This window comes from Mobula birostris, chromosome 9, assembly GCF_030028105.1.
Source record: "Mobula birostris isolate sMobBir1 chromosome 9, sMobBir1.hap1, whole genome shotgun sequence".
Classification (NCBI taxonomy): Eukaryota; Metazoa; Chordata; class Chondrichthyes; order Myliobatiformes; family Myliobatidae; genus Mobula; species Mobula birostris.
In genome coordinates, this window is record NC_092378.1 from 53,549,382 (window position 1) to 53,608,942 (window position 59,561).

General features: G+C 43.8%; 1 pseudogene; it reads left to right on the forward strand.

Annotated features, from left to right (window-relative positions):
* Positions 1 to 927: 927 nt before the first annotated feature.
* Positions 928 to 44,724, forward strand: LOC140202410 (aldo-keto reductase family 1 member B1-like; annotated as a pseudogene).
* The last annotated feature ends 14,837 nt before the right edge of the window (positions 44,725 to 59,561 follow it).

Sequence of the window (59,561 nt, forward strand, 5' to 3'; positions counted from 1 at the left end):
TAAGCTTATCACCTCTGAATTATTGTACAACACCCAATCCAGCATAGCTGATCCCCTAGTGGCTTCAACAGCAAGCTGTTCTAAAAAGCCATCCCTTAGACATCCTACAAATTCTCTTTCTGGAGGCCTGGATTTCCCAATCCACTTTCATGTTAAAATCCCTAACTATTACCATGGCAATGCCCTTCTGACATGGCTTTTCTGTCTCCTGATGTAATTCATAATCGACATCTCAGCTGCTGTTTGGAGGCCTGTATACAACTGCCATTAGGGTCCTTTTACCCTTGCCATTCCTCTACACCTTCCAATCCTGTGTCATCCCTTTCTAATGATTTAATATTATTTCTTATACATAGAGCCACACCACCACCTTTGCCTACTAACCTATCTTTCCAGTACACCGTATATCCTTGGACATTCAACTTCCAATGGCAGCCATCCGTAGCCAAGTTTCAGAGATGGCCACAACATCATAATTGCCAATCTGTAGCTGAATTTCAAGATCATCCATTTTATTTCTTATGCTGTGTGCATTCAAATACAACTCTTTCGGTCCGGTATTTGTTGTTTTCGGTTTTAACTGCACTGCACCACTATTGCCCTGTAAATCATCCCACTGGCTATGATTATGCCTCATCTCCTGCCTGTCCTTTCTATCATCTCTGTTGCACGCTAGCGTTGATTTATTTCTGTTTTCCCTTTCTCAGCCCTATCACTCCAGTTCCCAGTTGGAAATGGACCAGGTAAATTTGAGGGTAGGATGGAAGTTGGAGGCAAAGTGGATGAACCAGCACTAATGCAGACGTCGATGTAGTGTAGGAAATGTGCAGGGCGGTCACCAGTGTAGGCTTGAAACATAGACTGTTCCATGTTGCCGACAAACTCCGTCGGATCTATAGGTGCAATCGCTGTTTCTTGGACTTTGTCATGTCAGGGAAGGATCGCAAGATCTTACATCTGCAGGCCCCAGAGCCTGCTGGCTCCGACACCAGCAGGCATGAAATCGGTCTCGGCAGCTCCAGCATCCCAGGGCATATTCAAAACCTGGACTCCAGCAACGACCTTGGACACCTTCGAAGTGGTTGCACAACCTCCAACTGCGACTCCAGCCTTGAACTCCAGGCCGGGTCTTTATGTGCTGCTGTTGTGACTCCTGTCTCCCCTTCCCCCACCACCACTCTGCGACCCCGTCCCCCTCAGATCCCACCGTCAGCTCCTGGGCCCTCAGAGGCTCCATCTTCCTCTCACCCCAACCTCCCCTCTCCACTGACACCCCCAGCCTCTCCCCTCCCCGCTCTGATCCCACTTCTCATCTGTGCCATGTCTTTACCATCCCCTCCGACCTTCTACTCTGTGAGGCAGAGCGCTCTGTCCTCAGTAAGGGCCTCACCTTTTTCCCCCTTCGCCCACACCTCAGTGAGTTCCGCGTACGCCATGATGCTGAACTCTTCTTCTTCCGGCTCCATCTCCGAGCCCACTTCTTCGGCAAAGACTCTCCCACCCCCACCGATGACCCCTTCTCCCATCGTCAATTCTCCTCCTCTTCATGGACACCCCGCTCGGGTCTTCTGCCTGCCCTGGATCTCTTTATTGTTAACTGCCGACGGGACATCAACCGTCTCGACTTCACCACACCTTGTTCCAATTCCAACCTCACTCTTTCCGAACGCTCTGCTCTCCACTCCCTCCGCAACAATCCTAACCTTACTATAAAACCCGCCGATAAGGGGGGTGCTGTTGTAGTCTGGCGTACTGACCTCTACCTTGCCGAGGCACAGCGTCAACCCACGGATACCTCCTCTTATTTAACCCTCGATCATGACCCCACTTAAGGAGCACCCGGCTATTGTCTCACACAACATCACCGACTTAATCAGCTCAGGGGATCTCCCATCCACTGCTACCAACCTTATAGTTCCCAGACCTCACACTTCCCGTTTCTAGCTCCTACTCAAGATCCACAAACCCGCCTGTCCAAGTAGACCCGTTGTCTCAGCTTGCTCCTGCCCCACCAAACTCATTTCTGCATACCTCGACACTGTTTTATTCCCCCTTGTTCAATCCCTTCCCACCTATGTTTGTGACACTTCTCATGCTCTGAATCTTTTCAATGATTTTAAGTTCCCTAGCCCCCACTGCTTTATTTTCACTATGGATGTTCAGTCCCTATATACCTCCATCCCCCACCAAGAAGGTCTCAAAGCTCTCCACTTCTTTTTGGATTCCAGACCTAACCAGTTCCCCTCTACCACCACTCTGCTCTGTCTAGCAGAATTAGTCCTTACTTTTAACAATTTCTCCTTTGGCTCCTCCCACTTCCTCCAAACTAAAGGTGTAGCCATGGGCACCTGTATGGGTCCCAGCTATGCCTGCTTTTTCGTTGACTTTGTGGAACAATCCATGTTCCAAGCTTTTCCTTCACTACATTGACGACTGCATTGGCGCTGCTTCCTGCACACATGCTGAGCTTGTTAACTTCATTAATTTTCACCCTGCCCTCAAGTTTACCTGGTCCATTTCTGACACCTCCCTCCCCTTTCTTGATCTTTCTGTCTCTGTCCCTGGAGAGAGCTTATCTACTGATGTCTACTATCGCTATTTCCTGCTCTCTATTTCCTAGATCTTCTGGTATCAAACAATAAACTAAATCTAAGTAACCTTACAAGATGTGTCTTGCATTTGGGTCGACCCTTGCTCCCAATGCCCCGCCATTGTGACAGATACCGATGTATAGGCAAGAATGTGGCAGAGTAGTTTGTGAGAATTTTGAAGGAGTCACTTACTTGTCGAATGCTCAGTTTAAAAAAAATGTGGTTTAGCGAAGTGAGAGGTTTTTGACTGGTTTAGCAAGCAATTGAATTAGTAAAGCTGTATGGCATGATGGTGTTATAATAGAGGTTTTGGTGAGACAAGATTACTGTATGGTTTATTGCCTGCTTACCTCAGAACCATATTTAGCTTAAGCAATGCAATAAAGGCTCATAAGATATGTTGGGATGAGAAAGCTGTTCCATTAGGAAATTGAGCGGAGTTGTTATAATTTCAGGAAATGCTAAATGATATAAGAAATGATTGGGAAGGAATTTGTCAAAGTTGATTTTTTTTTTCTTTGGGACTTTCTGATGGCTGGAATTACTAAAGATGAGATCTTGTTTTAGGATTAGGGACTGGCTGTTTAGGATGAAGTCAGATGAAAGTTCCTCACTTGAGGATTGACTTTTTAAAATAAATATACCCTTGAGCTGAGGTTGCACAGCTGTTGAGCATGTAAAATGTTAAGATCCTGTAAGTTCCTGATTTCTTTTCAGAGAGATGGGGGAATTGGGTGAAAAAACTAGGTATTTAGATGGCAGAACAGGCTTGGAGTCTCACCCTACTGTTTTACCTATTCCATGGATATTGCTACAGCTGCATTTGTCCAGGAAAACAACAAATACCACACATTTGACCTGTTTCAGTTATTAAGGTCTTCAGGAGTCAGGTGGCCACTTGATAATCATAGGGTACCCAATCTCTGCTCGATTCTGGCCACAATAGGCAACTGATGTCAGATTATCAGTCAGACTGTCAGGAAGGGCAGGCAGGTGATGAGATGGTTGCAGCCACCAGGCTGAGTATCAAATCATTAGGGATGCAGAGTCAGAAAGGATAGCAAATACGGTATTCAAGATGTTATATCTAAATGCGTGTAGTATAAGAAATAAGGTGGATGATCCTGTTGCAATATTACAGATCGCCAGGTATGATGTTGTGGCTACCACTGAATCATGGCTAAAGGATGGTTGTAGTTGGCAGCTGAATGTCCAAGGCTACACGTTACATTGGAGGGATGGGAAGGAAGGCAGAGGGGATGTGTGGCTCTACTGGTAGAGAATGTCATCAAATCAGTGGAAAGATGAGACATAGGATCAAAAGATGTTGAATCCTTGTGGGTTGATTTAAGAAACTCTGAGAGTAAAAGGACATTGGCAGTTGTATACAGGCCTCCCAACAATGACTGGGAGGAGGGCCATTGGTTACAAGAGGAAATAGAAGAGGAGAGACAAAAGGGCAATGTTATGGTAGTCATGGAAGATTATAACATGCAGATGAATTGGGAAAATCAGGTTGGTAATGGATCTCAAGAGTGCGTTTGTTGAATGCCTAAGAGATAGCTTTTTAGAGCAGTTTGTCATTGAGCCTACTAGGGGGATCAGCTATACTGGATTGGGTGTTATGTAATGAACAGAGACGATTAGGGAGCTTGAGGTAAAAGAACCCTTAGGAACCAGTGATCACAATATGATTGAGTTCAACTTGAAATTTGATAGGGCGAAAGTAGTCTGATATAGCAGTATTCCATTGGAGTAAGGGAAATTACAGTGGTATGAGAGAGGAGTTGGCAAAAGTAAATTGGAAGGAGCTGCTGGCAGGGATGTCAGCAGAGCAGCAATGGTGTGCACTTCTGGGAAAAATGAGAAAGGTGCAGGACACATGTATTCCAAAAAGGAAGAAATACTCAAATGGTAAAATAGTACAACCATGGCTGACCAGGGAAGTCAAAGCCATTGTAAAAGCAAAAGAAAGGGCGTACAACAAAGTAAAAATTAGTGGGAACGTAGAGGATTGGTGGTGAACGCAGCAGGCCAGGCAGCATCTATAGGAAGAGGTACAGTTGACGTTTCGGGCCGAGACTCTTCGTCAGGACTGTACCTCTTCCTATAGATGCTGCCTGGCCTGCTGCGTTCACTAGCAATTTTTATGTATGTTGCTTGAAATTCCAGCATCTGCAGATTTCCTCGTGTTTGCATAGAGGATTGGGAAGTTTTTTTTTTAAAAACTACAGAGCAACTAAACAAATCATTAGAAGGGAAAAGATGAAATATGGAAGTAAGCTAGCAAATAATATCAAAGTGGATAGTAGAAGTTTTTTTCAAGTATGTTTTTAAAAAAAGAGAAATGAGAGTGGATATAGGACCGCTAGAAAATGAGGCAGGAGAAATAATGGGGACAAGGAGATGGCTAATGAACTCGATGAGTATTTTGCATCAGTCTTCACTGTGGAGGACACTAGCAGTATGCCTGATGTTTCACAGTGTGAAGGAAGAGAAGTAGGTACAGTCTCCATTAGAAGAGAGAAGATGCTCAAAAAACTGAAAGACCTGAAGGTACATAAGTCACCTAGACCAGATGAACTGCACCTAGGGTTCTGAAAGAGTTCGTGTTAGAGATTGTGGTGGTATTAGAAATAATCTTCCAAAAATCATTGGACTCTGGCATGGTGCCATAGGACTGGAAAATTGCAACTATCACTTCACTCTTTAAGAAAGGAGGAAAGCAGCAGAAAGGAAATTATAGACCAGTTAGCCTGACCTCTGGTTGGGAAGATGTTCGAGTCAATTGTTAAGGATGAGGTGATGGAATACTTGGTGACACAGGACAAGATAGTACAAAGTCAGCATGGTTTCCTTCAGGAAAAATCCTGCCTGATGAACCTGTTGGAATTCTGAGGAGATTACAAGTAGGATAAATAAAGGGAATGCAGTAGATGTTGTATATTTGGACTTTCAGAAGGCCTTTGCCACACATGAGGTACTTACCAAGTTAAGAACCCATGGTACATGGTATTACAAGAAAGTTACTAACATGGTTAGGGCATTGGCTGATTGGTAGGAGGCAGTGAGTGAGAATAAATGGATCCTTTTTTGGTTGGCTACCAGTGACTAGTGCTGTTCCCCAGGGGTCAGTGTTGGGACCACCTCCTTTTAAGCTGTCTATAAATTATTTAGATGATGGAATAGATGGCTTTATTGACAAGTTTGCAGATGATACCATGATTGATGGGGGCAGGTAGTGTTGAGGAAACAGGTAGGATACAGAAGGACTTGGACAGATTAGGAGAATGGGTAAGAAAGTGGCAAATGAAATACAATGTTGGAAAATGCATTGTCATGGACTTTGGTAGTAGAAATAAATGTGCAGACTATTTTTTTTAAATGGGGAGAAAATCCAGGAATCTGAGATGAACAAGGGCTTGGGAGTCTTGTGCAGAACACGCTGAAATAAACTTATTTTATTTCTTATATGGCATACATGAGGAGTAAAAATTTTTGTTATGTCTATGTCTAAATGTGCCATCATAGTAATTTATAATAATTTATAATAAGTAGAACAGTCAATAATATAGAGTACACTCAAGTCAGCATGAGTTCATCAGTCTGATGGCCTGGTGGAAGAAACTGTCCCGGAGCCTGTTGGTCCTGGCTTTCATGCTGCAGTACCGTTTCCCGGATGGTAGCAGCTGGAATAGATTGTGGTTGGGGTGACTCGGGTCCCCAATGATCCTACGGTCCCTTTTTACACACCTGTCCTTGTAAATGTCCTGAATCATGGGAAGTTCACATGGAAGTAGTGGCTGTCCCCACCAATCTCTGCAGAATCTTGTGATTAAGGGAGGTATAGCTCCCATATCCAGGTGCAGACTGTAATAGTGACTATAACCCAGTAGTATGTCATGTAAAGGTAAAACTTAAAAAACTAAAGAAGCAAAACCCTGAACAATCCCTTGACTACTTGCAATTAATTAAAGAAGAAAACTTAAGACAAAAATTTACAATTGAAGTAAGGAATAGATTTCAAAGTCTAGAAGTAGAATTTGTTGAAGATGATAGCAATCATGTAGAAATGAAATTTAACTCCAAAGGATGCCTTGGTAGAATCAGCAAAGTCAGTGATTCCTAAAAAAGGAAAAAGCACAAAGAATAAATGGATGACAGATGAAATCAAAAATCTGTACAGTTCCAATCTGTCCTGGGTATGACTCTAAACTGCAACTGGTGATGAGGCTCTGATTGGGGACTTTTAGAGCTTTGGGGAAAGTGGAGTTACCCCTTAGTCATTCATTGCTCTCAGGGCCACTCTGACCCAGAACGGTAGCACCTGCAAGGGTTCCTGCTCAGGATATGAGCGAAGGCCAATGGCAGATCCAGCAGGTTCCGTAACTGAACTTATGACAGAGAAGGCGGATGAGCTAATATTTCAATAAGTTATTTGAAATATTACAGAAAACTCTAGATCTAGATTCAAAAGACCTCTGCCTAATCAGAAATCTGTATTGGGAACAAACTGCCATTGTAAGAATAGATGGAGAAGTGAGTCAGTTTATGAAAATCAAGTGAGGCTTTAAACAAGGGTGTGTTTTCTCCTCTGATATACTTAATGTGTACAGTGAAACAGTATTACAAAAAATAAGAGACATCTTGGGAATCAAAGTTGGCGGTGAAAACATCAATAATTTCAGATATGCAGATGACACTGTGTTAATTGCAAGTACAGAGGAAGAACTACAAAACTTAATTGATATAATTGTTGAAGAAAGTGCAAAAATGGGTCTATCTACCAATTGCAAAAAGACAGAATGTATGGTGATATCCAAAAAGAAGGAGAATCCTATCTGCAGGATGAGAATAAACGGGGAAGACATAAAACAAGTACAGAACTTTTGCTATTTAGGAAGCTGGGTGACATCAGATGGCAGGTGACACATGGACATCAAAAGAAGAATAGGGATGGCAAAAGACACCTTTACAAGAATGAAGAGTATACTGACCAATACTAAACTAGGCATGACAACCCGCCTCAGAGTACTGAAATGTTACGTTTATCCAGTTATGTTATATGGCTCAGAATGTTGTACAATATTTAGTAACATGAGAAAACAAATTGTAGCAGCAGAGATGTGGTTTTTGAGGAGGATGCAAAGAATATCATGGATGAAATGAATATCTAACAAGGATGTCATGAACAGAGCAAGCACAAAAAGGGAAATAACGTATGAGATCATGAAAAGGCAACGGAACTTCATTGGACATGTGATTAGGAAAGAGGAGTTAGAATGCACAGTAATTATGGGAGAGATTGAAGGGAAGAAAGCAAGAGGAAGACAAAGACAAATGATGATGGAGACAGCAGCCAGAGAACTGGAAATGAATACCAATGAATTGATCCACTTGACCCGAAACAGGAGTGTGTGGGCCATGGCAGTCAAAGCTCAAACTGGGCATGGCACCTGATGATGTTGATGACAGTTCCCATACCAGGCAGTGATGCAGCCAGTCAGGATGCTCTCAAATGTGCCCCTGTAGAAAGTTCTTAGGATTTGGGGGCCCAAACCAAACTTCCTCAACCGTCTGAGCTGAAAGTGGCATTGTTGTGCCTTTTTCACCACACAGCTGATGCGTACAGACCATGTGAGGTTCTTGGTGATGTAGATGCTGAGGAACTTAAAGCTGTTTACCCTCTCAACCCCAGATCCATTGATGGCAATAGGGGTTAGCCCATCTCCACTCCTCCTGAAATTCACAACCAGCTCCTTTGTTTTTGCGCATTGAGGGAGAGGTTGTTTTCTTGACACCACTGTCAGATGACTTCTTCCCTGTAGGCCACCTCGTTATTTTGAGATCAGGCCGATCAATGTGGTGTTGACGGCAAATTTAATTAGCAGATTGGAGCTGTGAGTGGCGATACAGTCATGGGTATAAAGGGAGTAAAGGAGGGGACTCAGAATGCAGCCCTAAGGGGTTCCTGTATTGACAGTCAGAGGGGTGGAGGTAAGGGAGCCCAGTCTTACCACTCGCTGGCGATCTGACAGGAAGTCCAGGATCCAGCTGTGCACTGAGGTCTCTGAGCTTCTTGTTGAGCCTGGATGGAATTATGGTGTTGAATGCTGAACTGTAGTCCAAGAACAGCATTTTCACATAAGCATCTTTCTCCAGATGTGTAAGGACAGTATGTAGAGCAGTGGCTATTGTGTCATCTGTCAATTGGTTGCATGGGTGGGCGAATTGTAGGGGGTCCAATTTGGGTAGTAGCAAGCTGCAGGTGTAATCTTGCTCATCATCTCAAAGCACTTACTTATCATTGAGGTGAGTGCAACAGGACGCCAGTCATTCAGGCAAGTTACCTTGGTCTTTTTTGGTACAGGGACAATGGTGGATAATTTGAAGCAGGAGGGCACTCTACACTGGGGGAGAAAGAGAGAGATTGAAAATGTCTGTAAACACACCTGCCAGTTGTGCTGCGCACATCCTGAGTACTCGCCCTGGGATGCCGTCCGGTCCTGCAGCCTTGCGACTGTCCACTCGTTGGAAACACCTGCGTACTTCAGCCTCAGAGATGACCAGGTTGCAGGTTGTAGCGGTGGCTTTCCTCGGAAGCTTAGAGTTAGTGACATTGAACCGAGCATAAAAGCGATTGAGTTCATCTGGGAGACAGCTCAACTGAAGGTTAACTTGCAGGTTGAGTCGGTGGTGAGGAAGACAAATGCCATGTTAACATTCATTTCAAGAGGTCTAGAACATAAGAGCAAGGATGTGAATTTGAGCTTTATAAGGCACTGGTGAGGCTGCCCCTTGAGTATTGTGAACAGTTTTGGGCCCCACATCTTAGAAGAGATGTGCTGGCATTGGAGAGGGTTCAGAGGAGGTTCACAAGGATAATTCCAGGAATGAAAGGGTTATCATACGAGGAACACTTGATGGCTCTGGGGCTGCAATTGCTGGAATTCAGAAGGATGAAAGGGTATCTCATTGAAAAATTTTGAATGTTGAAAGGCCTAGACAGAGACTATATGTGGAAGGGATGTTTCCCATGGTGGGAGAGTCTAAGACAAGAGGGCACAGTCTCAGGATAGAGAGGTGCCCTTTCAAAACAGATGCAGAGAAATTTCTTTACCCAAAGGGTGGTGAATTTGTGGAATTTGTTGCCACATACAGCTGTGGAGGCCATGTCCTTGTGTGTAATTAAGGCAGAGATTGATAGGTTCTTGATTGGACATAGCATCCAAGGTTATGGGGAGAAGGCTGGGAAATAGGGCTGAGGAAGAGAAAAAAAGGATCAGCCATGATTGAATGGCGGAGCAGACTCGATGGGCCAGGTGACCTAATTCTGCTCCTATGTCTTATGGTCTTATCAAAGGGCTATCCAAAATAATGACATTTCACTTAACTAAACTTGCTGTAGCTAGTCCAGAAGTTTCGGGACAGGGCTGATGCTCAGCATATTGAGGGGGTAATGCAGTTATAATATTGCAGTTGAAATTATAAAGGTAGACAGACTTGCTGCTGATGGTTGATGCCTGATTCTTGTATGGCACAAACCTTATTTGCCATTTATACCCAGTGCCATTTAGATGGCAGAACAGGCTTGGGTCTCACCCTACTGCTTTACATATTCCATGGATATTGCTACAGTTGCATTTGTCCAGGAAAACAACAAATACCACACATTTCACCTGTTATTAGTTAATCAGTTATTAAGGTGTTCAGGAGTCAGGTGGTCACTTGGTGATCATAGGGTGCCCAACCTCTGCTCGAATCTGGCCACAATTGGTAACTGTCAGATTATCAAAGTGCTATCCAAGATAATGACACTTCACATAACTAAACTTGCTGTATCTGGTCCAAATGTTTTTGGACAGGGCTTATGCTCAGCATATTGAGAAGGGAATGCAGTAATAATATTGCAGTTGAAATTATAAAGGTGGTCAGACTTGCTGCTGATGATTGATGCCTGATTCTTGTGTGGCACAAACCTTACTGGCCATTTATACCCAGTGCCATTTAGGTCATGGTGGCTGTAGGCATGGACCACCTCATTAGCTGAGGAGTAACAAATGGAACTGCACACTAAGCGAATGTTAAAGAAAATCTTCACTTCTGACCTTGTGAAGAAAATGTCACTAAGCAAGCTGAAGATAGCTCTGAGGGCCTCCTGAAATGATGCTCTGGAGTTGAAATGATTAACCTCTAGCAATCAGAACCAGCTTCTTTCAGATATGAATAGAGATTGAAGAGTTCATGCCTTCATTCCCATTGATGCAATTTTATTTGGACTCCTTGATGTTGCACTTAGTCAGTTGCACCAAGGGGAAACCTCTTGTATTATCTCTGGAATTTGACTTTCCTATCTTCCCTGTATTAGGACCAAGATTGTAAATTAGCTCTGAAACAAATGGCTCTGATGGTGCAAAAGTATTGGTAAGTGGATTCATGGAATGAAAGATTATCTTATGAAGTATTAAGCAGTCAGGATCTAAATGGAGGTGATACTGAAATAATATGCTGAAGAAGTTATGAAGGTAGATACTGAGGATGTTGCCTTCTATGGAAAAACTGATCGGGCAGAGATGAAGGTTCAGAATAAGTGGAAAAACCATTTAAAATTACAATGAGGAATCTTGTATGAGGATTATAAATCTCTGGCATTCTGCTTTCCAGAGTACTGAGAAGGCTGAGTCATTGGATATGTTTAAGCCTGAAACAGATTTCTGGGCTCCGGTGGAATTGGGTTTGGGCAGCAAACTGGAGGTCAAGCTAATATCCAGTCAGCCATTGAGCTATTGTCTTTAAATGGTGCAATAGGCTTGGATCACTTTACCTACTGCTGCTGCTTCTAGAATGGCACTTGATAGCATTGTCAGGGACCCTTCTGGTACTTGGTAGTGCTTTTAGTTGGCTGAGTGTCAGGATTGTGCCTGTGCTAGAGCAGTTTTGTGTATAGCAGGGCAGATTTGCTGTATTACTAACAGGACCTAAAGTCTTTGCTGTAAACAGTATCCTTAGGATTTTCAAACACAAGAAGATCTGTAGATGCTAGAAATCTAAGGATCACACACAATGCTTGTGTAGCCCCCTGGTAAGCTTCAGGCTCGCCCAATTCGCTTTCGTCTAGCGGGGAGCAGCCTCCGGCCCCACCAGACTGGGTAATCAAGTTTGTGTGGATGCTGTGTGATGTACCCCACCCCACCAAATAACAGACAATACACCATATGCAATTAAATGATTACACTTTATAGATCTTACTGGAACTATGTAATTAATAGAGGTAAAATATAAAAGGCGCCAAAATTATCAAAGTTCAACCACTTTGTGCACAACAGTTGGAGCTCAATTAATGGAGTTTTCTTTCCACCAGTCGATCCTCTCGACCCACCGATTGGGACCAACCTCAGTGGTCGACTAGACACTCCACACGCGTCTGTCTTCGTCTCCTCTCCTCGCCAAAGACCCTGGGCCTCAGACTCCCGCTCAGGGTCGGTCCCGTCACCCAGGGTCACAGCATCGCATCTCCTCTCTCTGTCCCCATCCGCCTTCTGCCCCAAAGCCCACAAACAATAGCTTACAGACACACAAGAATAACATCTATCCCAATTAGTTCGTTCTCTCTATTATCAATAATATAACTCAAACAAGCAGAGAGAGAGAGTGAAGCACTTTCTCAGCAGTTAACATAACAAAGAAGCCATTTTATTCTAACATAACAAAGAAGACATTTTCATTTGCCTTAGCAGTAACATAAAAGAAGAAACCCCTTACACTGGAGTAACTAGCAAGCCAGGCAGCATCTATGGAAAAGAGTAAACAGTCAAAGTTTTGGGCTGAGACCCTTCAACAGTCCTGACTTTATTTCATTTTATGCGTTGTTGGTTGCGGTAGCAGAGACAGCCTATTGCCCTTTGTGGTGATGCTCATCCACTATCTTGAGGCCCTGTGGTTGTCCTGGAGAGGTACATCAAATAGTTTTGGTGAGAGTTCAAGAACCGGCGACTGTGTGCGAGGGGTGATATCATATTTTTCCATAGAAATTGCAGTTGGTCATATTCTCATCACTTGCTGTCCTTGCCTCAGTGATAAAATTTGTGCTTTAGGGAGGTGCTAATGGAGTGACCTGGATGAATAACCATTTTATGGCTAGTTTGCATTTCAGTTCTGGTGGGGGGGGGGGGGGGGTCATGTTTAGACTGGTGAATGAGTTGGCAATCATTGTCTGCTACCACTATTGTCAAGCTTTCCAAGTGTAAATGCAGCTGTCCTGTGCCTTTGTGCCTCTGACTTGTGGCTGGTAGGTGCAGAAAAGGTTTTTGCCAGGAGGTGTCACTCAAAGAAATTATACCTGACTTGTGATCTGCTCTGGTAGAGCTCAGTTAAATTCTAGGTTCAAGAGAATGCTAGAAGAATGTTTTTAGCTTTACTGTTCTGAAATGCTTAAATTTGAATTGACTGCCATTTGTATTTGTTTCATTTGGTTTTGCCTTACCATTTGAATTTTAATTAGAAGCACTTTTCTGTCAGTCTGAGCCAGGTAAAGTGATAGCAGCAGTGAAAACGGCCATTGAAGCTGGTTATCGTCACATTGATTGTGCATTTGTGTATGACAATGAAAAAGAAGTTGGTGATGCTATTCAGGCGAAGATCAAGGATGGAACTGTAAAGCGTGAAGATCTTTTCATTGTTAGCAAGGTAAAGGATTTGGGGTGCTGCCAGGTCGCTAAAGTATAATTTAACTTTAGCAATATCAATGCACTAATGAATAGTTTTGTTTTCCTGCTAGCTGTGGTGTACATTTCATGCCAAAGACATGGTGAAGGATGCCTGTTCTAACACATTAAGTGACCTGAAATTGGACTATCTGGATCTGTACCTTATTCATTGGCCTATGGGATTCAAGGTAAACTGCCGGACAAAAACATTTTTGCACATCTTCCTCCAGTTTAATTTGCACATTGCTTGAGTTAACTTATTTATACCCTTAGATAGCCAAGTACTCAGTGGGTTGTTTAAAGTCAGTAAATTTTGGGGGTCAGGTACTGTACTTGAGGTTTTTTAACATTCATTTGTGAGAAATCTAAGCCAACTGAATTACATTGAAGTGACTCATAGGAACGTTGCTAGGTAGTAGCAAGCCATACTGGAACATCGAATATACAATGCAGAACAGCCTCTTTGGCCCAGTTAGAAGAAACACAGGACCCCTGCCCTTGCATGCCAATGTGTTCCTCTTGTTGAGTAATGTCAAGGGATATGTAGTGAATACAATTTGATAAGACTTAGACATGAAGTATATTCTGTAATATAAATGAAAACAAACCAAAGGCAAACTTGCAAACAGCTCTTAAATGTTGGCACGTATTAACCTACTTGGGTCTACCTCCTTTCTCAGTAATTTAAGTTATGCTTTTTGTTCTTGTTCCTAAAATATCTCCTTTCAGGCTGGCCAGGAGAACCTTCCTCTTGATGGGAATGGGATGATAATACCAAGTGACACGGATTTTGTTGACACTTGGGAAGTGAGTATGTAATTGAAGAATCTAAGTTTATTGTTACTAGATTTATCTAGAAAATAAACCTGTAATGTTTCCTCCTTAAAGCCCTTGTTGTTAGATTGGTCCCTTGATTCTAGTTGCTTGAAACATTATTCTGGATAGCCTTCATTGTCTAAGATTCAATTTTCAGCTCACTGTTAATTATTATAATCATTTTCCATTCACAGGCAATGGAAGACTTGGTGGATCTAAATATGGTTAAAGCTATAGGGGTGTCCAATTTTAATCGTAAGCAGATAGAGCATATCCTAAAAAAAATTTGAAGTACAGACCGGCTGTCAACCGGTTAAGGATCCGGCCTGAACACTGGGTCGAAGGGCCTCTGCTGGTAGCTCTGGATCATGACAGTATTTAATTTCTGTTTTCTTTCACCTGGCCATGTGGGTTCTGGCCCAGCCCTTCCCTTTTTGGACTTCCTCCAATTACCTGCTTGTCTCATTTGCACCCACCTGTGTCTAATTTTCACTCATTACGCTGTCCATTTAAACCCCGCCTTGACTAGTATTCTCTGCCAGTTCGTCCCATTTCTGACCTGTGTCATTCTAGCCTGTCATTGATTTCTGCCAACTGATTTTGCTTGATTCTGTGTTTTGGATTTTGTCTGTTCGTGGACCTGATTTTTGCCTGTGTGCTCTGGATTGTCTGCCCTCACCTGACTGCCTTTCCTGGTGAGACCTCGGCCTGCCATTTTGGATTCGTGCCTGCCTTCTGGTTTTGAAAGACTGTTGCCTTTGTGCTCCCTAATAAATCCTGGTGAAAAAGTATTCATTGGTCTGCACTTGAGTCCCACTGTAACCCGACAGAACGAACCGGCCAAGATGGACTCAGTGGACCCCAACCAGGTGCGTGAGGCCCTCTCCCGACAGGGCGTGTTGTTAGGGAGACATGAAACGCAGTTCGCCTCTATCAACCAGTCGATGGAAGCCTTCTCTGCCACTCTGACCAGCATAGCCTCCCAGCTACAGCAGATTCAGCTGGCGCTGAGCTCTAACCCACCTTCTCTTGCTGCGCTATCAGCCCCGCAGATTCCAACCCAACCAGCCTGAGAGCCCCATTTACCTCCACCTGAACTGTACAATGGTGAACCAGGCAGCTCCAGATCCTTCCCGTCTCAATGCTCACTGATTTTTGAGCTGCAGTCCACTACTTTTCCCTCTGATCGATCCTGTATTGCTTATGTTATCAGGCTGCTGTCAGGAAGAGCTAGAGAGTGGGGTACAGCTGTGTGGGACAGCAGAGCCCCTTTTTGCCACACGTTTAAGGACTTTTGTGAGGAGATGAGAAGAGTCTTTGACCGTTCCCAGCAGGGGTGAGAGGCAGCAAGGGAGATGTTGCGAGTTCATCAGGGTAACCGTTCTATTTCGGACTATGCCATTCAGTTCCACACACTGAACGCCACTACCAACTGGAATTCGGCGGCCCAGACTGACGTGTTCCTCTGTGGGCTTAGCGAAGAGGTTAAGGAGAAACTAGCCAGCCGTGACCTGCCTGCTGGCTTCCAAGAGCTGGTCGATTTGGCTATTGACAGCCGCATAAAACAGCGTCAGCAGGAGCATGGTGTCCGGGGGGTCACGAAGAACCACCGGGGGGGGGGGGGGGTCACGAAGAACCACCAGGGGGCATCTGACCTCTTCCCAGCCAGCACCCACATCTCCTTCCCCAAGTCCTCAGTCACCCCCATCCAGCCCAACGGAGCTCATGCAGATTGATCGTACCCGTCTGTCTCCTTCGGAAAGAAGGAGAGTCAGTACCAACTCCTGTCTGTATTGTGGTCAGGCTGGTCACTATGTATCTACCTGTCCTGTAAAAGCCAAGGCTCACTCGTAAAGAGGGGACTACAGGCGAGCAGTACTTCCTTTCCCCGGTTCCCCGTCACTCAAACCCTGCTACCTGCTTTTATACTGGCTGAAGGGAGGAGACGCACCGTTTCAGCTTTTATCAACTCTGGGGCTGAGGGAAACTTTATCAGTTCCAGCTTTGCGGCCAATCTCAGGATGCCACTCTCCCGTCTGAAGCAATCCCCGGCTTAACTGGAGTGAAACTTGCCATGGTTACCCACTCTACAGCTCCGGTGAGTCTCCTCATTTCTGGCAATCACCAGGAGAGCATTGCTTTCCATGTAATAGATTCCCCCAAAGCTGATGTTGTGTTAGGCCACCCATGGCTAGCTCAGCACGGTCTACACATTGATTGGTCTAATAACAGAGTGTCAAGTTGGAGTCCTTTCTGCCTAAATCATTGTCTGCATGTTGCTCATGCTACTCAAAGTCCGGTTCCTCTGCCTACACAAGAGTTTCCCAACCTGTCCTCTGTACCCCCTGAATATCTGGACTTCAAGCTGGTATTCAGCAAGACTCGAGCCACCACCTTATCCCCACATCGTCCCTATGATTGCGCTATAGATCTCCTTCCGGGAACCTCGCCACCTAGGGGCCATCTGTGTTCCCTGTCTCCACCTGAAAGGGAAGCGATGGACAAGTATATCCAGGCAGCAGGGGCAGGGTTCTCCTTTGTAGCCAAGAAGGACGGGTCCCTGCGTCCTTGCGTGGACTATAGAGGTCTCAATAAGATCACCGTTAAGAACTGCTATCCTCTTCCTCTTATGTCATCTGTATTTGAATTGCTCCAGGGTGCTTCTATCTTCAGCAAGCTCGACCTCTGCAATGCTTACCATCTGGTCTGCATAAGAGAGGGGGATGAGTAGAAGACCGCGTTCAATGCGCCATCTGGGCACTATGAATATCTGGTAATGCCTTTCGGACTTTCTAATGGTCCTGTTGTGTTCCAGTCGCTGGTGAATGACGTACTCAGAGATAGCTGAATCAATTCATATTTGTGTACTTAGATAACATTCTGATATTTTCTAGGTCCCTCTCTGAATACATCCAGCAAGTCCGTCGGGTGCTCCAATGACTCCTAAAGAATCAGTTATTTGTGAAGGCAGAAAAGTGTGAATTTCACTGGAGTTCAACTTCATTTCTGGGATATGTGGTCAGCGCTGGAGGAATCCAGATGGACCCTCAGAAGATCAAGGTGGTAGAGAAGTGGCCACAACCCACCTCTCGACGAGATGTCCAACGCTTTCTTGGGTTTGCCAACTTCTATCGCCGATTCATTCGAAATTTCAGCATCCTGGCCGCCCTGCTGACTGCTCTAACCTCCTCCAAATCGAAGTTCGCCTGGAATCCAGCGGCTGAGAAAGCCTTTTCTGATCTAAAGACTGGTTTCACCATGGCACCTATCCTCCTTCAGCCCGCTCCTACAAGGCAGTTTATTGTAGAGACTGACGCCTCTGATGTAGGAGTAGGGGCTCCACTGTCACGGCGTTCAGCAGAGGACAACAAGCTACGCCCGTGCACCTTTCTTTCCCCCAAAATTTTTGCCCACAGAACGCAACTATGACATCGGCAGTCGAGAGTTATTGGCTGTTAAACTTGCTCTTGAGGAATGGCGGCATTGGCTTGAGGGAACGACTACTCCTTTTCTAGTCTGGACGGATCACAAGAACCTGGAATATATCCGTTCAGCCAAACGCCTCAACTCCCACCAGGCTCGGTAGTCCCTGTTTTTTGCCCGTTTTAGATTCACCCTGGCCTACCGTCCTGGCTCAAAGAACGGCAAGCCTGATGCACTCTCCAGGCAGTTTCCAACAACCGACGAGGCGCCTGAGGTTACAACCATTCTCCCCAAGCAATGTCTGGTCGCCGCAGCACAGTGGGAGATTGAATCTGTGGTCCAGTCTGCCCAGCAGGGTGAGTCTGTTCCTAGCGCCTGCCCTGCTAAACTATTGTATGTTCCCCAGTCTGTCCGCTCCCAGGTTCTCCAGTGGGGACACACCTCCAGACTGGCATGTCACCCTGGCATCAGACACACGACGGCTTTCATCAGTCGAAGATTTTGGTGGCCATCCCTGAGGAAGGATGTTGAGAGCTTCATTTCTGCCTGCCCAGTCTGTGCACAGAACAAGACCAACTGGTCTGCTGCAACCCCTGCCTGTTCCTAGAAGACCCTGGTCACACAATGCACTGGACTTTGTCACCGGACTCCCTCCGTCCGACGGTAACACTACCGTTCTTACCATAGTGGATCATTTCTCCAAATCGGTCCACTTAGTTCCCCTTCCCAAGCTGCCCTCTGCCAAGGAGGCTGCCAACCTGGTGATTCAGCATGTTTTCCATATTCACAGTCTCCCCTTTGAAGTGGTATCAGATAGAGGTTCACAATTTACCTCCCACTTTTGGAGGGCCTTTTGCAAACTACTCGGGATCAGGGTTAAAGTCTCATCTGGGTTTCATCCACAGAGTAATGGCCAGACCGAGCGGGCTAATCAGCAGATGGAGGTGATGCTCCATTGTGTGACACCTCAGGAATCTTCCTCTTGGAGTCAGCAACTTCCCTGGGTCGAGTACGCCATTAATTCTTTGCCTTCTGCTTCATCAGGTTTATCACCATTCCAGTGCTGTCTTGGCTATCAACCCCCCTTATTCACATCTCAGGAGGAGGAAGTGGACATTCCCTCAGCCAAAGCGTTTGTCCAGAGGTATTCACGACTTGGAGACGAGTCCGAAAGGTGCTGCTTCAATCTACAGCCAGAATGAAGCAAGCAGACCGTCACAAGCATTGAGGTCCCCCGTTACCACCAGGGTCAGAAGGTGTGGTTATCTTCGCGTGACATCCCCTTGAAGGTGGACTCCTGCAAGCTGGCACCATGCTACATTGGACCTTTCCCCATCACCAAGGTGATCAGCCCTTCGGTGGTACGTCTAAAACTACCCCCTACCCGTCGCAGAATCTGTCCTACATTTCATGTTTCAAGGATTAATCCCTTTGTCTGCAGCCCCACCTCCCCATCTCATCGATGGCTCAGAGACCTTCACTGTGTGCCGATTACTGGACGTTCAACGCAGAGGTCGTGGACTGCAATACCTCGTTGATTGGGAGGGCTATGGCCCCGAAGAGAGGTGTTGGGTTCCCGCTCAAGATATCCTGGATCCCTCTCTCATTAAGGACTTTCATAGGAGCCATCCCGTGGGGGTGGGGTACTGTTAAGGATCCAGCCTGAACAATGGGTCGAAGGGCCTCTGCTGGTAGCTCTGGATCACAATAGTCTTTAAATTCTGTTTTCTTTCACCTGGCCATGTGGGTTCTGGCCCAGCCCCTTTTCTTTTTGGACTTCCTCCAATTACCTGCTTGTCTCCTCATTTGCACTCACCTGTTTCTAATTTTCACTCATTACGCTGTCCATTTAAACCCTGCCTTGACTAGCATTCTCTGCCAGTTCGTCCCAGTTCTGACCTGTGTTGTTCTAGCCTGTCATTGTGACCTCTGCCTACCGATTTTGCCTGATTCTGTGTTTGGGATTTCGCCTGTTCCCGGACCTGATTTTTGCCTGTGCACTCTGGATTGTCTGCCCTCGCCTGACTGCCTTTCCTGGTAAGACCTCTGCCTGCCATTTGGGATTCGTGCCTGCCTTCTGTTTTTGAAAGACTGTTGCCTTTGTGCTCCCTAATAAATCCTGGTGAAAAAAGTATTCATTGGTCTGCACTTGAGTCCCACTGTAACCTGACACAACCAGGTAATCTATTTCTTTTAATATTTGGCATTATAGAGTTTCACTTATTTTCAGGATGGCATTTAGAGACCATCATTTTCTGTGAAAATTTCTCATCAATATTGAAGTTTATCATTTTTTTTTGCTTTACTAGATTGAGTGCCATCCTTATCTACCTCAAGAAGATTTGATCTCCTACTGCACTTCTAACAATATTGTTGTGACAGCCTATAGTCCACTGGGATCTCCAGACAGACCATGGTACCTAACATAATTTGCTGTTTTAGTAATAAGAAATTGCTAATATTGGAGTTTATTTTATAAAGTGACTTTCTGAAGCTGTTGTCCATGCAAATCTTTGGAAAGAGTTGTAATAAATTTCCAGTGTAATCTGGCCAGCCTCTTGACATGAAAGAATCAAACTGCAAAGCTGTGTATCTTGAGGACACATAATGGAAAGACCATTGTCCATCTCCATAAAATCTAAACAATATAATTACTGTTTCCAATGTGTCTACCTGACACTTTGTCTACCTGATTTGCCATATTCTTCAAAACCTCATCATCCATTGAATTTTTCCCCCTTGGTACTTGAATTATAATGATGTATTTGCAGAAGTATTCTCTGCTTTGCTCTTATTAGACAATGATTGTTTTTGAGTAATTGATCCCTGATTTTTTTTTTAAAAAACCATGCTACAATTTTTGCACACTTATTATTGTCACTTGTACTAAGGTATAGTGGAAAACTTGTCTTGAATACTAATCATACAGATCAATTTGAGGAAGAACAAGGTAAAACAATACAAAACGCAGAATAAAGTAACAGCTAGAGAGAAAGTGTAGAATAGACAATGAGGTGCAAGGTCTTAATAAGGTAGATTGTGACGTCAAGTTTATTTTATATGTAGTCCCCCGGCCACCCTCAGGGTCGCTCGGCTCACTGTTGTCCAGGGAAACAGCCCACGGCTCCGCCAAACTGGGTAATTAGTTTGTGTGGATGCTGTGTGATGTACCCCATCCCGCCCAAATAACAGACAACACACCAGGTATGATTAAATGATTTAGTTTATAGATATTACTGGAACTATATAATGAATAGAATAAAATATAAAAGGAAAATAAAAGGTGCCACACTTATCAAAGTTCAATATCTTCGTGCACAAACAGTTGGAGCTCAGGACCCTTCTTCTTCACCCTGCGACCCCTCGGACCACCTTGACCAGCCGCCTGGGACCAATAACAGTGGTCAACCAGACGCTCCACATGAGTCTGTCTCTGTCTCCTCGTCGAACATCCTGCTCGGGATCTGACCCCGTTAGCAGACATCACAGCACCTGGTCCATCCTCTGTCTCTCTCTCTCTCCCGCCTTCTCCCTCCAAAACCCCGTGCATACAAATCTTACAGATACACCAAAAACATAACAACTATCCCAATTGGTTCATAACATCATCTTATCAGTAACGTGATTCAACAAACTGCTAGTGGGAGGCCTTTCTCAGCATTTAACATAACAAAGAAGCCATTTTAATTAGCCTACGCAGTAACATAAGAGACAAAACCCCCTTACATATAGAAACAGAAAACCTACAGCACAATACAGGCCCTTCAGCCCACAAAGCTGTGCTGAACATGTCCTTACCTTAGAAATCACCCAGGGTTACTCATAGCCCTCTATTTTTCTGAGCTCCATGTATCAATTCAGGAGTCTCTTAAAAGACCCTATCATATCCACCTCCACCACTGTCGCCGGCAGCCCATTCCATGCACTCACCACCCTCTGCTTGTAAAAATAAAACAATTTACCCCTGACATCTCCTCTGTACCTACTTCCAAGCACCTTAAAACTGTGCCCTCTCACACTAGCCATTTCAGCCCTGGGGAAAAAGCCTCTGACTATCCAGACAATCAATGCCTCTCATCATCTTGTACACCTCTATCAGGTCATCTCTCATCCTCCGTCACTCCAAGGAGAGAAGGCCGAGTTCACTCAACCTATTCTCATAAGGCATGCTCCCCAATCCAGGCACCATCCTTGTAAATCTCCTCTGCACCCTACCTTGTCACAATGGGGTGCTGGGAACAGACCCAAATGTGAAACACAGACACTGAAGTACAAGGAACAGGACTTGACTAGAGTAGGGACGTGACAGGATTCAGACCAGGAGCAAAGACGAGAACGCAGACTTGGGCTAGGGAAAGCAGGACCAGGACTAGAAACCCACAGACTAGGAGACAAGGCTTTGACTCTGAGCCCGAGACTGGACAAGGACCCAGAACCTGGGTCTTGCCTCGGGCTCAGACCCCAGAACCAGGCAAGGGCATGACATGGCTTCAGGCTGGGGCCTGGGGTCTTGAGCTGGGAGGCTGGGGACTTCAGGCTTGGGTTCTTGGAGCTTGGCTTGGGATCCTCGAGGCTAGTGTTCTTGGAGGAACTCCTGGGCAGGACATGGAACTTCACCCCGCGGAGGCAAGGACAGGGAGGGACAGAACCAACCGCAAGGTAACAGCAATCGGCTTGGCTTACCTAACAGAGGCAAGGGACAGGAAAGGAGCTCAATCCAGGGTGGCTCTGAGTCTCAGGGCAGCCAGCAACCTTGGCTGGCTACAGAAACAGCCAAATCCATACCACAATGACTACTCCAACAAGTGGCAACAAGGCTCCATGAAGCAGTGGTCCTCCAACCAGGCCTAGATATCACAAATGCTTTCACTAGCCTTCCATCAACAGGTTGCTCCAAGGAGGACTGACAAGACAAACCAGCAGCTCACACTCAACCCCAAGGCTACTTATATTCCAAGCCCCAAGATGGGAATCAGGTGCCTATGATTAACTCAAACAAGGGACAGCTGGAAGACCCAGAGTCCTGAGTTCACGGACCTGACTGTGAACTGGAATGCGGACTTCACGGACCGGACCATGGCATTTCTATGGTTTCCACATCCTTCCTATAGTGAGGTGACCAGAACTGAGAACAGTACTCCAAGTGGGGTCTGACCAGTGTCCTATAGAGCTGCAACATTACCTCTGGGCTCCTAAACTCAATCCTACATTTAATGAAGGCCAATACACCATATGCCTTCTTAACCACAGAGTCAATCTGCACAGCAGCTTTGAGGATCCTATGGACTCAGACCCCAAGATCCCTCTGATCCTCCACACTGCCAAGAGTCTTACCATTAATGTTATATCCTGCCATCATATTTGACCTACCAAAATGAACCACCTCACACTTACCTGGGTTGAACTCCATCTGCCACTTCTCAGCCCAGTTTTGCATCCTATTGATGTCCTGCTCTAACCTCTGACAGCCCTCCACACTACCCATAACACCCCCAACTTTTGTGTCATCAGCAAATTTACTAACCCATCCCTCCATTTCCTCATCCAGGTCATTTATAAAAACCATGAAGAGTAGGGGCCCCAGAACAGATCCCTGAGGCACAGCACTGGTCACCGACCTCCATGCAGAATATGACCTGTCTACAACCACTCTCTACCTTCTGCAGGCAAGCCAGTTCTGGATCCACAAAATAATGTTCCCTTGGATCCCATGCCTTCTTACCTTCTCAATAAGTCTTGCATGGGGTACCTTATCAAATGCCTTGCTGAAATCCATATACACATCTACTGCTCTTCCTTCAATTTGTTTAGTCGCATCCTCAAAAAATTCAGTTTAGGCTCCTAAGTCATGACCTGCCTTTGACAAAGCCATGCTGACGATTCCTAATCATATTATGCCTCTCCAAATGTTCATAAATCCTGCCTCTCGGGATCTTTTCCATCAACTTGCCAACCACTGAAGTAAGACTCACTGGTCTATAATTTCCTGGGCTGTCTCTACTCCCTTTCTTAAATAAGGGAACAACATTCCCAATCCTCCAATCCTCTGGAATCTCTCCTGTCCCCATTGACGATGCAAAGCTCATTGCCGGAGGCTCAGCAATCTCCTCCCTCACCTCCCACAGTAGCCTGGGGTACATCCCGTCCATCCCGGTGACTTATCCAACTTGATGCTTTCCACAAGCTCCAGCATATCCTCTTACTTAATACCTACATGCTCAAGCTTTTCAGTCCACTGTAAGTCATCCCTACAATCACCAAGATCCTCTTTAGTAGTGAAAACTGAAGCAAAGTATTCATTAAGTACATCTGCTATCTCCTCCGGCTCCATACACACATTTCCACTGTCACACTTGATTGGTCCTATTCTCTCACGTCTTATCCTCTTGCTCTTCACATACTTGTAGAATGCCTTGGGGTTTTCCTTAATCCTGTCCGCCAAAGCCGCCTTATGGCCCCTTCTGGCTTTCCTAGTTTCATTCTTAAGCTCCTTCCTGCTAGCCTTAATCTTCTTGATTTCTATCATTACCTAATTTTTTTTTTTAAACCTTTTGTAAGCTCTTCTTTTCTTCTTCACTAGATTTACAACAGCCTTTGTACACCACAGTTCCTGTACCTGTACCCTACCATCCTTTCCCTGTCTCATTGATACGTACCTATGCAGAACCCCACGCAAATATCCCCGAACATTTGCCACATTTCTTCCGTACATTTCCCTGCAAATATCTGTTCCCAATTTATGCTTCCATTCCTGCCTGATTGCCTGGTATTTCCCCTTACTCCAATTAAACGCTTTCCTAACTTGTCTGTTCCTATACCTCTCGAATGCTATGGTAAAGGAGATAGAATTGTGATCACTATCTCCAAAATACTCTCCCACTGAGAAATCAGACACCTGACCAGGTTCATTTCCCAATACCAGATCAAGTGCAGCCTCTTCTCTTATAGGTTTATCTACATAATGTGTCAGGAAACCTTCCTGAACACCTAACAAACTCTACACCATTTAAACCCCTCACTCTAGGGAGATGCCAATCGATATTTGGGAAATTAAAATCTCCCACCACAACAACCCTGGTATTATTACACCTTTCCAGAATCTGTCTCCTCGATGTCCCTGTTACTATTGGGTGCTCTACAAAAAACACCCAGAGTTATTGACCCCTTCCTGTTCTTCCACCGATAGCGATTCTGTAGACATTGCCTCCATAACTTCCCCCTTTTCTGCAGCCGTGACACTATCTCTGATCAACAGTGCCACACCCCCACCTCTTTTGCCTCCCTTCCTGTCTTTTCTGAAACATCTAAAGCCTGTCACTCAAAGTAACCATTCCTGCCCCTGAGCCATCCAAGTCTCTGTAATGGCCACAACATCATAGCTCCAGGTACTGATCCACACTCTAAGCTCATCCGCTTTGTTCATAATACTCCTTGCATTAAAATAGACACACCTCAAACCATCAATCTGAGCACGTTCCTTCTCTATCACCTGCCTATCATCCCTTTCACACTGTCTCCAAGCTTTCTCTATTTGTGAGCCAACTGCCTCTTGCTCCTTCACTTCAGTTCCCACCCCCCAGCAATTCTAGTTTAAACTTTCCCCCGGAGAACTACTTAATAGTCTTACAAGAGCAGGGTAAAAGCTATCCTTGAGTCTGGTGGTATGTGCTTTCAGGCCAGTGCTATCTTTTGGCCGATGAGAGAGGGGAGAAGGATGTCTAGTGAATGATTTATTGGGGCACTGGCCTGAGAAGTGTAGACAGGGTCCATGGAGGGGAGGCTAGTTTCTGATATGCTCAGCTGTGTCCACCATTCTGCAGTTTCTAGTAGTCATGTACTGCATCTGCTCTGTGATGTATCCAGCTAGGATGCTGTCTATGGTCCGGCAATTGAAAGTTGCTGACGATTGATGGGGACATGGCAGATTTCTTTCGCCTCCTGATGAAGTAGTTGTTGGTATGCTTTTTGACTGTGATTAGGCCAGGATAGGCTATTGATCATGTTTCCTCCTAGAACACACGGTTGACAGACGGGAACATTTACACAGCCCCCTTCCTGAAGTTAATAACATGTTCTTTTGTCTTCCTGACTTGGGAGAAGTTGTAACACATTACTATCCACCCTTTCCTTCTTGTACTCTGGGGTATGGTGTCATTTGCAAACTTGTAATTGGAGCAGAATCTGCCCAGTCATGAGTGTAAATTTGTTCCTCCATTACACTTTCACTGCTTGGCTTCTTGAATACACCAGTCATGTGAAAACATTATTTGTTTTTTTTTAATGAGAACATGAAATGCTAACAGGAATAGGTTACTTGTTTCTTTGAGCTTACTTGAATAAATTCTGTACTTAAAAATTCTCTCCCATACTGAGTTACCTTAATCTGTACTACATTCCCACTATTTTAAACCCCTCTAACCCTTTGAACATGAGTCAGCCCCATCTAATCTAATGAACCTGACAAGAGTATCTGTTCCAGTTGTGACAGCTGCAAGACTGATATGCTCAGCTGTGTCCACTACTCAAAAAAAATTCCCTTAATAAATCTAACATATCAATAGCCATCCATTAATCTGCTTTCTCTTTCTCATTCTTTGCTCATTGATGTACAGTGAGTAATTTAGAGTACTGATTTTGAGATCCTCATTAACTTTCCTAATCTGCCTCTGTGCTGAGCTTCTCCATGCCACTTGTACCAATACATACCACGTTGATGGCTTATTGCTTTTGCCCTTCAGAATTCTGTCCTCTGCACTGCCTATGTTACCCCTGCTTCTTAATTTGTATTGTCTTATTCCGAGCTTTCTCAGTTTGTTTGACAGCCACTTTCTGCAACATATGCTACAGGGAAGTCCTTTTCTCATGCTCAGCAGAAACTTCATAAATAAAAGTATACAGTACCATTACATTTATTGAGGTTGGATGAATTTTTGGACAATGGGAAATTAAAGGTTATGGGATCATGCAGAAAAGAATGAACTTAATACAAGTGAGTTGTGGAGCAGGTATGAGAGACCATTGGGTTGCTACTGTTGTGTTCTTGTAAAAAGATGTTGGGGATTCTGAATTTAGTTTACAAGATGATTTTTGCTGGATGTACATGCATTAAAGTGTTACGAGACAACAGGACCCTGGAACCCAAATGAATATGAAGTATCTTAATCAAAAAATGTATCACATTTAATGAGTGAAACACAGGAGAAGAAGGGTTTAGTTTGAGGCGAGTGGGTTTGAGAAATAAACGGACGCTGTCGAGGAGAGGGCAGATTTCACTGTCTAAGATGACAACAGATCAGAGCCTGTAGCAAAACAGCACTGAAGAACACTAGTTATAACCTTAAACTGCCAAAAGACCGATTAAGCAAGCATCAGATAAGGCATTGTTTAGTTTGAGGTGGGTTTCAGGGTTTAAACTCTGGTTACCTGGAAACCAAAAACAAATATCTTAGAAAGCCGGCTTCAAGAAAGAAACGGACGCTGTCCATACCAGTCAGTTGACTTAGTGTCGTTGGAACTTGTTGGGGAGGAGAGACGTCGTGCCTAACCAGGTGCCGCTGGTAAAGACAGCGATTGCACTATCCAACCCTGCAGTTGAAAGGAAAGTTACTGTCCGGCCGAATTTGGAGAACGAAGAATCACAATCCAGTACAACACCAGAGTTGTGAGAAAGTCCACCAACAATCTGATCCACAGGTGGGAGGAGAGCCACTGTGTTGTCTGAGGGAAACCAGATTGATTGTTGAGCCCAACCCCAAGCAGGGAAAACCATTGTATCGGTGAGAAAAAGTGTTGTTGAAACTTGTTGGTGAGGAGAGACATCGTGCCTAACCAGAAGCCAAGCATTAGAGTCAGAGAACTGCCTAACAACATATATTAGGTTTAAAAAGAGGAATTTTCAATGGTTCTTGTTTTGATCCTGTAAATACTGTACAGCCACTTGAGTCAATTGAAGATGAATCACTAGGACCAGTCTATGGTTTGAAAGACTGAGTGTGGTCTAATCAACGGCTTTCTGCCGGGCTTGGGAGGGCTGAAAGCTGGCTGCTGCGGGAGTGGCTGAGTGGACGAGGGAGTTAGCTGCTGGCTGTGGGGTGTTGTGGGGGACATTCTGTGGGAATATTGACCGACGGCCTGTATAGGTCCGGAACGATATTTGTACATGGTCCCTTGCAAACTCTGATAAGATGGCAGGGAGGGAGACTGATGGTGACTGCAATAGCACGGAGTGTGAGTGGGAAGAGGTAGGGAGAGGGACTAAGAACAGGAAGATGATGGGTCGGAAGAGAAAAAAGAAGGTGGGTCTAGTGTAAGTGGATCGGAAAGTGAGGGAAGAGAAGTTGAGGAGAAGGACCCGAGGGCAAAATTGCTAAATGTAATGTTAAGATTTGAGGGGGAAGGGGGAGTAAAGAAAATTGATCCACTTAAGCTAACAAAAATCATTAGAGGACAAGTAGGGGAAGTGAACCATGTGAGAATTTTGGGAGATGGAAACCTGCTGATAGGATGTAAAACTGAAGAGCAGGTGGAGAAGGCAATGAAGGTAACTAATGTTGGGAAAGTCAAAGTGTCCAGGGTTGTAAGAGTTGGAGCACAAAGGGTCAATGGTTGCAAGGGGGTGATATCTGGGGTTCCCCTCAGTGTTAATATGAAGGAGCTACTGGAGAACTTGAGGGTGAGGAATAGTTCAGTGAAGACTGAGAAAAGAATGACAAGGGGAGCAGAGAAAAGGGAGACTGAAACCGTTCTGGTAGAATTTGAGGATAAGGTGCCTCCAAAGGAGTTATATTTTGGATTTCTAAGATACAGTGTAAGAGAATATATATCAAAACCTGAGGTGTTTCAATTGCCAGGAGTTTGGGCATGTGGCTAAAGTGTGCAAAGGAAAGAGAAGATGTGCAAGGTGTGGTGGGGAACATGAATACGGAAAATGTGGAGAGGGAGTGAGACCAAACTGCCGTAATTGTGGAGGTAACCACAGTGTAGCGTACTGGGGATATGAGGTGTTGAAAAAAAGAGGTGGAGGTGCAGCAGATAAGGGTGAAGGAAAAAGTCTCACATGCTGAGGCAGCCAAGTTGGCAGGACAGAAAAAAATGAATGAGGGAGGGTGTAGCAAAGAGCAAGTGGCAGCTAAAGAAAGGCAAGATAAGAAGAATGCATAGATAGAGAAGAAGAAATTGGTGACCTTTATAGCAGGAGTGGTAAACACAACGTATGAGATCAAATCTAAAACTGAAAGGATTCAGGTTATTGTGAAAGCTGCAGAGCACCATTTGGGTGTGATAGGATTAGAATGGGAAGAAGTAAATGATGAACTCAGGGTACAGTCAAGTCAAGAGACAGTATATGTGGGTTGATATTACTAATAATGCTACTTCTTCAATGGAATGCAAGAAGCCTGATTGCTAATGGACAAGATTTCAAGCAGTTTATAGCCAGTAGGAGAGAAAAGCCAGATGTTGTGTGTATCCAGGAGATCTAGTTAAAACCTAATTAAGATTGTTTTATGTGGTTATGTGGCAGTAAGGCGAGACAGGAGAGAGGGTGAAGGAGGATGTGCAACTTAGGTAAAGCAAGATATTCCTTATAGAATACTAGGTGTAGGAAGTGAACAAGAGTATGTGGTAGTAAAAATATGGGCTGAAAGGAAAGAGTTGGTGATTGTGAATTATTATAATCCATGCAAAAGACTAGAGTTAAACAAGCTTGAGGAGGTAGAAGGGCAGAATAGTAGTAACATTGTTTGGTGTGGTGATTTTAATGGACATAATGTATTATGAGGGAGTGACAGAACAGACATCAATGGTCAGGTAATAGAGGAGTTGTTAGATGAGAAGTATTTAGTGTGCCTAAATGATGGCAGTAGTACTAGAATTGATGTTAATACATGTAAAGAATCTGTGCTTGATCTTACATTAGTATCAAACTCCATTGCATCAGTGTGTGATTGGTTAGTGTACCAAGAAGGAACTGTAGGGAGTGATCATTACCCAATCTGGTGCAAGATAAATATTTCTGCTTCATTGGTCACAGAGAATACAGGTGGGAAATGGATCCTTGAGAAAACCAATTGGGAGAAATTTCTGGAAAAAAGTGATATATATCTAAGTCAGGTCAATGATGGAATGGACGTAGAAACACTTGACAGCATATTAAAACAAGGTATAATATCAGCTGCATTAGAATCCATCCCTAAAAGTAAAGGAAGAATAAAGAGAATAATACCATGGTGGGATAATAATTGTAAGGAAGCAGTGAGAATTAGAAATAAGGCATTTAAACTGGTTAAAAGAACTCATAACTTCCAACATATGATTCAGTACAAACAAGCTCAGGCAGTAGTAAGGAGGACAATAAGACATGCTAAAAGAACGCACTGGAGAAAGTATTGTGATTCAATCGGAACCACAACTCAAGTAGAAGTGTGGGGGATGATAAAAAGGATGGGAGGGGACAAGAGAGAGTGGAGGTACCCAGTTCTGGTTGATGGAACTGTGACTGCAGTAACAAATAAGGAAAAGGCAGAGTTGTTGGCAAACACTTTTGTTATGGTACATAGTCCCGATAATTTGTCTGAGAAGGGTAGAAGAGGTAGAGAGAGAACAACAGCTGAAAATATGGAGGCTTTGTGTAGGAAAACTAACCTTGACGGTGTGCAAGGTGTCCCTTTCAGCATGGGAGAATTAAGAAAGGCACTAGATAAAACAGGAAAGACTGCGCCAGGTAAAGATGAAATAAGTTATATTATGATAAAACACTTGAATGAAGGAAGTCTGGAGAACTACTGCTTCTGTATAACAAAGTCTGGAATGAAGGGAGAATACCAGGGAGCTGGAAAGAGGCAATAATTATTCCAATAAGAAAACCTGGGAAAGATGCCAGCAGGCCGGAAAACTACAGGCCTATTGCCTTAACGTCACATGTATGTAAACTTACAGAATGTATGATAAATGGGAGATTAGTGTACTTCTTGGAAAGTAGAAGTATGGTGGCTATGTATCAAAGCAGGTTCAGGAAAGGAAGGAATACTATAGATCCAGTGTTGTGTCTAGAGGATGAAATAAGAAAAGCTCAAGTAAATAAAGAGACAGTGGTTGCAGTTTTTTTGAGGTTGAGAAAGCTTATGATATGTAATGGAAAGAGGGGCTCCTAATCAAGCTACATTTAATGGGAATGGGGGGGGCAGTGTTCAATTGGGTTAAGGACTTTTTAAACGGGAGAACTATTCAGGTGAAGATAGGATCAGAGCTATCAAGCCAGTATGTTGTAGAAAACAGGACACCTCAGGGGAGTGTAGTGAGTCCAACTTTATTCTCCATTTTGATAAATGATATATTCGTAAATATTCCAACAGAAATCGGGAGATCATTGTTTGCAGATGACAGGGCTTTGTGGAAAAGAGGGAAAAATATTGAACATATAGATACGAAAATGCAAGATGGGATTAATCAAGTAGAAGAGTGGGGGACAAAGTGGGGTGTTAAATTTTCAGTGAAGACAAAAGCCATGTTCTTTATAAGGAAAAAGTTCAGGGGACTTAATTTGAATCTGTATGGAAGTAACCTGGAGAGAGTTGTACGTTTTTTGGTTTTTGGGAGTGCACTTTGACCTGAGATTAACATGGCGAGAACATATTAGATATGTAGTTAGTAAATGTAAAAATGTGATAAATATCATGAGGTATCTTGCTGAATTGGAATGGGGTGCTGATTTTGCATCATTGAAGTATATTTATGTTGCATTAATAAGATCAAGATTAGACTGTAAGTATTGTATACGGGTCAGCAGCGAACTGGGTATTGTGCAAGCTCGGGCTCTAAGGGTATCCTTGGGAGTGGTTAGAACTTCCCCAGTGTGTGCACTCCAAGTTGAAGCAAATGAAATGCCACTGGGGCTGCAGTGTAAACAGCTGGAGGCCAATTACTGGATTAATTTAAGGGGGCATGGTGATAGCCATCCTACAAAAAGGGTGTTGCAGACATGCTGGGAGAAGGAGAGGTCACAAAAAGAAAGTTCTGGATGGACAGGAGAGCAAACAGCAAAAGATATAGGTGTATATGATAAAGAGTTTTGTCCAAGTGTGGTGTGGCCTGTCAGACCTTTCTGGGTATTAGAAAATCCCTCTGTAAATTTGGAATTGCTTAAGATTAAGCACAGTAATAAGACGGCTCATATACTCAGTGAATATCATAGTTACAGGGAATGTAAATATAAAGGCATACAGATTTTTACTGATGGATCAAAAGATCCAGAAACAGGTGCAACAGGGTCTGCAATTGTTGTACCAAGTTATCGAGTGGAGATTAGCAAGAGAGCACCTGATTGCTTGAGTGTATATGCAGTTGAAATGTTTGCCATATTGTTAGCACTAGAATGGAGTGAGCAGGTTGATTGTAATAATATTGTGATATGTAGCGAGTCTGTGTCGGCTCTTGCAAGTACTAAGGCGGGTACAGCTAGAGGTCACTAGGATCTGCTTTATGAAATCCTGTTTGCAAATTCAAGACTGGCTAGTGTTACGTAACCGGTAACAATCAATATGAATCGAGACAGGTGTTATAAAAACAACCGAACATTTATTAAACACGTATAAACGATAAGGAGAAAAAATAAAAACTTTGACCGGAGGTTAAACAGGTACGCAGCCGTTCATCAACTCCACTCGGCTCTGGTTCTTAAAGAGTTAAATGCGGAAACGGTTCTTAAAGTGATAGTCAGATATAGTTCTTAAAGCGATAACTTCAAAAGTCCAACAGTTTTACACATTCAATTGGGAGACTTCTCTAGAGAACGATTTCTTCACCGACGCACCTTTACTGCCGGTTCTGTCCACAGGATTCCCGATGCCGAAAATAAACAGTTTAAATCGACTGACCTTAAATTCCTTTTAGAGAGAGAGCCTTTGCATGAACTCATTACTCTATTGTAAGAGTTATCTCAATGCTTCTCTTCAATAATACAAATCTTGTAAGAGAACGCACCTTCCGTTTTAAAAATGAAACTGCGTCACAAAAATAAACACAACAGAAAGATAAGCACAACGCTTTCTACCTGGTAATCTACAAACTCAAAAAAACCCACTGCATCACCTGAGTCAACCCTTATATAGTCACGGCCCCCCCCCACATGTCATCACGTGACCTCACAACGGCCGGGAAAAACGCATCAGGTGACTTCCGAAAGACCATTTCAGCATTCTCACAAAAAAACGGATCTTTTTGAGCATGTAACACTAGACAAGGCAAAAATATCGCATTCATGTGGGTTTCAGCACATTCAGGTATTATGGGAAATGAGACCGCAGATAAGCTGGCAAAAGCAGTAACTAAAAAAGGATCTGTAGAGGTCAATATTAAACTATCAAAATCAGAGGGGAAGAGCATAGTGTGGAGAAGGACAAATCAACAGTGGCAGCAGCATTGGGACAGAGCAATAAAAGGAAGACATTTACATTCAATTCAGAACAGAGTAGATATGGGAAGAAGTAGGGGAGTAAAGCGGAAGGTGAATGAGAATTGGGCACAGCTACCTTAATGGCACTCTGGCCATCATAAATAAGCATCCAACAGGTTTTTGCGATCTATGTCAGGAAACTGAAACAGTAGAGCATATCCTTATTTCATGCCAGAAATTTGCACAGGAAAGGCAACAAACGTTACAAAAATTACGCAAAATAGGACTGGTAGAGAACGGTGTTACAGGTTTATTGGAATGTGGGGAGAGTGATCAGGGGAGGAAATGGTTGTTTAGTTATTTAAGAGTGACGGGTCTGGAAAGACAGCTTTAAAGTGAATGGACAATGAGGGACAATAAATCCTGAAGCTGGCAGTAATGCAACAATGTGGATGCCAACTGCCGTAAAAACTCAAAAAAGAAGACTGAGTGAAACAATAATTAAACTATGACTGGTGAGAAGTCATTTATAACATGCATTTTTTTAAAACTACACTGCCTACTAATGGAAAATCATACAGCTGTAAATTCTTCCTTGGAGATTTTGCACAAGCAATTCAATTTCCTTTCATTAATTTCAGGGCAAAGCCAAATAAACCCAATCTCCTTGAGGATCCTAAGCTACAGGAAACAGCAAGCACAGCGCCATGAGAAATCAGTAGCACAGGTAGGAACTTATTCTTAATAAATCTCTGCGACAGTGTCAAATTCTAGCTTTTTGGTTCATTACATGTAGCTGTACTGTATGTACTATAATTTTATTTCAAATACAGTGGGACACATTTAATTGGGACACATTGAGATCAATACGTTTTGGCCCAATTAAGTGGCCACCCCAATTGGCTGAAGTTTCATGGAAATAGGTAGAGGTACTAAAAAGACCAAGTACCGTTAAATATAATTTATTATTCAGTTAAAATTAAATACAGAGCAAATTAGAATACTACCACTACTACTACTAAAACGTTGTTTGAAAAGGTTATGACGGAGGAATTTGTCAAGTGTACATTGACATGTTTCTGTGTAGCTAATGGATTGCCTTCATTGTCTACCTGCATGAAGCAGTGTTGTAATCCAAATAATTTCCTGGCATCCTGTGTAATCAAGCTCAGGTTCAATTGTGTCATTCTCATCACTTTCCTAGTCTTAACGTTCCCCACTTGGTGTTCCGATATAATGCTTTAAATGATTGCATCCTCCAAATCTTCATTTTCTTTAGAACATTCAAGATGATTGTTGATGCATTCAAATTCTTTGTAGTTTCTAACTTGTTGAAGTCGTGAAATCATTTCCTTTTCACATCTGGCTATTTCTGGCATCTCTAAGCCTGAACACTTGAAACTGCAGTGAGCAAAACAGTTCTGAATTGTCTTGCTGCTTATTTCTTGCCAATTTTTATTGACAAATTGTACTGCCTGTAAAAGGTTAAACTTTGCACTCACTTCCTTGGCTATTGAAGATGTCATTGATTTTCTTCAAATTCTTTGAGAATGTGTTCACCAACTTTCTGTAATTCAACTTTAAATTTTTTGCTTCACATATTTATTGGCTGCACCAGGGATGTTGTATTGGCAGACAAATTCCAGATGGCTGTTTCTCAAACATTCTACATTGGGGTGTGCTGCACATTTGTCAACAAGCAGAAGAATTTTATTTAATTTCTGCTGTAGCTCCAAATCTCAACTCACCAACTATTTCGTAAATTTTGGAAGTCATCCATACATTCCTATTAGCATAGTAATTGGGAAACTATCCACTCTTAGCCTCCTAAATGACTGAGGTTTAATGCTTTTCCCAATAATCAACAATTTGTTTTTATCAGTTCCTGACATTTGAACAACACATTTATGATCCATTCCTTTCTTTGAACCTGATAGTGATAGTGTTTGAACCTGAAAGCATGTTTGTAGTGAAAGGAATCATCCGCTGTGGCACTATAAAGAACTATTTCATTGACATTGCAGATATTGTCTACATAAAATTTTTGAATTCAGAGGTTTGTAGATTTCCATGTTTCTACACTTGCAGCATCAGCACTACTTTTCTTGCCATGTGCTTTAATTTAACATGCTGACATTCCATTCGACAACCAGCCATCTGTTCCTTTAAATTCTTCGTGACCCAGTTTCTTAGCTACTCCCTCTGGCTTGTTTTTAACATTGGTCCATTGACATGCACATCTTGTCCCGTTAAAATGGAAAAATATTGAGGGCCTCCAACATCTGGATTCTTCACACACTTTTATTTTTGGGATGTTCACTGTTCTTTGTGTCATGCCCATCATTACAGTTTACCTTGCTGACGTATCAAGCATGCATGGTTAATCGGGCCATCAGTTAATAGGGGAAGTCACTTATTTTGGACAACACTTAAAGAACAAAAACTAAATTAAGAAAATAGCCACAATTCCCTTAATTTATTTGGGACACAATGCCACAATTAGGCAGGAGACAGTTAGTCATTGACATTTGTGTCACTGTTAGACTTCACCGTTCTTGTGTGATGTTATGTTATCCATTTGAATGGACACAGATTCAAAAAGCAGCAACTTTTCATCATTTGCTTTTTAATTTTGTCTTTAAAAAAATTTCAAACCCTTGCCAAGATGGAACAAACAGATTTGTCACTAACTGAAAAAAGAGACTTTTTAATACATTTGCTCTGTGACTTCAAGTTCAAAATATTAACTTTCAAAGAACTGATTCCTGATTTTCTTTAATATTTGATGATTATTCATCTATAAAAGCCATAATTCAAATCTCATTCTGCTTAGTTCACTATAGAAGAGTTCCATAATTGGCTGCAACACACATGAAAGTTGCTGGTGAACGCAGCAGGCCAGGCAGCATCTCTAGGAAGAGGTACAGTCGACGTTTCGGGCCAAGACCCTTCGTCAGGACTAACTAAAAGAAGAGATAGTAAGAAATTTGAAAGTGGGAGGGGATGGGGGAGATCTGAAATGCTATGAGAAGACAGGAGGGGGAGGGATGGAGCCAAGAGCTGGACAGTTGATTGGCAAAAGGGATATGAGAGGATCATGGGACAGGAGGCCTAGGGAGAAAGAAAGGGGGATGTGGGATGCCCAGAGATGGGCAAGGGGTATAGTGAGAGGGACAGAGGGAGAAAAAGGAGAGAGAGAAAAAGAATGTGTGTATATATATATATAAATAAATAATGGATGGGGTACAAGGGGGAGGTGGGACATTAGCGGAAGTTTGAGAAGTCAATGTTCATGCCATCAGATTGGAGGCTACCCAGACAGAATATAAGTTGTTGTTCCTCCAACCTGAGTGTGGCTTCATCTTTACAGTAGAGGAGGCCATGGATAGACATAAGGGAATGGGACATGGAATTAAAATGGTGGCCACTGGGAGATCCTACTTTCTCTGGCGGACAGAGTGTAGGTGTTCAGCAAAACGATCTCCCAGTCTGCGTTGGGCCTCGCCAATATATAGAAGGCTACATCGGGAGCACTGGACGCTGTATATCACCCCAGCCAACTCACAGGTGAAGTGTCGCCTCACCTGGAAGGACTGTCTGGGGCCCTGAATGGTAGTAAGTGTAAGGGCATGTGTAGCACTTGCTCCACTTGCAAGGATAAGTGTCAGGAGGGAGGTAGATGGGGAAGGATGGGAGGGACGAATGGACAAGGGAGTTGTGTAGGGAGCGATCCCTGCGGAAAGCAGGGGGGGTGGAGGGAAAGATGTGCTTAGTGGTGGGATCCCGTTGGAGGTGGCAGAAGTTATGGAGAATTATATGTTGGACCCAGAGGCTGGTGGGGTGGTAGGTGAGGACAAGGGGAACCCTATTCCTAGTGGGGTGGCGGGAGGATGGAGTGAGAGCAGATGTATGTGAAATGGGGGAAATGCGTTTGAGAGCAGAGTTGATAGTGGAGGAAGGGAAGCCCCTTTCTTTAAAAAAGGAGGACATCTCCCTCATCCTGGAATGAAAAGCCTCATCCTGAGAGCAGATGCAGTGGAGACGGAGGAATTGCGAGAAGGGGATGGCATTTTTGCAAGAGAGAGGGTGAGAAGAGGAATAGTCCAGATAGCTGTAAGAGTCAGTAGGCTTATAGTAGACATCAGTAGATAAGCTGTCTCCAGACACAGAGACAGAAAGATCTAGAAAAGGGAGGGAGGTGTCGGAAATGGACCAGGTAAACTTGAGGGCGGGGTGAAAGTTGGAGGCAAAGTTAATAAAGTCAACGAGCTCTGCATGCGTGCAGGAAGCAGCGTCAATGCAGTCGTCGATGTAGCGAAGGAAAAGTGGGGGACAGATACCAGAATAGGCACAGAACATAGATTGGTCCACAAAGCCAACAAAAAGGCAGGCATAGCTAGGACCCATACGGGTGCCCATAGCGACACCTTTAGTTTTTTGGAGGACGTGGGAGAAGCCAAAGGAGAAATTATTAAGAGTAAGGACTAATTCCGCTAGATGGAGCAGAGTGGTGGTGGAGGGGAACTGGTTAGGTCTGGAATCCAAAAAGAAGCAGAGAGCTTTGAGACCTCCTGATAGAGGATGGAAGTATATAGGGACTGGACAACCATAATTGGTTGGATAGGTTGGGTGAATGTTTATTCTCCTTCCAGTACCTTATCTATTGGTGTAAAAAGTTTGGAAGGATGGAAATCTGTTCTTTAATTTAGGATGTAACTTTTTTTTTACAGGAACTACCAGTTTTAGTGCTGTGCTTGGTAGTTCTGGTGTTCTGAGCCAGAAAGGGGTAGGTTCTATTCCCATAGTTGTCAGCAATGTGCTTAGGACCTTGACTAAAGGGGCTCTTTGCCCAGTGGATGGATGTCCCACCTTTTAAGTTAACACTGCTTTCATTGTTCCTGATTTTGTCACATTATAGCAGACATCCCACCTGTCCCAGAAGTTCCGAGAGCCTCCCGAATATTAATAGTGGCTCTCGGAAATTTTTTTTTGAGAGAGAAAGAGAGATTTTTTTTCAAAAAAAGGAAATATAAAACGTACGTCACCCCAGACTACCCTAAAGTGTACCCCTGGTCAAACTAATGACAGTGTTGCTCGCTGCACTATTTGCAACAGTGACTTCTCTATTGCCCATGGTGGGTTAAGACTGTAAAAGACATGTTGAGGTGAGTTTAACAGGTGTCATTCATTCATTAGCATAGCTAATGTTATTTAAACTAGCTGGCTAGCTGCTACTCTATTGCAGACATCCCACCTCTCCCGGAAGTTCTGGGAGTCTCCCACAAATTGATGGTGCTACCTCCCTGAAATAAGTTTTTGCAGGGTGGGATGTCTGTTATAGTGCCCTACTATCCGAAGGGATTTTGGGGCTGAATGGCAAATTTAGAGTGCTTGTGTACAGGCCCTCATGTGAAAAGGCATTTCCAACATGACAATTCAGCAGCCTCTTCTGTGACCTGGGCAGTTTCCTTTCAATATAGGAAATCAAGGTTTGCCTATCACTTCATTTGGAATCTCACTTCTGCATATAAATCACATGGTGGGGATTCCAAAACATCTGGGCAATAGAATCCACTCTACATTTAAGTAGCAAATCTGCAATTGTCATTAATATTCTACAGCAGGCTATTGGCACTAACTATAGTGGATTTGGTTTCAGGTGTTGATCCGGTTCCAGATTCAAAGAAGGCTGGGTGTAATTCCCAAGTCTGTCACTCCAGAATGAATTAAGAAAAACTTTCAGGAAAGTAAGATTTGAGGTATTGTGTCCCGTATATTTCCTGGCCTGTTTCCTCTTAACCTGTGTTGCAGTTCCCTGGAACACCTGCAATTACCCTTCCATTGGTTGCCCCTAGATTACTGGGGACTACTTAAAAGCAAGGCCACATCCACTTTCTCTCTTATATTCTGCAGCCATCACTACATCACCCTTTTCCCCCCATTTAATTTAATAAATATCTTTTGTAATTCTTGTTGTGGCCTGACATCTGTGTTACCTGCTGAGAGCAGAGGCTGTAACATAATGGGGGCTCGTCCATTTTTTTTTTATTTTGAAAAGATGCACCAAATTTGTTTGCCCCTAGATTTTTGAAGTGTACAGGCCTTTTATGTTCTCTTGTGGTGTGCTGCTGTCTTGCCATTTTTCTTTTTTTTTGGTACAACTGCTGCCGGGTGTGTGTGGTTGTGTGAGTGCTGTTAAAAATAGCTCGTGCACGAGAATGCTGGTTAGAGAGGGAATGTGTTCCAGCTGAACTGAGTAAATCAGTTTTTCCTATGGGTCACTCCATTGTTTTCATGGTATTCCTGGGTACAGACGTTCTCTGACAGGGGTACATTTCGGAACTGCATGACCATAGGCTGATGGCCTATGCTTCCTGAAGTTTTGCTTTTTAAAGTCGTCTCTTGTCCAGTACACCTCAGAAGATAAGCAGGGTTGTTCATTTGATTCTTAGAATCTGTACCCTTCTTTGTTTAGACTAGCACTCAGTCATCATACTCACTTTGCAGTGTGTGGTGGTGGTGGGGAAGGGAATGAGAGAAAGCTTAAGTGAATAGGTTAAGTTGGGAGAGTTAAAGTGACTAAATTTTAGGCACTTTTGTGGTGGGTCCATGATTGGCTTCTGTGAAGTTCTACCTTTGAACTTGTTTGTAAACTACTATCCTGAGTTTTGTTAATTAGGATAACTGGCAGTCTCCATTGAAGAATTATGATGCTTATCTTGGATAAGTAATCCATTCTATGTTATTCTGGTATTTGAGAGGTAACATCTAGTTTTAATTTTGTAATTATGGTCTTAATGGCTATTTTCTAGAGCAAAATTTGCCACATGCCGTATCTAGGTCGCTATGTGCTGTACTGGGCCCTCGTGTGTGTTGTGTGCACAGTGTTGCTTTGTAATAAATGCCCCAATTGTAGGTTTGTGCTTATTTCTATACCTTGTCAGTACTTTAGTGTAGGGAAACTTTTAAATATGGCATCTGTTGAAGAGTTCATTAAAGCTCCTTCTCAGGAGCTGCTTAAGCAGTTTACAGAAGATCAACTTTTGCAGCTGGCCTCTGATTACAAAATTGAGCTTACTAACACTGAAAATGGTTGAAAGGAGTGTAAAAATTGTCATCAGGTAAGTGTTGATAGACACTGGGGTTCTTGAAATTAGCTTCCCACCCCCGCCGGATGCCCAAACCTATTCCTTTGTCAGAGGCTGTCATTGAGTTGCGGCTAAACGAGATAGATAGTGCTGCAAGAAAAGCAATTAGTGGACAGGCACAAGGAACACCAAATGCATTTAGAACATGAACGTTTCCTTATGGAATTGTAGTTTAAGAAGTCTCCTAGATTAATCCTTCTGTATTTGATGTAGGTAGCCATTGTAAGTAAGTTCCACCATTTGCAGCGAAGGATGCCAAAATACTTCTCTCATTTTGAATGTGTGGCTACCACTTCAAAGTAGCCTAAATGTGGGTAAAGCCACGGAAGCCTACTCTGCTCCAAGCACTGAAAAGAGCTCAGATTATGATGGGGGTCAAAGTGGCTATCTTGAAATCTTATGAATTAGTTCCTGAGTCTTATCGGCAACACTTTATTAGCTATAGCAGGGGTCGGCAACCTTTTTGCCTCTGTGGGCCAGATCGCGTATTAATGAGCAGACGGTGGGCCAGATAAATGCCTTAAACAACTTGAAATATGGAAATTATCCATTTAAATATATCTAGTTATGCTTTGCCTCAAATTAATGAATAACGCATGCTAGAAAATCATTTGTGCTTAACCAAGGATGCCAATTAGTAATCAAAGAACTCAGTTTAGTTGTAATTTATTTCAATCAAGGCATCTTTTGAATCTATTAAAAGGACACAAAGAATCTTTAAACATAAAACCTATGAACATGATGCATTGAATGGTGGTAAATTAAGTATAATAAAAAGGAAAATTTTGATGCAAACAGTTGATAGATCAATGTGAAACTTGATGCTGTTTGGTGCTTGAAAGCTTCTCAATACTGAGTGTCAGACTTGTTGATGCCAAGAGCAAGACATTATCCAGATGGGCATCAGTCAATCTTGTTCTCAAATGGTTCTTGGTGTGCTTCATTTTTGAAAATAATTGCTCACACAGATAAGTGCTGCCAAACAGTGATGCCATTTTATTTGCATGGTCCACATTCTTTGACAAACTCTCCATCTGTGAAAGGTTTCACCTGTTCTGCAATACGTTTTGAGACTTCGTAGCTGGCACGGGTATTTCCTTCATTTTCACTGCTTTCCTTGGCAAAAAATGATGTTTGTTTTCCGAAACTAGCCTTCATTCACTCAACTTCATCTTTCCTTGCTTGCTCAGTAAACTTGTTAAAATTTCCACTATGGCGGGTCTCGTAATGTCGCCTGATATTTGCCAACTTCTTCACAGCAACATTTTCTAGGCAAATGAGACAAACTGGTTTCCCAGCTTGCTCGATGAAGAAGTAATCTAGTGTCCAAGTGTCTTGGAAATTTCGGCACACAGTGTCTACCTTCCTGCGTTTTGCATTCATTGCCATTGGAATTTTTTTCATCGATTTTATTTTGAAACGCAAGTTATTCAACAAGTATCGTAGCACATGTAAATATCTGAATATTTAGTTTGGATTTCTGGTTAAAACACAGTGACGCTGTTTCTGTTTACAAATTTGAATGATCCCATCTGAAAACCTGCGTGTGCACGGAGAGTATCTAATACATAGTAATAAGGTACTGCCTTCCGACATTCGTATATACCAGTGTTTGGTTTGAAACAAAACGGAACCTGGGGCCAGTGTAACAAGATGCCATGCATGTCCATCAGTGTGGTCATGTGAAACACTCAGAACAGGGAAAAATCGCTCGCGGGCCAGGTAAGCATAGTATCCCAATATTTGCTCACGGGCCAGTCAAAATACCTTCGCGGGCCGGATTTGGCCCGTGGACCATAGGTTGCCTACCCCTGAGCTATAGTAAGCTTGACAGGAAAACGTGTTGTTTGTCTGGGGGGTGAGGGTGGGGGGGGGGGGGAAAGGGGTGAGTCTGCTTGACCAGTGGTGTTTAATTTCGACTTGAGCTAAAGAATGACTTGGTCAGCTCATCATGCTTGAGGAGTTTAAGAGCCTGTCTGCCTGATGTTGTATCTGTCTGCTTAAATGAGCAAAAGGCATCAACCCTTGAGCAAGCTGCCATATTGGAAGATGAGTAATGTCTTAACCCACAAAGTCGGTGTTACCTGTAAACAGCATGCTGGGGAAAAATGCCTATCCTATCAAACACCATCTTTAAAACCAGTACCCCACCTCACCCTTGGCTAAGAATTTTAAATCTGAGAACATCTGAGACCCTGGAGAGACTTGTTCTGGAGCTGCTCCGACCTATGGTTAGGCCACACTTAGATCCCCTCCAGTTCACCTACCAGCCCCGACTAGGAGTTGAGGACTCCATCGTCTACCTGCTGAACCGTGTCTACGCCCACCTGCACAAGCCAGCGAGCACTGTGAGGGTCATGATTTTTGACTTCTCCAGTACGTTCAACACCATCCGCCCTGTTCTGCTGCGGGAGAAGCTGACAACGATGTAGGTGGATGCTTTCCTGGTGTCATGGACTCTTGATTGGCAGACCACAGTACGTGCGCTTGCAACACTGTGTGTCCGACAGAGTGATCAGCGGCACTGGGGCTCCACAGGGGACTGTCTTGTCTCCCTTTCTCTTCACCATTTACACCTCGGACTTCAACTACTGCACAGAGTCTTGTCATCTTCAGAAGTTTTCGGATGACTCTGCCATAGTTGGATGCAGCAGCAAGGGAGATGAGGCTGAGTTCAGGGCTACGGTAGGAAACTTTGTCACATGGTGTGAGCAGAATTATCTGCAGCTTAATGTGAAAAAGACTAAGGAGCTGGTGGTAGACCTGAGGAGAGCTAAGGTACCGGTGACCCCTGTTTCCATCCAGGGGGTCAGTGTGGACATGGTGGAGGATTACAAATACCTGGGGATACGAATTGACAATAAACTGGACTGGTCAATGAACACTGAGGCTGTCTACAAGAAGGGTCAGAGTCGTCTCTATTTCCTGAGGAGACTGAGGTCCTTTGACATCTGTCGGATGATGCTGAGGATGTTCTACGAGTCTGTGGTGGCCAGTGCGATCATGTTTGCTGTTGTGTGCTGGGGCAGCAGGATGAGGGTAGCAGACACCAACAGAATCAACAAACTCATTCGTAAGGCCGGTGATTTTGTGGGGATGGAACTGGACTCTCTGACGGTGGTGTCTGAAAAGAGGATGCTGTCGAAGTTGCATGCCATCTTGGACAATGTCTCCCATCCATTACATAATGGACTGGTTGGGCACAGGAGTACATTTAGCCAGAGACTCATTCCTCCGAGATGCAACACTGAGCATCATAGGAAGTCATTCCTGCCTGTGGCCATCAAACTTTACAACTTCTCCCTTGGAGAGTCAGACACCCTGAGCCAATAGGCTAGTCCTGGACTTATTTCCTGGCATAATTTACATATTACTATTTAATTATTTATTGTTTTATCACTATTTAATTATTTAAGGTGCAACTGTAACGAAAACCAATTTCCCTCGGGATCAATAAAGTATGACTATGAATGCTACATTCTACTGTGTTTCTACTGCAACAAGCCTGGTCATCTAATTGCTGAATGCTCAGTGCTTAATAAAAATCAGAAATCTGTGAAGCCCGTAGCTTTTGAGAAAACTGTAACAAATTCCTGTCTCCATTTGGTGACATCTCAAGCAAGGAACATGAGTTGGCTGGCTGGCTGTTCTTCCTAATGGATGTTTCATTTCTCCTGCCTCTGATCTTGAGTCAAAGCAACCCATTAAGATCTGGAGGAACAGAGCTTTTCAGTCTGATTCTCTAGGATGTTTTGCCATTGAGTCTGCTTTGGGTTCAGAGACACTTGTGAAAGAGTTTGGTACAGGTTTTTTATCCATGTCTTTGCATAACTTTTGTCTCCACTCAGGTTCAGTTTCTGGTGAAGTTGTTGCCCTTTGTTCCCAGATACCAATTGAAGGCATGTCTTTCATTCCAGGGAACAACTTGGCGGGTAGTAGTGCTCCCTACTCCTGAAGTAACCTCTAATCCTGTGGTGCAGATCAGCTTGAGCTGACTATCCCAATACTTTCTTGTTTGTGTTACTACTTATTGCAATGTCTAAGAAAGATTAAAGCAAAGGCAAGAGCTCTGACAATCTCCCTATATTGCCCTCTGTGACACTTTGATGGCCTAAGGTGATGTAGATCTAACAGGGTTTGGCCACGAGTTTCCTCTTGTGAACAGCTAGTACTTGAACAGGAAAAGACCCTTCTGTCTCCTCTGGAGAGGTGGTCTCAGAGGAGACAATTTAGAGGCTTTGTGTGGTTATTAGCAATGGGTTGATAGTGAGAAAGAGGACTCCAAAAGTGTCCGTTCAGGACAATTTGAGTAGTGCCCTGATGTTTACCGATCGGACATAGTGCATTTGGCTCACAATCATAACCTCGCTGATTATTTGGGCACTAGGAAAACTCTTGTGCACTTGGACATTTCTTCTGGCCTGGTGTGAGGCCTGATGTAGCACAGTACCGTAAGTCATGCCAGGTGTGTCAGGTTGTTGGTAAGCTTAATCAGAAGATCCCTGTTGCTCCTCTACATCATCTACACTGTTTTAATTTCACAATCTAAATGTGTTTCTGCTGTTGCAGGTGTTTGATTTACAGTTGAGCGATGAGGAGATGAAGAATATTCTTTCCTTCAACAAGGATTGGTGATCTTCAGGAAAATGGTGAGATGTGTGCACGTCTATTCAGGCTGTCCAGCAGAAGTTGAGCATTACTTTTCCAACATTACCATGTCTATTTTAACTTGCAGTAGTTGTAGTGTTCTCGTGCAGTGTGTTGAAACTCTGACTAAACACCAAGTTAAATCAGAGCCAATGAAGACAGAGTCGTAGTAAGGTTAACCATTCACTGTTCACTCTTCCACATTAACATCGTATGGTGAAAACCGTTGATAAAAGAATACAAACATATACAGCGTCTGTTTCATTCTGGAACCATGTGCGCTCTCTTCTTTTAGTGAGTGTCTCCAGCCGCCCGGAGTAGCGGGCGAGGGGGTCGTGTCAAACCGCCATTGGGCTCGAGCCGACCTCGAGTTTGAAATTGAAAAGTCGGCACACGCGCTGCTCCACCCGCCGCTTCCTTAACAGAAACCGTGTTAATATTTTAACTTCAAATACATTCTTATGAACTTACGGCGTTGCTTCTGTAACAGGGGTCCCCAATCTTTTTTGCATTGCGGACCGGTTTAATATTGACAATATTCTTGCGGACTGGCTGACCCGGGGTGGGGGGTAGGGTTGCCAACGGACAAGAGTAGCAGTCAAATACCACATATCAAAGTTGCTGGTGAACGCAGCAGGCCAGGCAGTATCTCTAGGAAGAGGTACAGTCGACGTTTCAGGCCGAGACCCTTCGTCAGGATGTCTCAGCCCGAAATGTCAATTGTACCTCTTCCTAGAGATGCTGCCTGGCCTGCTGCGTTCACCAGCAACTTTGATGTGTGTTGCTTGAACTTCCAACATCTGCAGAATTCCTCGTGTTTAGCAGTCAAATACGTTGGGTTTATCCCAAGAAAGACTACAATGGCCATGAAGTCTTGCGCAGGTACCAGTGTGCATGCGTGTACGTGCCGATTTTTTTTTTTTTTTTACAAATCATTTTTGGCGATTCTGGTCGGGGGGGGGTGTTAATCACGACCGGAATATAGGTGATAAGTGGTTAATACACTCAATTTCGTTTCTGAAAGGGTTTATCTAACGAATTTAATATTAAACACACAGCGCATATTTTCCTCGCATGAATATAGTGATAAGTCAGTTATCGGGGAGGACGGGGGAGCTTGAAGTAAGTGTTGAATGAACTTCCAGTATAAGTGGCAGAGGCAGGTTCAAAATTGGATAGGTATATGGACAGGAAAGGAATGGAGGGTTATGGGCTGAGTGCAGATCGGTGGGACTAAGTGAGAGTAGCGTTCAGCACGGACTAGAAGGGCAGAGATGGCCCGTTTCCATGCTGTAATTGTTATGTGGTTATATAAGTCACTTATAAGTCAATAGCATCATAACATTTTAAGTAACATTTGGATATTAAACAAGCGGCACATATTTTCCCCGTATGAATATATAAAATCATTGCAACACACCAATATCGCTGAATCAGTGGGAGCCCTGGGCTTGTTTCCCTGCAACAAGACGGTCCTATCAAGGGGTGATGGGAGACAGCGATACTCGAACGGGGTTCCTTATGTCCAGTCTATTCTGCAATTTAGTTTTCCTTGCATTCATTGCAGAAATATGTTGGAAATGGAAGCAATGCTTTCAGTGCTTTCGTGGCTATCTCAGGATATTTAGCCTTGACTTTGATCCAGAAGGCCGGCAGAGATGTTATGTCAAACATTTCAGCCTGCTGTCATTTGCAAGCTCGAAGAGTTGATCTTCTTCCCACGCTGACATGGATGACGCGCGAGTAATGACCTCGCGTGCGTTCAAGCTCAACAGTGGCCGTGACAGAGAATGAGGAAAGGTACAGCCGACTCATAGCATTTCCTCGCGGCCCGGTAGCGCATGTTTTGTGGCCTGGTACCAGTCCGCGGCCCGGTGGTTGGGGACCGCTGTTCTATAATGTTTCTTTGTGGGTAGAAACGAAACTCTTCACGATCATGCCATATGCATGGCACCCACCTTCACACCTTCCCGAACCGGAGTTACACGTAAGACGCAGCGAAACCAGAAGTGACGTCACCACATGCCGTGATATACCGTAGACAATGAATTTACCTTTGTTAAACTGTAACATAATTATCAACCTTTAACTTTAACTAGAAAATAGTTGCAACAAATTATTTAAAACGTAGACCCAACAAAGTCAAATAAATGCCTTAAGGGCAACACACTCCCTGCCTGACCTTTGTAAGGTCACTATAAACATGGTACAGAACTTTAGTCTCTAGATCAGTCTTTAGGTAGAAGTAGAACAATCTCTGTAACTGGTCTCAGGGTTCGCTGTAAGGATGTGAACCGGTTGACTGCCTGCTCTTTGTTGTTTGGTAAGCACTGGCATGGTTCTCTGAACAGTAGTGGGGTGACCCAGCTGTTCGCTTCGTTTCTAAAGATCTTTGTGTTCATTATTTTTAAGAAGATGGTGTCTTCCACCGATGGAGCAAGTTTATTATCGTGCTTAGTTTGAGTTGCTGGTGCCAGTGTCTTCTCAGTTACTTTACTATGCTTGTGCCTTTGTTGTGCTTCCTTGATACACGCAACACTTGTGGAGGGCTGAGAAGTTGAACGGTGGCCACTCTCTAGCATGTTAGTCTTGAGCGTGTTAACCGTTGGTTTGTGTACGTTGCCAGGGCACACCTCTCCTATCAACACCCAGCCCAGATCCAGATGTTGGGCGAAGGGGGCGTTGTGTTGACCTGCTGCCTGACTTTGTGCACCCTAAGAACGTCTCTTCTGAGTAGCAGGAGTATTTCTGCTTCCGGATCCAGTTCTGGGATGTGCTTGGCAATGTGGTGGAGATGGGGCTGGTGTAGCACTGCACTTGGCGTCGTAATCTCGGATCGGTTATTCATGATCTCATTGCACTCTAAGAGTGGAGGGAGACAGATGACGACTTTGCCATCCAACGACTCGAGCTGGAAGCCTTCTGCCTTCCTGCCATATGTTTCTGCGATGCCAGAGCAAGTTCTGAGGTAGTATGGAAATGGATTACCCTTTACACTGAACAACTCAAAGAACTCTGGTCTTGCTAGCGAGCAGTTGCTCTGGTCGTCCAGAATTACATAGGCCTTGATGGCCTTGCCTTTGGCTCCCTTAGGGTATACCTTAGTGAGGTAGATTTTTGAGCACGAACGGCTCGACTGACCTGGACTGCAAACTTCTGTGCAGCTCGAGCTGACAATAGTTGTATCACAGTGATCCTCTCCCTGCCCACCAACAAGCAACACACATCAAAGTTGCTGGTGAACGCAGCAGGCCAGGCAGCATCTCTGGGAAGAGGTACAGTCGACGTTTCAGGCCGAGACCCTTCGTCAGGACTAACTGAAGGAAGAGTTAGTAACAGATTTGAAAGTGGGAGGGGGAGGGGGAGGGGGAGTGGGAGGGGGAGATCAAAATTGATAGGAGAAGACAGGAGGGGGAGGGATGGAGCCAAGAGCTGGACAGGTGATTGGCAAAGGGGATATGAGAGGATCATGGGACAGGAGGTCCGGGGAGAAAGACAAGGGGGGAGGAACCCAGAAGATGGGCAAGGGGTATAGTCAGAGGGACAGAGGGAGAAAAAGGAGAGAGAGAGAAAGAATGTGTGTATAAAAATAAATAACAGATGGGGTACGAGGGGGAGGTGGGGCATTAGCGGAAGTTAGAGAAGTCAATGTTCATGTAATCAGGTTGGAGGCTACCCAGACGGAATAAAAGGTGTTGTTCCTCCAACCTGAGTGTGACTTCATCTTTACAGTAGAGGAGGCCGTGGATAGACATGTCAGAATGGGAATGGGATGTGGAATTAAAATGTGTGGCCACTGGGAGATCCTGCTTTCTCTGGCGGACAGAGCGTAGGTGTTCAGCAAAGCGGTCTCCCAGTCTGCGTCGGGTCTCGCCAATATATGGAAGGCCACATCGGGAGCACCGGACGCAGTATATCACCCCAGTGGACTCACAGGTGAAGTGTCGCCTCACCTGGAAGGACTGTCTGGGGCCCTGAATGGTGGTAAGGAAGGAAGTGTAAGGGCATGTGTAGCACTTGTTCCACTTACAAGGATAAGTGCCAGGAGGGAGATCAGTGGGGAGGGATGGGGGGGACGAATGGACAAGGGAGTCGCGAAGGGAGCGATCCCTGTGGAAAGTGGGGGGGGGGTGAGGGAAAGATGTGCTTAGTGGTGGGATCCCATTGGAGGTGGCGGAAGTTACGGAGAATAATATGTTGGACCCGGAGGCTGGTGGGGTGGTAGGTGAGGACCAGGGGAACCCTATTCCTAGTGGGGTGGCGGGAGGAAAGAGTGAGAGCAGATGTGCATGAAATGGGGAGATGCGTTTGACAGCAGAGTTGATAGTGGAGGAAGGGAAGCCCCTTTCTTTAAAAAAGGAGGACATCTCCCTCGTCCTGGAATGAAAAGCCTCATCCTGAGAGCAGATGCGGTGGAGATGGAGGAATTGCAAGAAGGGGATGGCATTTTTGCAAGAGGGTGAGAAGAGGAATAGTCCAGATAGCTGTGAGAGTCAGTAGGCTTATAGTAGACATCAGTGGATAAGCTGTCTCCAGAGACAGAAAGATCTAGAAAGGGGCGGGAGGTGTCGGAAATGGACCAGGTAAACTTGAGGGCAGGGTGAAAGTTGGAGGCAAAGTTAATAAAGTCAACGAGTTCTGCATGCGTGCAGGAAGCAGCACCAATGCAGTCATCGATGTAGCGAAGGAAAAGTGGGGGACAGATACCAGAACAGGCACAGAACATAGATTGTTCCACAAAGCCAACAAAAAGGCAGGCATAGCTAGGACCCATACGGGTGCCCATAGCTACACCTTTAATTTGGAGGAAGTGGGAGGACCCAAAGGAGAAATTATTAAGAGTAAGGACTAATTCCGCTAGACGGAGCAGAATGGTAGCAGAGGGGAACTGATTAGGTCTGGAATCCAAAAAGAAGCGGAGAACTTTGAGACCTTCCTGATGGGGGATGGAAGTATATAGGGACTGGACATCCATGGTCAAAATAAAGTGGTGGGGGCCAGGGAACTTAAAATCATCGAAAAGTTTAAGAGCGTGAGAAGTGTCACGAACATAGGTAGGAAGGGATTGAACAAGGGGGGATAAAACCGTGTCGAGGTATGCAGAAACGAGTTCGGTGGGGCAGGAGCAAGCTGAGACAATAGGTCTGCCAGGACAGGCAGGTTTGTGGATCTTGGGTAGGAGGTAGAAACGGGAAGTGCGAGGTGTGGGAACTATAAGGTTGGTAGCAGTGGATGGGAGATCCACTGAGCAGATAAAGTCGGTGATGGTGTGGGAGACAATGGCCTGGTGCTCCTTAGTGGGGTCACGATCGAGGGGTAAATAAGAGGAGGTATCTGCGAGTTGTTTAGTGCTGTTGCATTTTGGGCACTTTACGGGGAACGTACACTCTTTAGCAAGGTGTGAGGTAGAGGAACAGCACATAAACATATTATCTTTTCCTTGAAGGGCCTTTCATTCGTCGAAGGGTTTGTTTTGAAACATTCTGCATTTTTTGAGGGGTGGGGTTTGTTGTGCAATGGACAATCCTTGCTAGGGTCATCGTTGATTGCGGAGACTTCCGTTTTATGCACTGAGGGGTTTATTAACGACAAAATTTTTCGAAATGGGCTTGACTGGGTTGGTGTGAGTTGTGGTGCTCCCTTGATTCATGAAGCTAGGATCGCTTCACCTCTTTGCCTCTTTGCACACAAATCTACTAAAATATTCAAAGGGAGGGAATCGACCACCATTCTCTTCCTTGTACTCTGAGCCAATAGACACCCATCTTTCCTGCAACCCAAATGGAAGCTTGTCCACAATTGGTCCAACTCCACGTGAGGTATCCAGATACGACAGGCCAGTTAAATAGCCGTCTTCTTTAGCACCTTGAATCTCCATGAGTAAATCTCTGAGTTCTCGTAATTTAGTGTGGTCCTTGGCTGACATGCTAGGAAATTTTTCCAGCCGTTGAAATAGCGCCTTCTCAATAATTTCAGGGGCCGCATAGCAGTCCCGAAGTCTCTCCCATGCTTTGTGTAAGGCTAGCTTGGGGTTGTTGACGTACACTGAGTGTATGCATTTCACTTGTTCACTTGATTCCTGTCCCAGCCATTTAGTCATAAGGTCCAACTCTTGGGTTGCTGTGAGCTGGACTCCGCCGGTGGCACTGGTGAATGAGGAGTACCACGCACGGTAATTTTGAGGCTTATCGTCAAACTGGTACAGTCCTGAATTGACAAGGTCTCGTCGGGCTAAATACTGTGCCAAGGGTTCTGCTGCAGGTGGCATGCTAGCTGGGGGAATATGTTGGGGGACATATGACTGAGCATGTACGTTCATGATGTGATTTGATGTTCTGACTTCAGCCTTTGTCTCTGATCTCACCGGATCTGGTAAGTTTGGTGTCGGGAAGTATTCGTAGTCAGCCCTTTCATACTTGAGTTTGTGGCAAGGTTGCAGTTGTGAGTTGTCTTCCCCAGGTGGACGTGATGCAACAAAGCTTCCCTGTGATTCCACACGAGATGGTACGCCAACAGGCAAGTATGAAAAGGGAGAATGAATCTGCAGGTCAATCTGAGATTGGACATATTCGCTGGTGCATTCCAATTTGGCCCTTTCTGACATAGATTTTCCTGTTTCGTCTAGAACGTGCATTTCTTCAGCGTTTTCCAACACTTGTGCTTCCACCGTGGCCGCATCAGCTTCTCGTTGTAGTGTCAGCACTTCTAACTCTTTATCTATCCTTGCCTTTTCCTTCTGGTTTTCCGCTTCACTGGCAGCTTTTTCCATTTTCAGTTTTGCTTCTTGGTTAGTGTATGACGCTCGCACCTTGGCGGCTTCTGCTTCAGCTCTTGCGAGGGCAGCCACACTTGTCAACGTCCTACTGCTCTTGGCGCTGAGTGTAAGTGACTTGATGCTTGATCGCGAAGCCATCGTACCACTTGTCGAAGCACCGAATGATTCCACCTTTTCACTGTAGTGTTCTCGTGCAGTGTGTTGAAACTCTGACTAAACACCAAGTTAAACCGGAGCCAATGAAGACAGAGTCGTAGTAAGGTTAACCATTTACTGTGCACTCTTCCACATTAACATCATATGGTGAAAACTGTTGATAAAAAAATACAAACATATACAACGTCTGTTTCATTCTGGAGACCACGCGCGCTCTTTTCTTTTAGTGAGTGTCTCCAGCCGCCCCGAGTAGCGGGTGAGGGGGTCGTGTCAAACCGCCATCAGGCACAAGCCCACCCCGCGTTTGAAATTGAAAAGCCACACGCGCTGCCCCAACCGCCGCTTCCTTAACAGAAACCGCATTAATATTTTTACTTCAAATACTTTCATGGGAACTTACGGCGTTGCTTCTATAATGTTTCTTTGTGGGTAGACACGGAGCTCTTCATGATCATGCTGCACGCATGGCACCCACCTTCCCACCTTCTCCGAACTTGAGTTACACAGAAGACGCGGAGAGACCCGAGGTGATGTCATCACATGCTGCGATATATCATAGACAATGAACTTACCTTTGTTAAACTGTAACATAATTATCAACCTTTAATTTTAACTAGAAAGTAGCTACAATAAATCATTTAAAACGTAGACCCAACAAAGTCAAATAAATGCCTTAAGAGCAACACAGTAGTCAAGCCATCTAAATCTAAGAGATGGAAATTTGCTGTACTGAGCCTAGACTCAAATAAGTGTGCTTGACTCTGATCTGCCTGCCTGAACTAATCTACTTTAAAGACCAGTTAATAAAAGCTGATTTGTCCCTAGTATTGTATTACATGAAGAAATACAGGAGGAAAGTGTTTGCCTTACTTTGGCTAAGGGTCCTTTACTGGTACCAGGCTAACTGGGTAATATTGGTCCTTTAACTCGACCTGAGAATTCCACTATATTCATAGATCTTGAATCTTCTCTGTACTGATGTTTTCCACATTCTTTTAATGTTTCCTTAGTTTTTATTTTGAGTCAAAAAATTAGAGATTTTTTTTCCACCTGCTTTTTGACTGTGTATTTTTGAAAGCTACTTCTCACATCTTGCTGTTCTCCTGGAAAGCTTTGACCAATGAACGTCTAGAACGTCTGACGTGCGTAATGGGTTTTCAAACAGTTGTAGCATGGCTTTGACCATTCCACTTGCTGCAAATTCCATTTGAATAATCGAACAGGCAATATGTTTTATCTTGAGTTACCAAACCATTACTTTGCTCAACCATTTCTTAAGTGATGAACTGGAATAGTATTGGAAAACTCTTTCCATTTTTCTAAATGAATGAAGTTGCAATAACATTACAGAAAACAAACAATCCAGCATTATTCAACCTGTTCTGAGTGTTTCCAGCAACTTGATACTTCTGCATGTTCACTCTCTCCACATGAGGTTTCTTTGAGACAAAGATGTCATGAGTTTGAAGTAACACCAAGCAAGATGCTGAAGCTAGTGAAATGTGGTAGCAGTTGAAAGGAACTCAGGGAAAAATCTGCACTTTGTTAGATAACCTGAAAATTCAAGCAAATTGGAATGATGGGAAAAGATTAAACGGTTACAACAGCAAAGGTTGTACATGGTTTGTGCCTAGATGAAGGTTGGGGCAGATGAAATGTAAGCAGTTTTAGGTGATGCTTGAGGTTGTTAAGTGTATAAGCTGCTTAAATCTAATCTTGATCTAATATAATACAAAGTTTCTACAGTGTAGTTTGGTGTATATTTGGTGAGAATTATGTTAGAAATTTGGGATTGGGTTTGGGCAGAGCTTCTAGGTAATTAGCTAGAGGAAAATTGTGCTTCTCCAGTACTTAAATTTTGGTAGAGAATGGAAAGGTTGAGCTGGCGGAGAATGGAACTGAATCATCAATGTGGATGTGGAAACTGCTGCTGTTTTGAGTTCCTCGGCCAGATTCACTGAGTGAAATCATGAAAGGCAACCAGCCCAGATGGAGTATCTGGCCAAGTACTGAAGACCTGTGCTGATCAACTGGCTGGAGCGTTCACTGAGATCTTTAACCTCTCATTTTGTCATACTGAGGTATCCACCTGCTTCAAGCAGATCTGTACAGGTGCTCAAGAAGAATGCAGCAGATGCAATCTCAGTGGCTCTTTTCGTGGCTTTAGACCACCTGGACAACACAAACACCCATGTCAGAATGCTGTTCATTGAATATAGCTCAGCATTTAATGCCAACATTCGCACAATCTGGATTGAGAAGTTACAGTACCTGGGTGTCTGTACCTCCCTCTGCAATTATATCCTCGACTTCCTAACTGGAAGACCACAATCTGTGCAGATTGGTGATAACATCTCCTCCTTGCTGATGATCAACACTGGCGCACCTCGGGTGTGTGCTTAGCCCACTGCTCTGCTCTCTATATACACATGACTGTGTGGCTAGGCATAGCTCAAATACCATCTATAAATTTGCTGATGATACAACCACTGTTGGTAGAATCTCAGGTGGCGACGAGAGTGCATACAGGAGTGAGATATGCCAACTAGTGGAGTAGTGCCGCAGCAACAACCTGGCACTCAACGTCAGTAAGACGAAAGACCTGATTGTGGACTTCAGGAAGGGTAAGATGAAGGAACACATACCAATCCTCATAGAAAGATCAGAAGTGGAGAGAGTGAGCAGTTTCAAGTTCCTGGGCGTCAAATTCTCTGAGGATCTAACCTGGTCCCAACATATTGATGTAGTTATAAAGAAGGCAAGACAGTGGCTATACTTTATTAGGAGTTTGAAGAGATTTAGCATGTCAACAAATACACTCAAAACTTCTACAGTTGTACCATGGGGGCTACTGCACAGGACCGAAAGAAGCTGCAGAGGGTTATAAATTTAGTCAGCTCCATCTTGGGTGCTAGCCTACAAAGTACCCAGGACATCTTCAAGGAGCGGTGTCTCAGAAAGGCAGCATCCATTATTAAGGACCCCCAGCACCCAGGGCATGCCCTTTTCTCATGGTTACCATCAGGTCGGAGGTACAGAATCCTGAAGGAGCACACTCAGCGATTCAGGAACAACTTCTTCCCCTCTGCCATCCGATCCGTAAATGGACATTGAATCTTTGGACACTACCTCACTTTTTTTTAAATATATGGCATTCCTGTTCTTGCATGTTTTTAAATCTATTCAATATATGTACACGTTTGTAATTGATTTACTTATTTATTATTTTTTTTATTTATTGTTTATTTCTCTGCTGGATCATGTATTGCATTGAACTGCTGCTGCTAAGTTAACAAATTTCACATCGCGTGCTGGTGATAATAAATCTGGTTTTAATGTGACGTGTGGTTTGAGTTCACACCTTGAGAATAATTACATAAAAGGGACAGAAAAGCTGGCATCTCCTGCAACACTCTTATTTCATGAATGAAAGGATGTTGCCTCGACAGTTAACTATTTCCAGCACACCTTATTTTTGTCCAATGTGGTTCTGGCACTACTATTTTAATTGATGTGCAGTCTACAAAACTTCCAAATCACAATCCCAGACACTGCTGTAAATTGTAAACTAGTACTCATGATCTTTCTAAACAGTTACTGACCTATTGCGGATGTTGCTATCATTTATTGTATGTAATTGTCCTGAGAAGGTGGTTCTTGAACCACTACAAACTCCGCAATGCTCTTAAGAAGTTGCATGATTTTGACACTTAACTGAAAGTGATGTCTCCAGGGTAAGATGGTAGTTGTGGATGGGAATTTGCAGTTGATGGTCACGTGCGTGTTGTCAAAGTTTATCTAAATTGCTGAAGTTACCTGCTAACAATGAAACCTTAGTGCATTCAGTGGATGTAGTTAACTTGCATAGAATCAGTTGATGGGGCTGTTAACAATGGGGTTCAGTTAAGTTGACTAATTTTTGCTCCCGATGATCATGAATGCGCACCTGAGCTGCATAATTCAGGCAAACAGAACATAAAAGCAAGGATGTAAGATGAGGCTTTATAAGGCATTGGTGAGCCTCATTTGGAGTACTGCAAGCAGTTTTGGGCCCTTTGTTCAAAGGATATTCACAAGAAATGATCCTGAGATTGAAAGGCTTGAACATTTGATGGCTCTGGGCTCGTACTCAAATTCAGAAGAATCATGATCTCTCTGAAATCTATTGAATGTTGAAAGGCCTTGATAGAGTGGATGTGGAGAAGATATTTCCTATGGCAAATTCTAAGACCAGCGGACACTGTCTCAGAGTACAGGGATGTCCATTTCGAACAGATAAGGAATTCCGTTAGCCAGATAGTGGTGAATCTATGTAATGCGTTGCCACAAGTGGCTGTGGAGGCCAAGTCATTGGGTATATTTAAGGCAGAGATAGATGAATTCTTAATTAGTCAAGACATGAAGAGATACAGGGAGAAGGCTGGAGATTTGGGCTGAGGGAAATAGATCAACCTTTATGATATGGCAGAGCTGACTCAATGGGCCAAATGGCCTAATTCTGCTCCTATATTTTTTGGTCTTGTGATGTAAATAGAGGATGTTCTGTTGCACCCATAAATTGGCTTGTAACCTGGACAGATATTGAGTTACAAGATGCTACTCTGTTAGAGGCTATCCAGCTTCTGACCTGCACTTGCAGCTATACCTTCTAATGTTCTTGGTCCAGTTAAGTTCTGGGCCTCTGGACTGTAGAGAGGGAAGGCTATTGATCAGTGAAGATTGCAGAAGTTTAGGTCTCAAAGTCTTGTGATTGCATAATAGTTGTGAAAGCACATCTTTTGTCTACAAACTGTAAATTGGGGCTCCAGCTGGTGTGGTGGATATTGGGGATTTTTGCTTGGCTAGATGTCAAAGTACAAGAAGGCTTTTTAGAAGATAATGGCTCTATCTGAAGTGCAATTGATACCAGATTGCCAGTCTGTAATTGCTCAGCTTAGTCTTGCTGATCTTGAATCAAAGAAGATTTCCTTTCTGCCCCCTCAGCAGCCTGGGATACATTCCATCAAGCCCTGAAGATTTATCCACCTTTAATTCCACCAAGATAATACCTCCTTGCATTCTCCAACCACAATGTCCATCTCTATTAAGATTACTTCTCATTTCTATTAATAGAAACATAGGAAACCTACAGCACAATACAGGCCCTTCGGCCCACAAAGATGTGCCAAGAATGTACTTACCTTAGAACTACCTAGGCTTACCCATAGCCCTCTATTTTTCTAAGCTCCATGTACCTATCCAAGAGTCTCTTAAAATACCCTATCGTTTCCACCTCCACCACTCTGTGTTTAAAAAAAAAACAACTTACCCCTGACATCTCCTCTGTACCTATTTCCAAGCACCTTAAAACTATGCCCTCTCAGGCTGGCCATTTCAGCCCTGGGAAAAAGCCTCTGACTATCCACATGATCAATAACCTCTCATTATCTTGTACACCTCTATCAGGTTACCTCTCATCCTCTGTCGCTCCAAGGAGAAAAGGCTGAGTTCACTCAACCTTTTCTCATAAGGCATGCTCCCCAATCCAGGCAACATCCTTGTAAATCGCCCCTGCACTATTTCTATGGTTTCCACGTCCTTCCTGCAGTGAGGCGACCAGAACTGAGCACAGTACTCCAAGTGGGGTCTGACCAGGGTCCTATATAGCTGCAACATTACCTCTCAGCTCTTAAACTCAATCCCACGGTTGATGAAGGCCAATGCACCATATGCCTTCTTAACCACTGTGCAGTAGCTTTGAGTGTCCTATGGACTCAGACCCCACGATCCCTCTGATCCCCCACACTGCCAAGAGTCTTACCATTAATGCTATATTCTACCATCATATGTATCCTACCAAAAATGAACCACCTCACACTTATCTGGGTTGAACTCCATCTGCCACTTCCCAGCCCAGTTTTGCATCCTATCAATGTCCCACTGTAACCTCTGACAGCCCTCCACACTATCCACAATAATCCAAACCTTTGTCATCAGCAAAGTTACTAACCTATTCCCTCCACTTCCTCATCCAGGTCATTTATAAAAATCACAAAGAGTAGGGGTCCCAGAACAGATCCCTACATCTTCTGACTCCAAACATGTCATCTTGTCTCTACTCTTCCCTGATTATCCTCTTGCCTTTAGTATTTAAATATTTTTCTTCAATTTTCCCCATTTGATGCCCTTTCTCTCAGTTCCTTCATAGTTTAAGTACACTTTGTGTATTTTCATACTTTTGAAAAGGTTATCCTGTTTCAGCTCTCGATAGTTGCTAAGCTTAAACCTTAGTTCAATAATGCTCTTTGGAGAGAACATTGTACCGTGGCCAAAATGTGACTCTGAACTTGACTCAGTTTGGGGTCATTTGAGGAATGACGTTAATTGTCATTATTGCCAAGAATGTATCCTAGGAATGAATAGATCAAGACCATCTCCAGCCCAGCTACCCAGGGTCTCACCAATGAGAGGGTGGAATGAAGGAGATGAGTTCAAGTTGACTGTCATCTGACTGTATATATATGTGTGTATGTATGTGTGTGTGTGTATAAACCAAAACATTGTACTATAAATAATTTTTAAATATAATTCAAATGCAGATAGTAAAGTGCAGCAAAAGTAAATGGCTGTCTGTCTGAGTGACACCACCTTGGTAGTGTCAGGATATTCATTAGACTCAGCCTGATGGAAGAAGCTGTTGCCCTGTCTGGTAGCTCTAGTCTTAATGCTCTTGCACCTCTTTCAGACGGTACTGAGTTAGAGATTGTTGGATGGGTGGTAGGGATGGATCTTTGATGTTTTGGGGCCCTTTATCGGCAATGCTCCTGGTAAATGTCACAAATGAGGATGAAGGAGACCCTGATCGTCTTTGTGGTTTCTACTTTCCTTAGCAAATGTATAGTTGTGGTCACTATGGGAACAGGTAGTGAGGTAAAGGTAGTGAGGTGAGGTAGATTGCAGACATCTCAAGCAAGAAATATCTTTAAGGAGCATAGCTTCCATTTGCCCAGCAAGGGAGTTGGAACTAAAGGAACATTTTGACGGAGCTTTAGTTTAACCATTCTTTATTAATGTGAGTGACCTTGACTCTCCCTTCCTGAAACCTAATTGTCCAGTCCAATCTTGCCTCCATCCTACTTTTAAAAATTGGAAAGGCCATTTACCTAAAATGAGGCTTCTAGAGCAGTGAGTGTTGCTTTTGAGGTTCTTCGAAGGGAGAAACTTCTGTTTCCCAAGTTCTTGACATTTGCAATTTTAGGATGAAAACAAGGAAACGGTTGTCAAAAGCTCAGTTCCTCCTGTCCAATAATAGCTTCTGGCCAGAAGTTTTGTACTAAATTGTGTACAAATTACATTTTCAACTACATTTAAGTTGGTTATTCAAGTACCTCTAACACAACTATCACCATATAACCTCTGATACAGAAAGGTCAAGTGTACAAGAGCTTAGTATCTGATTTGTCTTTTGAATTCAAACTGCAATTTTCCTGATTCTGATTGAGCTTTGTAGGTTTAATCTGATAATGACATGCAGTTACTTGTTCATTTCATAATTTTTGCCTTTCACCTGTCACTTTGGCAACCAGTCTTCCTTTCAGCCAAGCAGCCAAAGCAAAGTCAATGGAAAATGTGCAAAAGTACAAGCTCATTGTAGGGAAAAATGTCTCTGACTGAATTGCAGAGAATTTTTATATCCTTATCAAGCTCAATTTGTACACTTTCAGTCCCTTAAATACTTCTGACCCAAATTTAACTAAAAATAAACTTGGAAATAGAGCAAAATGTTTATTTAAAAACAGCGAGGAAATGGGGGGGGGGGGTCTCTGAGCTGCTAGTCTGCAAAAAAAATTGCTACATTCAGAAGAGGTTCCCCCTCATATACCTCCTGTAAAGTGGCCATTAAATGTAGATTTGTGGTTTTTCAAATTT